Source organism: Heterodontus francisci, unplaced genomic scaffold (assembly GCF_036365525.1).
Source record: "Heterodontus francisci isolate sHetFra1 unplaced genomic scaffold, sHetFra1.hap1 HAP1_SCAFFOLD_52, whole genome shotgun sequence".
NCBI lineage: Eukaryota > Metazoa > Chordata > Chondrichthyes > Heterodontiformes > Heterodontidae > Heterodontus > Heterodontus francisci.
Window position 1 is genome coordinate 232,910 of NW_027141175.1, and position 72,089 is coordinate 304,998.

Here is a 72,089-nt window from a genome sequence, read left to right on the forward strand (position 1 = left end):
GTTCCCCTGATTGTTTAATATGCACGGGACATGTCACCAGGTGAACAGTATATGTGAGGAGAGTATGTTCCCCTGATGTTTTAATATACACGGGACATGTAACCATGTGAACAGTATAAGTGAGCGGAGTGTGTTCCCCTGATAGTTTAATATACACGGGAAATGTTACCCGGTGAACAGTATAAGTGAGGAGAGTGTGTTCCCCTGATTGTTTAATACAAACAGGCCATGTTACCAGCTGAACAGTATAAGTGAGGAGAGTGTGTTCCCCTGATTGTTTAATACAAACAGGCCATGTTACCAGGTGAACATTATAAGTGAGGAGAGTGTGTTCCCCTGATTGTTCAATACACATGGGACATGTAACCAGGTGAACAGTATAAGTGAGGAGAGTGTGTTCCCCTCATGGTTTAATACACACGGAACATGTTACCAGGTGAACAGTATAAGTGAGGAGAGTGTGTTCTCCTGATGGTTTAATATGCACGGGACATGTTACCAGCTGAACAGTATAAGTGAGGAGAGTGTGTTCCCCTGATTGTTTAATACAAACAGGCCATGTTACCAGGTGAACATTATAAGTGAGGAGAGTGTGTTCCCCTGATTGTTCAATACACATGGGACATGTAACCAGGTGAACAGTATAAGTGAGGAGAGTGTGTTCCCCTGATGGTTTCATTTACATGGGACATGTCACCAGATGAAAAGTATAAGTGAGGAGAGTGTGTTCCCCTGATGGTTTAATATACACGGGACATTTTACCAGTTGAACAGTATAAGTGAGGAGAGTGTGTTCCCCTGATGGTTTAATACGCACGGGACATGTCACCAGGTGAACCGTGTAAGTGAGGAGAGTGTGTTCCCCTGATTGTTTAATATACACAGGACATGTTACCAGATGAATTGTATAATTGAGCAGATTGTGTTCTCCTGATGGTTTAATATTCACGGGACATGTTACCAGGTGAACAGTATAAGTGAGGAGAGTGTGTTCCCCTGATGGTTTAATATACACGGGACATGTTACCAGGTGAACTGTATAATTGAGGAGAGTGTGTTCCCCTGATTGTTTAATACACACGGGACATGTTACCAGGTGAACAGTATAATTGAGCAGAGTGTATTCCCCTGATTGTTTAATACACACGGGACATGTTACCAGTTGAACAGTATAAGTGAGGAGAGTGTATTCACCAGATTCTTTAATACACACGGGACATGTTACCAGATGAACAGTATAAGTGAGGAGAGTGTGTTCTCCTGATTGTTTAATATACACGGGACACGTCACCAGGTGAACAGTATAAGTGAGGAGAGTGTGCTCCCCTGATGGTTTAATACACATGGGACATGTCACCAGGTGAACAGTAGAAGTGAGGAGAGTGTGTTTCCCTGATGGTTTAATACGCACGGGACATGTTACCAGATGAACAGTATAAGTGAGGAGAGTGTGTTCCCCTGATGGTTTAATATACACGGGACAAGTTCCCAGGTGAACATTATAAGTGAGGAGAGAGCTTTCCCCTGATGGTTTAATATGCACGGGACATGTTACCAGGTGAACAGTATAAGTGAGGAGAGTGTGTTCCCCTGATGGTTTAATATACATGGGACATGTTACCAGGTGAACAGTATAAGAGAAGAGAGTGTGTTCCCCTGATTGTTTAATACACACAGGACATGTTACCAGGTGAACAGTATAAGTGAGGAGAGTGTGTTCCCCTGATGCTTTAATACACACAGGACATGTTACCAGGTGAACAGTATATGTGAGGAGAGTGTGTTCCCTTGATGGTTTAATACTGACAGGACATTTCCCCAGGTGAACAGTATAAGTGAGGAGAGAGTGTTCCCCTGATGGTTTAACACGCACGGGACATGTTACCAGGTGAACAGTATAAGTGAGGACAGTGTGTTCCCCTGATTGTTTAATATACATGGGACATGTTACCAGGTGAACAGTATAAGTGAGGAGAGTGTGTTCCCCTGATTGTTTAATACACACAGGACATGTTACCAGGTGAACAGTATAAGTGAGGAGAGTGTGTTCCCCTGATTGTTTAATATACACGGGACATGTTCCCAGGTGAACAGTATAAGTGAAGAGAGTGTGTTCCCCTGAATGTTTAATACACACGGGACATGTAACCAAGTGAACAGTATCTGTGAGGAGAGTGTGTTCCCCTGATTGTTTAATACGCACTGGACATGTTACCAGGTGTACAGTGTAAGTGAAGAGATTGTGTTCCCCTGATTGTTTAATACACACGGGACATGTAACCAAGTGAACAGTATCTGTGAGGAGAGTGTGTTCCCCTGATGGTTTAATACGCACTGGACATGTTACCAGGTGAACAGTATAAGTGAGGAGAGTGTGTACCCCTGATTGTTTATTGCACACGGGACATGTTAACAGGTGAACAGTATAAGTGAGGAGAGTGTGTTCCCCTGATGGTTTAATATACACAGGACATGATACCCGGTGAACAGCATATGTGAGGAGAATGTGTTCCCCTGATAGTTTAATATACACGGGACATGTTACCAGGTGAACAGTATATGTGAAGAGATTGTGTTCCCCTGATTGTTTAATACAAACGGGACATGTTACCAGGTGAACAGTATAAGTGAGGAGAGTGTGTTCCCCAGATTGATTAATATATACAGGACATGATACCAGGTGAACAGTATAAGTGAGTAGAGTGAGTTCCCCTGATTGTTTAATACACACGGGACATGTCACCAGGTGAACAGTATAAGTTAGGAGAGTGTTTTCCCCTGATTGTTTAATGCACACGGGACATGTCACCAGGTGAACAGTATAAGTTAGGAGAGTCTGTTTCCCTGATGGTTTAATATACACGGGACATGTTACCAGTTGAACAGTAGAAGTGAGGAGAGTGAGTTCCCCTGATGCTTTAATATACACGGTACATGTTACAAAGTGAACAGTATAAGAGAGGACAGTGTGTTCCCCTGATTGTTTAATACACACGGGAGATGTTACCAGGTGAGCAGTATAAGTGAGGAGAGTGTGTTCCCCTGATGGTTTAATATACGCGGGACATGTTACCAGGTGAACAGTATAAGTGAGGAGAGTGTGTTCCCCTGATGGTTTAATATACACGGTACATGTTACAAAGTGAACAGTATAAGAGAGGACAGTGTGTTCCCCTGATTGTTTAATGCACACGGGAGATGTTACCAGGTGAGCAGTATAAGTGAGGAGAGTGTGTTCCCCTGATGGTTTAATATACACGGGACATGTTACCAGGTGAACAGTATAAGTGAGGAGACTGTATTCCCCTGATGGTTCAATATACAAAGGACATGTTACCAGGTGAACTGTATAAGTGAGGAGAGTGTGTTCCCCTGATGGTTTAATATACACGGGACATGTTACCAGGTGAACAGTATAGGTGAGGAGAGTGTGTTCCCCTGATGGTTTAATGTACACGGGACATGTTACCAGGTGAACAGTATATGTCAGCAGAGTGTGTTCCCCTGATGGTTTAATATACACGGGACATGTTACCAGGTGAACAGTATAAGTGAGGAGAGAGTGTTCCCCTGATGGTTTAATATACACGGGACATGTTACCAGGTGAAGAGTAGAAGTGAGGAGAGTGAGTCCCCCTGATGGTTTAATATACGTGGGACATGTTACCAGGTGACGAGTATAAGTGAGGAGAGTGTGTTCCCCTCATTGTTTAATATACACGGGACATGTTACCAGGTGAACAGTATAATTGAGGAGAGTGTGTTCCCCTGATGGTATAATATACACGGGACATGAAACCAGGTGAACAGTATAAGTGAGGAGAATGTGTTCCCCTGATGGTTTAATATACACGGGACATGTTACCAGGTGAACAGTATAAGTGAGGAGAGTGTGTTCCCCTGATGGTTTAATATACACGGGACATGTTACCAGGTGAACAGTATAGGTGAGGAGAGTGTGTTCCCCTGATGGTATAATATACACGGGACATGTTACCAGGTGAACAGTATAAGCGAAGAGAGCGTGTTCCCCTGATTGCTTAATATACATGGGACATGTTACCAGGTGACGAGTATAAGTGAGGACAGTGTGTTCCCCTGGTGGTTTAATATACACGGGACATGTTACAACGTGAACAGTATAAGCGAGGAGAGTGTGTTCCCCTGATTGTTTAATATACACGGGACATGTTACCAGGTGAACAGTATAAGTGAGGAGAGTGTGTTCCCCTGATGGTTTAATATACACGGGACATGTTACCAGGTGAACAGTATAAGTGATGAGAGTGTGTTCCCCAGATGGTTTAATATACACGGGACATGTTGCCAGGTGAACAGTATAGGTGAGGAGAGTGTGTTCCCCTGATGGTATAATATACACGGGACATGTTACCAGGTGAACAGTATAAGTGAGGAGACTGTATTCCCCTGATGGTTCAATATACACGGGACATGTTAGCAGGTGAACAGTATAAGTGAGGAGAATGTGTTCCACTGATGGTTTAATATACACGGGACATGTTACCAGGTGAACAGTGTAAGTGAGGAGAGTGTATTCCCCTGATGGTTTCATATACACGGGACATGTTACAACGTGAACAGTGTATGTGAAGAGAGTGTGTTCCCCTGATGGTTTAATATACATGGGACATGTTACCAGGTGAAAAGTATAAGAGAGGAGAGTGTGTTCCCCTGATTGTTTAATACTCACGGGACATGTTACCAGGTGAGCATTATAAGTGAGGAGAGTGTGTTCCCCTGATGGTTTAACACGCACGGGACGTGTCACCAGGTGAAGAGTAGAAGGGAGGAGAGTGTGTTCCCCTGATGGTCTAACATACACGGGACATGTTACCAGTTGAACAATATATGTGAAGAGAGTGTGTTCCCCTGATGGTTTAATATACATGGGACATGTTACCAGGTGAACAGTATAAGTGAAGAGAGCGTGTTCCCCTGATTGCTTAATATACGTGGGACATGTTAACAGGTGACGAGTATAAGTCAGGAGAGTGTGTTCCCCTGATTGTTTAATATACACGGGACATGTTACCAGGTGAACAGTATAAGTGAGGAGACTGTATTCCCCTGATGGTTCAATATACAAGGGACATGTTACCAGGTGAACAGTATAAGTGAGGAGAGTGTGTTCCCCTGATAGTTTAGTACTCACGGTAGATGTTACCAGGTGAACAGTATAAGTGAGGAGAGTGTGTTCCCCTGATGGTTTAACACGCACGGGACATGTTACCAGGTGAACAGTATAAGTGAAGAGAGCGTGTTCCCCTGATTGTTTAATATACGAGGGACATGTTACCAGGTGAACAGAATAAGTGAAGAGAGCGTGTTCCCCTGATTGTTTAATATACGAGGGACATGTTACCAGGTGACGAGTATAAGTGTGGAGAGTGTGTTCCCCTGATGGTTTAATATACACGGGACATGTAAACAGGTGAACAGTATAAGTGAGGAGAATGTGTTCCGCTGATGGTTTAATATACACGGGACATGTTAGCAGGTGAACAGTATAAGTGAGGAGAATGTGTTCCGCTGATGGTTTAATATACACGGGATATGTTACAACGTGAACAGTGTATGTGAAGAGAGTGTGTTCCCCTGATGGTTTAATATACATGGGACATGTTAACAGGTGACGAGTATAAGTCAGGAGAGTGTGTTCCCCTCGTTGTTTAATATACACAGGACATGTTACCAGGTGAACAGTATAAGTGAGGAAAGTGTGTTCCCCTGTTGGTTTAATATACACGGGACATGTTACCAGGTGAACAGTATATGTGAGGAGAGTGTGTTCCCCTGATGGTTTAATATACACGGGACATGTCACCAGGTGAAGAGTATAAGTGAGGAGAATGTGTTCCGCTGATGGTTTAATATACACGGGACATGTTACCAGGTGAACAGTATAAGTGAGGAAAGTGTGTTCCCCTGTTGGTTTAATATACACGGGACATGTTACCAGGTGAACAGTATATGTGAGGAGAGTCTGTTCCCCTGATTGTTTAATATACACGGGACATGTTACCAGGTGAACAGTATAAGTGAGGAGAGTGTGTTCCCCTGATGGTTTAATATACACGAGACATGTTACCAGGTGAACAGTATATGTGAGGAGAGTGTGTTCCCCTGATGGTTTAATATACACGGGACATGTCACCAGGTGAACAGTATAAGTGAGGAGAGTGTGTTCCCCTGATGGTTTAATATACACGAGACATGTTACCAGGTGAACAGTATATGTGAGGAGAGTGTGTTCCCCTGATGGTTTAATATACACGGGACATGTTACCAGGTGAACAGTATATGTGAAGAGAGTGTGTTCCCCTGATGGTTTAATATACATGGGACATGTTACCAGGTGAAGAGTTGAAGTGAGGAGATTGTGTTCCCCTGATGGTCTAATATACACGGGACATGTTACCAGGTGAACAGTATATGTGAAGAGAGTGTGTTCCCCTGATGGTTTAATATACATGGGACATGTTACCAGGTGAACAGTATAAGTGAAGAGAGCGTGTTCCCCTGATTGCTTAATATACGTGGGACATGTTACCTGGTGACGGGTATACGTGAGGAGAGTGTTTTCCCCTCATTGTTTAATATACACGGGACAAGTTACCAGGTGAACAGTATAAGTGAGGAGAGTGTGTTCCCGTGATGGTTTAATATACACGGGACATGTTCCCAGGTGAACAGTATAAGTGAGGAGAGTGTGTTCCCGTGATGGTTTAATATACACGGGACAAGTTACCAGGTGAACGGTATAAGTGAGGAGAGTGTGTTCCGTGATGGTTTAATATACACGGGACAAGTTACCAGGTGAACAGTATAAGTGAGGAGAGTGTGTTCCCCTGATGGTTTAATATACACGGGACATGTTACCAGCTGAACAGTATAAGTGAGGAGAGGGTTTTTCCCCTGATGGTTTAATATACACGGGACATGTTACCAGGTGAACAGTATAAGTGAGGAGAGTGTGTTCCCCTGATGGTTTAACATACACGGGACATGTTACCAGGTGAACTGTATAAGTGAGGAGAGTGTATTCCCCTGATGGTTTAATATACACGGGACATGTTACCAGTGAACAGTATAAGTGAGGAGAGTGTGTTCCCCTGATGGTTTAATATACACGGGACATGTTACCAGGTGAACAGTATAAGTGAGGAGAGTGTGTTCCCCTCATTGTTTAATATACACGGGACATGTTAGCAGGTGAACAGTATCTGTGAGGAGAATGTGTTCCCCTGATGGTTTAATATACATTCGACATGTTACCAGGTGAAAAGTATAAGTGAGGAGAGTGTGATCCCCTGATTGTTAAATATACACGGGACATGTTACCAGGTGAACAGTATAAGTGAGGAGAGTGTGTTCCCCTGATGGTTAAATATACACGGGACATGTTACCAGGTGAACAATATAAGTGAGGGGAGTTTTTTCCCCTGATGGTTTAAAATACACGGGACATGCTACCAGGTGAACAGTATAAGTGAGGAGAATGTGTTCCCCTGATGGTTTAATATACACGGGACATGTCACCAGGTGAACAGTATAAGTGAGGAGAGTGTGTTCCCCTGATGGTTTAATATACACGAGACATGTTACCAGGTGAACAGTATATGTGAGGAGAGTGTGTTCCCCTGATGGTTTAATATACACGGGACATGTTACCAGGTGAACAGTATATGTGAAGAGAGTGTGTTCCCCTGATGGTTTAATATACATGGGACATGTTACCAGGTGAAGAGTTGAAGTGAGGAGATTGTGTTCCCCTGATGGTCTAATATACACGGGACATGTTACCAGGTGAACAGTATATGTGAAGAGAGTGTGTTCCCCTGATGGTTTAATATACATGGGACATGTTACCAGGTGAACAGTATAAGTGAAGAGAGCGTGTTCCCCTGATTGCTTAATATACGTGGGACATGTTACCTGGTGACGGGTATACGTGAGGAGAGTGTTTTCCCCTCATTGTTTAATATACACGGGACAAGTTACCAGGTGAACAGTATAAGTGAGGAGAGTGTGTTCCCGTGATGGTTTAATATACACGGGACATGTTCCCAGGTGAACAGTATAAGTGAGGAGAGTGTGTTCCCGTGATGGTTTAATATACACGGGACAAGTTACCAGGTGAACGGTATAAGTGAGGAGAGTGTGTTCCGTGATGGTTTAATATACACGGGACAAGTTACCAGGTGAACAGTAGAAGTGAGGAGAGTGTGTTCCCCTGATGGTTTAATATACACGGGACATGTTACCAGCTGAACAGTATAAGTGAGGAGAGGGTTTTTCCCCTGATGGTTTAATATACACGGGACATGTTACCAGGTGAACAGTATAAGTGAGGAGAGTGTGTTCCCCTGATGGTTTAACATACACGGGACATGTTACCAGGTGAACAGTATAAGTGAGGAGAGTGTATTCCCCTGATGGTTTAATATACACGGGACATGTTACCAGTGAACAGTATAAGTGAGGAGAGTGTGTTCCCCTGATGGTTTAATATACACGGGACATGTTACCAGTGAACAGTATAAGTGAGGAGAGTGTGTTCCCCTGATTGTATAATATACACGGGACATGTTACCAGGTGAACATTATAAGTGAGGAGAATGTGTTCCCCTGATGGTTTAATATACACGGGACATGTTACCAGGTGAGCAGTATAAGTGAGGAGACTGTGTTCCCCTGATGGTCTAATATACACGGGACATGTTACCAGGTGAATAGTATATGTGAAGAGAGTATGGTCCCCTGATGGTTTAATATACATGGGACATGTTTCCAGGTGAACAGTATAAGTGAAGAGAGCGGGTTCCCCTGATTTCTTAATATAGTTTGGACATGTTACCAGGTGAACAGTATAAGTGAGGAGAGTGTGTTCCCCTCATTGTTTAATATACACGGGACATGTTAGCAGGTGAACAGTATCTGTGAGGAGAATGTGTTCCCCTGATGGTTTAATATACATTCGACATGTTACCAGGTGAAAAGTATAAGTGAGGAGAGTGTGTTCCCCTGATTGTTAAATATACACGGGACATGTTACCAGGTGAACAGTATAAGTGAGGAGAGTGTGTTCCCCTGATGGTTAAATATACACGGGACATGTTACCAGGTGAACAATATAAGTGAGGGGAGTTTTTTCCCCTGATGGTTTAAAATACACGGGACATGCTACCAGGTGAACAGTATAAGTGAGGAGAATGTGTTCCCCTGATGGTTTAATATACACGGGACATGTTACAACGTGAACAGTATAAGTGAGGAGAATGTGTTCCCCTGATGGTTTAATATACACGGGACATGTTACCAGGTGAAAAGTATAAGTGAGGAGAGTGTGTTCCCCTGATGGTTTAATATACACGGGACATGTTACAATGTGAACAGTATAAGTGAGGAGAATGTGTTCCCCTGATGGTTAATATACACGGGACATATTACCAGGTGAACAGTATAAGTGAGGAGAGGGCTTTCCCCTGATGGTTTAATATACACGGGACATATTACCAGGTGAACAGTATAAGAGAGGAGAGTCTGTTCCCCAGATTGTTTAATAAGCACGGGACATGTAACCAAGTGATCAGTATAAGTGAGGAGCGTGTGTTCCCCTGATGGTTTAACACGCACAGGACATGTTACCAGGTGAACAGTATAAGTGAGGAGAGTGTGTTCCCCTGATGGTTTAACACGCACAGGACATGTTACCAGGTGAACAGTGTAAGTTAGGAGAGTGTGTTTCCCTGATGGTTTAATATACACGTGACATGTTACCAGGTGAAGAGCATAAGTGAGGATACTTTATTCCCCTGATGGTTCATTATACACGGGACATGTTACCAGCTGAACAGTATAAGTGAGGAGAGGGCTTTCCCCTGATGGTTTAATATACAAGGGACATGTTACCAGGTGAACTGTATAAGTGAGGAGAATGTGTTCCACTGATGGTTTAATATACACGGGACATGTTAGCTGGTGAACAGTATAAGTGAGGAGAATTTATTCCCTTGATGGTTTAATATACACGGGACATGTTACCAGGTGAACAGTATAAGTGAGGACAGTGAGTTCCCCTGATGGTTTAATACACACGGGACATGTTACCAGGTGAACAGAAAAGGGAGGAGAGTGTCTTCCCCTGATGGTTTAATACTGGCGGGACATGTTACCAGGTGAACAGTGTAAGTGAGGAGAGTGTGTTCCCCTGATGGTTAAATATACACGGGACATGTTACCAGGTGAACAGTATAAGTGAGGAGACTGTATTCCCCTGATGTTTCAATATACACGGGACATGTTACCAGGTGAACAGTAACAGTGAGGAGAGTGTGTTCCCCTGATTGTTAAATATACACGAGACATGTTACAACGTGAACAGTATAAGTGATGAGAATGTGTTCCCCTGATGGTTTAATATCCACGGGACATGTTACCAGGTGAACAGTAGAAGTGAGGACAGTGAGTTCCCCTGATGGTTTAATACACACGGGACATGTTACCAGGTGAACAGAAAAGGGAGGAGAGTGTGTTCCCCTGATTGTTTAATATACACGAGACATGTTACCAGGTGAACAGTATAAGTGAGGAGAGTGTGTTCCCCTGATTGTTTAATATACACGGGACATGTTCCCAGGTGAACAGCATAAGTGAGGAGAGTGTGTTCCCCTGATTGTTAAATATACACGGGACATGTTACCAGGTGAACAGTATAAGTGAGGAGAGTGTGTTCCCGTGATGGTTTAATATACACGGGACAAGTTACCAGGTGAACAGTATAAGTGAGGAGAGTGTGTTCCCCTGATGGTTTAATATACACGGGACATGTTACCAGCTGAACAGTATAAGTGAGGAGAGGGTTTTTCCCCTGATGGTTTAATATTCACGGGACATGTTACCAGGTGAACAGTATAAGTGAGGAGAGTGTGTTCCCCTGATGGTATAATATACACGGGACATGTTACCAGGTGAACAGTATAAGTGAGGAGAGGGCTTTCCCCTGATGATTTAATATACACGGGACATGTTACCAGGTGAACAGTATAAGTGAGGAGAGGGCTTTCCCCTGATGGTTTAATACACACAGGACATGTCAGCATGTGAACAGTATAACTGAGGAGAATGTATTCCCCTGATGGTTTAATATACACGGGACATGTTACCAGTGAACAGTATAAGTGAGGAGAGTGTGTTCCCCTGATGGTTTAATATACACGGGACATGTTACCAGGTGAACAGTATAAGTGAGGAGAGTGTGTTCCCCTGATTGTATAATATGCACAGGACATGTTACCAGGTGAACATTATAAGTGAGGAGAATGTGTTCCCCTGATGGTTTAATATACACGGGACATGTTACCAGGTGAGCAGTATAAGAGAGGAGAGTGTGTTCCCCTGATGGTTTAACACGCACGGGACGTGTCACCAGGTGAAGAGTAGAAGTGAGGAGAGTGTGTTCCCCTGATGGTCTAATATACACGGGACATGTTACCAGGTGAATAGTATATGTGAAGAGAGTATGTTCCCCTGATGGTTTAATATACATGGGACATGTTTCCAGGTGAACAGTATAAGTGAAGAGAGCGGGTTCCCCTGATAGCTTAATATACTTTCGACATGTTACCAGGTGAACAGTATAAGTGAGGAGAGTTTGTTCCCCTCATTGTTTAATATACACGGGACATGTTAGCAGGTGAACAGTATCTGTGAGGAGAATGTGTTCCCCTGATGGTTTAATATACATTCGACATGTTACCAGGTGAACAGTATAAGTGAGGGGAGTGTGTTCCCCTGATGGTTCAATATACACGGGACAAATTAGCAGGTGAACAGTATAAGTGAGGAGAATGTGTTCCCCTGATGGTTTAATATACACGGGACATGTTACCAGGTGAAAAGTATAAGTGAGGAGAGTGTGTTCCCCTGATCGTTTAATATACACGGGACATGTTACAACGTGAACAGTATAAGTGAGGAGAGTGTGTTCCCCTGAAGGTTTAATATACACGGGACATATTACAAGGTGAACAGTATAAGTGAGGAGAGGGCTTTCCCCTGATGGTTTAATATACACGGGACATATTACCAGGTGAACAGTGTAAGTGAGGACAGTGCTTTCCCCTGATGGTTTAATATACACGGGATATGTTACCAGGTGAACAGTATAAGAGAGGAGAGTGTGTTCCCCTGATGGTTTAACACGCACAGGACATGCCACCAGGTGAACAGTATGAGTGAGGAGAGTGCTTTCCCCTGATGTTTTAATATACACGGGACATGTTACCAGCTAAACAGTATAAGTGAGGAGAGGGCTTTCCTCTGATGGTTTAATATACAAGGGACATGTTACCAGGTGAACAGTATAAGTGAGGAGAGTGTGTTCCCCTGATGGTTTAACACGCACAGGACATGTTACCAGGTGAACAGTGTAAGTGAGGAGAGTGTGTTCCCCTGATGGTTTAATATACACGGGACATGTTACCAGATGAAGAGTATAAGTGAGGATACTTTATTCCCCTGATGGTTCAATATACACGGGACATGTTAGCATGCGAACAGAATAAGTGAGGAGAATGTCTTCCCCTGATGGTTTAATACACACAGGACATGTTACCAGCTGAACAGTATAAGTGAGGAGAATGTGTTCCACTGATGGTTTAATATACACGGGACATGTTACCTGGTGAACAGTATAAGTGAGGAGAGTGTATTCCCCTGATGGTTTAATACACACGGGACATGTTACCAGGTGAACTGTATAAGTGAGGAGAGTGTATTCCCCTGATGGTTTAATATACACGGGACATGTTACCCGGTGAACTGTATAAGTAAGGACAATGAGTTCCCCTGATGGTTTAATACACACGGGACATGTTAGCATGCGAACAGAATAAGTGAGGAGAATGTCTTCCCCTGATGGTTTAATACACACAGGACATGTTACCAGCTGAACAGTATAAGTGAGGAGAATGTGTTCCACTGATGGTTTAATATACACGGGACATGTTACCTGGTGAACAGTATAAGTGAGGAGAGTGTATTCCCCTGATGGTTTAATACACACGGGACATGTTACCAGGTGAACTGTATAAGTGAGGAGAATGTGTTCCACTGATGGTTTAATATACACGGGACATGTTACCTGGTGAACAGTATAAGTGAGGAGAGTGTATTCCCCTGATGGTTTAATATACACGGGACATGTTACCCGGTGAACAGTATAAGTAAGGACAGTGAGTTCCCCTGATGGTTTAATACACACGGGACATGTTACCAGGTGAACAGAAAAGGGAGGAGAGTTTCTTCCCCTGATGGTTTAATACTGGCGGGACATGTTACCAGGTGAACAGTATAAGTGAGGAGAGTGTGTTCCCCTGATGGTTTAATACACACGGGACATGTCACCAGGTGAACAATATAAGTGAGGAGAGTGTGTTCCCCTGATGGTTTAATATGCACGGGACATGTCACAAGGTGAACAGCATAAGTGAGGAGAGTGTGTTCCCCTGATGGTTCAATATACACGGGACATGTTACCAGGTGACGAGTATAAGTGAGGAGAGTGTGTTCCCCTGATGGTTAAATATACACGGGACATTTTACCAGGTGAACAATATAAGTGAGGAGACTGTATTCCCCTGATGGTTCAATATACACGGGACATGTTAGCATGTGAACAGAATAAGTGAGGAGAATGTGTTCCCCTGATGGTTTAATCTACACGGGACATGTTACCAGGTGAAAAGTATAAGTGAGGAGAGTGTGTTCCCCTGATTGTTTAATATACACGGGACATGTTACAACGTGAACAGTAAATGTGAGGAGAATGTGTTCCCCTGATGGTTTAATATACACGGGACATATTACCAGGTGAACAGTATAAGTGAGGAGAGGGCTTTCCCCTGATGGTTTAATATACACGGGACATATTACCAGGTGAACAGTATAAGTGAGGACAGTGCTTTCCCCTGATGGTTTAATATACACAGGACATGTTACCAGCTGAACAGTATAAGTGAGGAGAGGGCTTTCCCCTGATGGTTTAATATACAAGGGACATGTTACCAGGTGAACTGTATAAGTGAGGAGAGTGTTTTCCCCTGATTGTTTAATATACACGGGACATGTTACAACGTGAACAGTATAAGTGAGGAGAATGTGTTCCCCTGATGGTTTAATATACACGGGACATGTTACCAGGTGAACAGTAGAAGTGAGGACAGTGAGTTCCCCTGATGGTTTAATACACACGGGACATGTTACCAGGTGAACAGTATAAGTGAGGAGAGTGTGTTCCCCTGATCGTTAAATATACACAGGACATGTTACCAGGTGAACAGTATAAGTGAGGAGAGTGTGTTCCCCTGATTGTTTAATATACATGGGACATGTTGCCAGGTGAACAGTATAAGTGAGGAGAGAGTGTTCCCCTGATTGTTTAATACTCACAGGAGATGTTACCAGGTGAACAGTATAATTGAGGAGAGTGTGTTCCCCTGATGGTTTAATATACACGGGACATATTACCAGGTGAACAGTATAAGTGAGGAGAGGGCTTTCCCCTGATGGTTTAATATACACGGGACATGTTACCAGGTGAACAGCTGAAGTGAGGACAGTGAGTTCCCCTGATGGTTTAATACACACGGGACATGTTACCAGGTGAACAGAAAAGGGAGGAGAGTGTCTTGCCCTGATGGTTTAATACTGACGGGACATGGCACCAGGTGAACAGTATAAGTGAGGAGAGTGTGTTCCCCTGATGGTTTAACACGCACAGGACATGTTACCAGGTGAACAGTATAAGTGAGGAGAGTATGTTTCCCTGATTGGTTAATACACACGGGACATGTCACCAGGTGAACAGTATAAGTGAGGAGAGTGTGTTCCCCTGATGGTTTAATACTGACGGGACATTTCCCCACGTGAACAGTATAAGTGAGGAGAGTGTGTTCCCCTGATGGTTTAACACGCACAGGACATGTTACCAGGTGAACAGTATAAGTGAGGAGAGTGTGCTCCCCTGATGGTTTAACACGCACAGGACATGTTACCAGGTGAACAGTATAAGTGAGGAGAGTGTGTTCCCCTGATGGTTTAATATACACGGGACATGTTACCAGCTGAACAGTATAAGTGAGGAGAGTGTGTTCCCCTGATGGTTTAACACGCACTGGACATGTTACCAGGTGAACAGTATATGTGAGGAGAGTGTGTTCCCCTGATGGTTTAACACGCACAGGACATGCCACCAGGTGAACAGTATGAGTGAGGAGAGTGCTTTCCTCTGATGGTTTAATATACAAGGGACATGTTACCAGGTGAACAGTATATGTGAGGAGAGTGCTTTCCTCTGATGGTTTAATATACAAGGGACATGTTACCAGGTGAACAGTATAAGTGAGGAGAGTGCTTTCCTCTGATGGTTTAATATACAAGGGACATGTTACCAGGTGAACAGTATATGTGAGGAGAGTGTGTTCCCCTGATGGTTTAACACGCACAGGACATGTTACCAGGTGAACAGTTTAAGTGAGGAGAGTGTGTTCCCCTGATGGTTTAATATGCACGGGACATGTTACCAGGTGAACAGTATAAGTGAGGAGAGGGCTTTCCCCTGATGGTTTAATATACACGGGACATGTTCCCAGGTGAACAGTATAAGTGAGGAGAATGTGTTCCACTGATGGTTTAATATACAAGGGACATGTTCCCAGGTGAACAGTATAAGTGAGGAGAATGTGTTCCACTGATGGTTTAATATACAAGGGACATGTTCCCAGGTGAACAGTATAAGTGAGGAGAATGTGTTCCACTGATGGTTTAATATACACGGGACATATTACCAGGTGAATAGTATAAGTGAGGATACATTATTCCCCTGATGGTTCAATATACACGGGACATGTTACCAGGTGAACAGTATAAGTGAGGAGAGGGCTTTCCCCTGATGGTTTAATATACACGGGACATGTTCCCAGGTGAACAGTATAAGTGAGGAGAATGTGTTCCACTGATGGTTTAATATACAAGGGACATGTTCCCAGGTGAACGGTATAAGTGAGGAGAATGTGTTCCACTGATGGTTTAATATACACGGGACATATTACCAGGTGAATAGTATAAGTGAGGATACTGTATTCCCCTGATGGTTCAATATACACGGGACATGTTACCAGGTGAACAGTATAAGTGAGGAGAGTGTTTTCCCCTGATGCTTTAATATACACGGGACATGTTACCAGGTGAACAGTATATGTGAGGAGAGTGTGTTCCCCTGATGGTTTAGTATACACGGGACATGTTACCAGCTGAACAGCATAAGTGAGGAGAAGGCTTTCCCCTGATGGTTTAATATACACGGGACATGTTACCAGGTGAACAGTATAAGTGAGGAGAGTGTGTTCCCCTGATGGTATAATATACACGGGACATGTTACCAGCTTAAGAGCATAAGTGAGGAGAAGGCTTTCCCCTGATGGTTTAATATACACGGGACATGTTACCAGGTGAACAGTATAAGTGAGGAGAGTGTGTTCCCCTGATGGTTTAATATACACGGGACACGTTAGCAGGTGAACAGTATAAGTGAGGAGAATGTATTCCCCTGATGGTTTAATATACACGGGACATGTTACCAGGTGAAAAGTATAAGTGAGGAGAGTGTGTTCCCCTGATGGTTTAATATACACAGGACATGTTACCAGGTGAACAGTATAAGTGAGGAGAATGTGTTCCCCTGATGGTTTAATATACACAGGACATGTTACCAGGTGAACAGTATAAGTAAGGAGAGTGTGTTCCCTTGATGGTTTAATATACACGGGACATGTTACCAGGTGAACAGTATAAGTGAGGATACTGTATTCCCCTGATGGTTCAATATACACGGGACATGTTACCAGGTGAACAGTATAAGTGAGGAGAGTGTTTTCCCCTGATGCTTTAATATACACGGGACATGTTACCAGGTGAACAGTATATGTGAGGAGAGTGTGTTCCCCTGATGGTTTAGTATACACGGGACATGTTACCAGCTGAACAGCATAAGTGAGGAGAAGGCTTTCCCCTGATGGTTTAATATACACGGGACATGTTACCAGGTGAACAGTATAAGTGAGGAGAGTGTGTTCCCCTGATGGTATAATATACACGGGACATGTTACCAGCTTAAGAGCATAAGTGAGGAGAAGGCTTTCCCCTGATGGTTTAATATACACGGGACATGTTACCAGGTGAACAGTATAAGTGAGGAGAGTGTGTTCCCCTGATGGTTTAATATACACGGGACACGTTAGCAGGTGAACAGTATAAGTGAGGAGAATGTATTCCCCTGATGGTTTAATATACACGGGACATGTTACCAGGTGAAAAGTATAAGTGAGGAGAGTGTGTTCCCCTGATGGTTTAATATACACAGGACATGTTACCAGGTGAACAGTATAAGTGAGGAGAATGTGTTCCCCTGATGGTTTAATATACACAGGACATGTTACCAGGTGAACAGTATAAGTAAGGAGAGTGTGTTCCCTTGATGGTTTAATATACACGGGACATGTTACCAGGTGAACAGTATAAGTGAGGATACTGTATTCCCCTGATGATTCAATATACACGGGACATGTTACCAGGTGAACAGTATAAGTGGGGAGAGTGTTTTCCCCTGATGGTTTAATATACACGGGACATGTTGCCAGGTGAACAGTATAAGTGAGGAGAGTGTTTTCCCCTGATGGTTTAAAATACACGGGACATGTTACCAGCTGAACAGCATAAGTGAGGAGAAGGCTTTCCCCTGATGGTTTAATATACACGGGACGTGTTACCAGGTGAACAGTATAAGTGAGGAGAGTGTGTTCCCCTGATGGTTTAATATACACGGGACATGTTAGCAGGTGAACAGTATAAGTGAGGAGAATGTATTCCCCTGATGGTTTAATATACACGGGACATGTTACCAGGTGAACAGAAAAGGGATGAGAGTGTCTTCCCCTGATGGTTTAATACACACAGGACATGATACCAGGTGAACAGTAGAAGTGAGGAGAGTGAGTTCCCCTGAAGGTTTAATATACACGGGACATGTTACCAGTTGAACAGTATAAGTGAGGAGAGTGCTTTCCCCTGATGTTTTAATATACACGGGACATGTTACCAGGTGAACAGTATAAGTGAGGACAGTGTGTTCCCCACATGGTATAATGTACACGGGACATGTTACCAGCTGAACAGTATAAGTGAGGAGAGTGTGTTCCCCTGATGGTTTAATATACACGGGACATGTTACCAGGTGAACAGTATAAGTGAGGACATTGTGTTCCCCTGATGGTATAATGTACATGGGACATGTTACCAGGTGAACAGTATAAGTGAGGACATTGTGTTCCCCTGATGGTTTAATATACACGGGACATGTTATCAGCTGAACAGTATAAGTGAGGAGAGTGTGTTCCCCTGATGGTTTAATATACACAGGACATGTTACCAGGTGAACAGTATAAGTGAGGAGAGTGTGTTCCCCTGATGGTTTAATATACACGGGACATGTTGCCAGGTGAAAAGTATAAGTGAGGAGAATGTGTTCCCCTGATGGTTTAATATACACAGGACATGTTACCAGGTGAACAGTATAAGTGAGGAGAATGTGTTCCCCCGATGGTTTAATATACACGGGACATGTTACCAGGTGAACAGTATAAGTGAGGAGAGTGTGTTCCCCTGATGGTTTAATATACACGGGACATGTTACCAGGTGAACAGTATAAGTGAGGAGAGTGTGTTCCCCTGATGGTTTAATATACACGGGACATGTTACCAGGTGAACAGTATAAGTGAGGAGAGTGTGTTCCCCTGATGGTTTAATATACACGGGACATGTTACCAGGTGAACAGTATAAGTGAGGAGAATGTGTTCCCCTGATGTTTTAATATACACAGGACATGTTACCAGGTGAACAGAATAAGTGAGGAGAATGTGTTCCACTGATGGTTTAATATACACGGGACATGTTACCAGGTGAACAGTATAAGTGAGGAGAATGTGTTCCCCTGATGGTTTAATATACACAGGACATGTTACCAGGTGAACAGAATAAGTGAGGAGAGTGTGTTCCCCTGATGGTTTAATATACACGGGACATGTTACCAGGTGAACAGTATAAGTGAGGAGAATGTGTTCCACTGATGGTTTAATGTACACGGGACATGTTACCAGGTGAACAGTATAAGTGAGGAGAGTGTGTTCCGCTGATGGTTTAATATGCACGGGACATGTTACCAGGTGAACAGTATAAGTGAGGAGAGTGTTTTCCCCTGATGGTTTAATATACACGGGACATGTTCCCAGATGAACAGTATAAGTGAGGATACTGTATTCCCCTGATGATTCAATATACACGGGACATGTTACCAGGTGAACAGTATAAGTGAGGAGAGTGTTTTCCCCTGATGGTTTAATATACACGGGACATGTTACCAGGTGAACAGTATAAGTGAGGAGAGTGTTTTCCCCTGATGGTTTAATATACACGGGACATGTTACCAGGTGAACAGTATAAGTGAGGAGAGTGTTTTCCCCTGATGGTTTAATATACACGGGACATGTTACCAGCTGAACAGCATAAGTGAGGAGAAGGCTTTCCCCTGATGCTTTAATATACACGGGACATGTTACCAGGTGAACAGTATAAGTGAGGAGAGTGTGTTCCCCTGATGGTATAATATACACGGGACATGTTACCAGCTGAAGAGCATAAGTGAGGAGAAGGCTTTCCCCTGATGGTTTAATATACACGGGACATGTTACCAGGTGAACAGTATAAGTGAGGAGAATGTCTTCCCCTGATGGTTTAATATACACGGGACATGTTACCAGGTGAACAGTATAAGTGAGGAGAGGGTGTTCCCCTGATGGTTTAATATACATGGGACATGTTAGCAGGTGAACAGTATAAGTGAGGAGAATGTATTCCCCTGATGGTTTAATATACACGGGACATGTTTGCAGGTGAACAGTATAAGTGAGGAGAGTGTGTTCCCCTGATGCTTTAATATACACAGGACATGTTACCAGGTGAACAGTATAAGTGAGGAGAATCTGTTCCCCTGATGGTTTAATATACACAGGACATGTTACCAGGTGAACTCTATAAGTGAGGAGAGTGTGTCCCCCAAATGGTTTAACATACACGGGACATGTTACCAGGAGAACGGTATAAGTGAGGAGAGTGTGTTCCCCTGATTGTTTAATACACACGGGACATGTCTCCAGGTGAACAATATAAGTGAGGAGAGAGTGTTCCCCTGATTGTTTAATACACACGGGACATGTTACCAGGTGAACTCTATAAGTGAGGAAAGTGTGTTCCTCTGATGGCTTAATATACACGGGACATGTTACCAGGTGAACATAATAAGTGTGGAGAGTGTCTTCCCCTGATTTTTTAATACAGACGGGACATGTTACCAGGTGAACATTATAAGTGTGGAGAGAGTGTTCCCCTGATGGTTTAATACAGACGGGACATGTTACCAGGTGAACATTATAAGTGTGGAGAGTGTGTTCCTCTGATGGTTTAATACACACGGGACATGTTACCAGGTGAACAGAAAAGGGAGGAGAGTGTCTTCCCCTGATGGTTTAATATACACGGGACATGTTCCCAGGTGAACAGTATAAGTGAGGAGAATGTGTTCCCCTGATGGTTTAATACACACAGGACATGATACCAGGTGAACAGTAGAAGTGAGAAGAGTGAGTTCCCCTGATGGTTTAATATACACGGGACATGTTACCAGGTGAACAGTATAAGTGAGGAGAATGTGTTCCACTGATGGTTTAATATACACGGGACATGTTACCAGGTGAACAGTATAAGTGAGGAGAGGGCTTTCCCCTGATGGTTTAATGTACACGGGACATGTTCCCAGGTGAAAAGTATAAGTGAGGAGAATGTGTTCCACTGATGGTTTAATATACAAGGGACATGTTCCCAGGTGAACAGTATAAGTGAAGAGAATGTTTTCCACTGATGGTTTAATATACACGGGACATGTTACCAGGTGAACAGTATAAGTGAGGATACTGTATTCCCCTGATGGTTCAATATACACGGGACATGTTACCAGGTGAACAGTATAAGTGAGGAGAGTGTTTTCCCCTGATGGTTTAATATACACGGGACATGTTACCAGGTGAACAGTATATGTGAGGAGAGTGTGTTCCCCTGATGGTTTAGTATACACGGGACTTGTTACCAGCTGAACAGCATAAGTGAGGAGAAGGCTTTCCCCTGATGGTTTAATATACACGGGACATGTTACCAGGTGAACAGTATAAGTGAGGAGAGTGTGTTCCCCTGATGGTATAATATACACGGGACATGTTACCAGCTGAAGAGCATAAGTGAGGAGAAGGCTTTCCCCTGATCGTTTAATATACACGGGACATGTTACCAGGTGAACAGTATAAGTGAGGAGAATGTGTTCCCCTGATGGTTTAATATACACAGGACATGTTACCAGGTGAACAGTATAAGTAAGGAGAGTGTGTTCCCTTGATGGTTTAATATACACGGGACATGTTACCAGGTGAACAGTATAAGTGAGGATACTGTATTCCCCTGATGATTCAATATACACGGGACATGTTACCAGGTGAACAGTATAAGTGAGGAGAGTGTTTTCCCCTGATGGTTTAATATACACGGGACATGTTGCCAGGTGAACAGTATAACTGAGGAGAGTGTTTTCCCCTGATGGTTTAAAATACACGGGACATGTTACCAGCTGAACAGCATAAGTGAGGAGAAGGCTTTCCCCTGATGGTTTAATATACACGGGACGTGTTACCAGGTGAACAGTATAAGTGAGGAGAGTGTGTTCCCCTGATGGTTTAATATACACGGGACATGTTACCAGGTGAACAGCATAAGTGAGGAGAAGGCTTTCCCCTGATGGTTTAATATACACGGGACATGTCACCAGGTGAACAGTATAAGTGAGGACATTTAGTTCCCCTGATGGTTTAATACACACGGGACATGTTACCAGGTGAACAGAAAAGGGAGGAGAGTGTCTTCCCCTGATGGTTTAATACACACAGGACATGATACCAGGTGAACAGTAGAAGTGAGGAGAGTGAGATCCCCTGATGGTTTAGTATACACGGGAGATGTTACCAGGTGAACAGTCTAAGTGAGGACAGTGTGTTCCCCTGATGGTATAATGTACATGGGACATGTTATCAGCTGAACAGTATAAGTGAGGAGAGGGCTTTGCCCTGATGGTTTAATATTCAAGGGACATGTTCCCAGGTGAACAGTATAAGTGAGGAGAATGTGTTCCCCTGATGGTTTAATATACACGGGACATGTTACCAGGTGAACAGTATAAGTGAGGAGAGTGTGTTCCCCTGATGGTTTAATATACACAGGACATGTTACCAGGTGAACAGTATAAGTGAGGAGAATGTGTTCCCCTGATGGTTTAATATACACAGGACATGTTACCAGGTGAACAGTATAAGTGAGGAGAATGTGTTCCCCCAATGGTTTAATATACACGGGACATGTTACCAGGTGAACAGTATAAGTGAGGAGAGTGTGTTCCCCTGATGGTTTAATATGCACGGGACATGTTAGCAGGTGAACAGTATAAGTGAGGAGAGAGTGTTCCCCTGATGGTTTAATATACACGGGACATGTTACCAGGTGAACAGTATAAGTGAGGAGAGTGTGTTCCCCTGATGGTTTAATATACACGGGACATGTTACCAGGTGAACAGTATAAGTGAGGAGAATGTGTTCCCCTGATGGTTTAATATACACAGGACATGTTACCAGGTGAACAGAATAAGTGAGGAGAATGTGTTCCACTGATGGTTTAATATACACGGGACATGTTACCAGGTGAACAGTATAAGTGAGGATAGTGTATTCCCCTGATGATTCAATATACACGGGACATGTTACCAGGTGAACAGTATAAGTGAGGAGAGTGTTTGCCCCTGATGGTTTAATATACACGGGACATGTTACCAGGTGAACAGTATAAGTGAGGAGAGTGTGTTCCCCTGATGGTATAATATACACGGGACATGTTACCAGCTGAAGAGCATAAGTGAGCAGAAGGCTTTCCCCTGATGGTTTAATATACACGGGACATGTTACCAGGTGAACAGTATAAGTGAGGAGAATGTATTCCCCTGATGGTTTAATATACACGGGACATGTTACCAGGTGAACAGTATAAGTGAGGAGAGTGTGTTCCCCTGATGGTTTAATATACACGGGACATGTTAGCAGGTGAACAGTATAAGTGAGGAGAATGTATTCCCGTGATGGTTTAATATACACGGGACATGTTTCCAGGTGAACAGTATAAGTGAGGAGAGTGTGTTCCCCTGATGGTTTAATATACACAGGACATGTTACCAGGTGAACAGTATAAGTGAGGAGAATCTGTTCCCCTGATGGTTTAATATACACAGGACATGTTACCAGGTGAACTCGATAAGTGAGGAGAGTGTGTCCCCCAAATGGTTTAACATACACGGGACATGTTACCAGGTGAACGGTATAAGTGAGCAGAGTGTGTTCCCCTGATTGTTTAATACACACGGGACATGTCTCCAGGTGAACAATATAAGTGAGGAGAGTGTGTTCCCCTGATTGTTTAATACACACGGGACATGTTACCAGGTGAACTCTATAAGTGAGGAAAGTGTGTTCCACTGATGGCTTAATATACACGGGACATGTTACCAGGTGAACATAATAAGTGTGGAGAGTGTGTTCCCCTGATGGTTTAATACAGACGGGACATGTTACCAGGTGAACATTATAAGTGTGGAGAGTGAGTTCCCCTGATGGTTTAATACACACGGGACATGTTACCAGGTGAACAGTATAAGTGAGGAGAATGTGTTCCACTGATGGTTTAATATACACGGGACATGTTACCAGGTGAACAGTATAAGTGTGGAGAGGGCTTTCCCCTGATGGTTTAATATACACGGGACATGTTCCCAGGTGAACAGTATAAGTGAGGAGAATGTGTTCCACTGATGGTTTAATATACAAGGGACATGTTCCCAGGTGTACAGTATAAGTGAGGAGAATGTGTTCCACTGATGGTTTAATATACACGGGACATGTTACCAGGTGAACAGTATAAGTGAGGATACTGTATTCCCCTGATGGTTCAATATACACGGGACATGTTACCAGGTGAACAGTATAAGTGAGGAGAGTGTTTTCCCCTGATGGTTTAATATACACGGGACATGTTACCAGGTGAACAGTATATGTGAGGAGAGTGTGTTCCCCTGATGGTTTAGTATACACGGGACATGTTACCAGCTGAACAGCATAAGTGAGGAGAAGGCTTTCCCCTGATCGTTTAATATACACGGGACATGTTACCAGGTGAACAGTATAAGTGAGGAGAGTGTGTTCCCCTGATGGTATAATATACACGGGACATGTTACCAGCTGAAGAGCATAAGTGAGGAGAAGGCTTTCCCCTGATGGTTTAATATACACGGGACATGTTACCAGGTGAACAGTATAAGTGAGGAGAGTGTGTTCCCCTGATGGTTTAATATACACGGGACACGTTAGCAGGTGAACAGTATAAGTGAGGAGAATGTATTCCCCTGATGGTTTAATATACACGGGACATGTTACCAGGTGAAAAGTATAAGTGAGGAGAGTGTGTTCCCCTGATGGTTTAATATACACAGGACATGTTACCAGGTGAACAGTATAAGTGAGGAGAATGTGTCCCCCTGATGGTTTAACATACACGGGACATGTCACCAGGTGAATGGTATAAGTGAGGAGAGTGTGTTCCCCTGATGATTTTATATACATGGGACATGTCACCAGGTGAACTCTATAAGTGAGGAGAGTGTGTCCCCCAAATGGTTTAAAATACACGGGACATGTTACCAGGTGAACGGTATAAGTGAGGAGAGTGTGTTCCCCTGATTGTTTAATACACACGGGACATGTTACCAGGTGAACATAATAAGCGTGGAGAGTGTGTTCCCCTGATGGTTTAATAAAGACGGGACATGTTACCAGGTGAACATTATCAGTGTGGAGGGTGTGTTCCCCTGATGGTTTAATACAGACGGGACATGTTACCAGGTGAACATTATAAGTGTGGAGAGTGTGTTTCCCTGATGGTTTAATACAGACGGGACAAGTTACCAGGTGATCAGTATAATTGAGGAGAGTGTGTTCCCCAGAGGGTTTTATATACATGGGACATGTCACCAGGTGAACAGTATAAGTGAGGAGAGTGTTTTCCCCTGATGGTTTAATACACACGGGTCATGTTACCAGGTGAACATAAGAAGTGAGGAGAGTGTGTTCCCCTGATGGTTTAACATACACGGGACATGTTACCAGGTGAACGGTATAAGTGAGGAGAGTGTGTTCCCCTGATGATTTTATATCCACGGGACATGTTACCAGGTGAACATTATAAGTGTGGAGAGTGTGTTCCCCTGATGGTTTAATACACACGGGACATGTTACCAGGTGAACAGTATAAGCGAGGAGAGTGTGTTCCCCTGATGGGTTAATATACACAGGACATGTTACCAGGTGAGCAGTATAAGCGAGGAGAGTGTGTTCCCCTGATTGTTTCATACACACAGGACATGTTACCAGGTGATCAGTATAAGTGAGGAGAGTGTCTTCCCCTGATGGTTTGATACAAACGGGACATGTTACCAGGTGAGCAGTATAAGTGAGGAGAGTGTGTTCCCCTGATTGTTTAATACACACAGGACATGTTACCAGGTGAACTCTATAAGTGAGGAGAGTGTGTTCCCCTGATGGTTTAACATACACGGGACATGTTACCAGGTGAACAGTATAAGTGAGGAGAGTGTGTTCCCCTGATTGTTTAATGTACACAGGACATGTTACCAGGTGAACAGTATAAGTGAGGAGAGTATGTTCCCCTGATGGTTTAACATACACGGGACATGTTACCAGGTGAACAGTATAAGTGAGGAGAGTGTGTTCCCCTGATGGTTTAATACAAACGGGACATGTGACCAGATGAACAGTATAAGTGAGGAGAGTGTGTTCCCCTGATGGTCTAATATACACAGGACATGTTACCAGGTGAACAGTATAAGTGAGGAGAGTGTGTTCCCCTGATGGTATAATATACACGGGACATGTTACCAGCTGAACAGCATAAGTGAGGAGAGGGCTTTCCCCTGATGGTTTAAAATACACGGGACATGTTACCAGGTGAACAGTAGAAGTGAGGACAGTGTGTTCCCCTGATGGTATAATATACACGGGACATGTTACCAGGTGAACAGCATAAGTGAGGAGAATGTGTTCCCCTGATGGTTTAATACACACGGGTCATGTTACCAGGTGAACATTATAAGTGAGGAGAGTGTGATCCCCTGATGGTTTAACACGCACGGGATGTGTCACCAGGTGAAGAGTAGAAGTGAGGAGAATGTGTTCCCCTGATGGTCTAATATACACGGGACATGTTACCAGGTGAACAGTATATGTGAAGAGAGAGTGTTCCCCTGATGGTATAATATACACGGGACATGTTACCAGCTGAACAGCATAAGTGAGGAGAAGGCTTTCCCCTGATGGTTTAATATACATGGGACATGTTAGCAGGTGAACAGTATCAGTGAGGAGAATGTGTTCCCCTGATGGTTTAATATACACGGGACATGTTACCAGGTGAACTATATAAGTGAGGAGAGTGTGTTCCCCTGATGGTTCTATATACACAGGACATGTTACCAGATGAACAGTATAAGTGAGGAGAGTGTGTTCCCCAGATGGTTTAACATACACGGGACATGTCACCAGGTGAACAGTATAAGTGAGGAGAGCGTGTTCCCCAGATGGTTTAATATACACGGGACATGTTACAACGTGAACAGTATAAGTGAGGAGAGTGTGTTCCCCAGATGGTTTAACATACACGGGACATGTTACAACGTGAACAGTATAAGTGAGGAGAGTGTGTTCCCCTGATTGTTTAATACACACGGGACATGTTACCAGGTGAACAGTATATGTGAAGATAGTGTGTTCCCCTGATGGTTTAATATACATGGGAAATGTTACCAGGTGAACAGTATAAGTGAAGAGAGCGTGTTCCCCTGATTGTTTAATATACGTGGGACATGTGACCAGGTGAACAGTATAAGTGAGGAGAATGTGTTCCCCAGATGGTTTAATACACACGGGACATGTTACCAGGTGAACAGTATAAGTGAGGAGAGTGTGTTCCCCAGATGGTTTAATTTACACGGGACATGTTACCAGGTGAACAGTATAAGTGAGGAGAGTGTGTTCCCCTGAATGTTCAATGCACACGGGACATGTTACCAGGTGAACAGAAAAGGGAGGAGAGTGTCTTCCCCTGATGATTTAATATACACGGGACATGTTACCAGGTGAGCAGTATAAGTGAGGAGAGTGTGTTCCCCTGATGGTTCAATGCACACGGGACATGTTACCAGGTGAACAGAAAAGGGAGGAGAGTGTCTTCCCCTGATGGTTTAATATGCACGGGACATGTTATCAGGTCAACAGTATAAGTGAGGAGAGTGTGTTCCCCTCATGGTTTAACATGCACGGGACATGATACCAGGTGAACAGTATAAGTGAGGACAGTGAGTTCCCCTAATGGTTTAATACACACGGGACATGTTACCAGGTGAACAGAAAAGGGAGGAGAGTGTCTTCCCCTGATGGTTTAATATACACGGGACATGTTACCAGGTGAACAGTATAAGTGAGGATACTGTATTCCCCTGATGGTTCAATATACACGGGACATGTTAGCTGGTGAACAGTATAAGTGAGGAGAATGTATTCACCTGATGGTTTAATATACACGGGACATGTTAGCAGGTGAACAGTATAAGTGAGGAGAGTGTGTTCCCCTGATTGTTTTATACGCACGGGACATGTTACCAGCTGAACAGTATATGTGAAGCGAGTGTGTTCCCCTGATGGTTTAATATACATGGGACATGTTACCAGGTGAACAGTATAAGTGAAGAGAGTGTGTTCCCCTGATTGTTTAATACACACGGGACATGTCACCAGGTGATCAGTATAAGTGAGGAGAGTGTGTTCCCCTGATGGTTTAATATACACAGGACATGATGCCAGGTGAACAGTATAAGTGAGGAGAGTGTGTTCCCCTGATGGTATAATATACACGGGACATGTTAGCTGGTGAACAGTATAAGTGAGGAGAATGTATTCCCCTGATGGTTTAATATACACGGGACATGTTACCAGGTGAACAGTATAAGTGAGGAGAGTGTGTTCCCCTGATGGTATAATATACACGGGACATGTTACCAGCTGAACAGTATAAGTGAGGAGAGTGTGTTCCCCTGATTGTTAAATATAAACGGGACATGTTACCAGGTGAACAGTGTAAGTGAGGAGAGTGTGTTCCCCTGATGGTTTAATACACACGGGACATGTTACCAGGTAAACAGTGTAAGTGAGGAGAGTGAATTCCCCTGATGGTTTATTACAAACAGGACATGTTACCAGGTGAACAGTGTAAGTGAGGAGAGTGTGTTCCCCTGATTGTTTAATATACACGGGACATGTTAGCAGGTGAACAGTATAAGTGAGGAGAATGTATTCCCCTGATGGTTTAATGTAAACGGGACATGTTACCAGGTGAACATTATAAGTGAGGAGAGTGTGTTCCCCAGATGGTTTAATATACACAGGACATGTCACCAGGTGAAAAGTATAAGTCAGGAGAGTGTGTTCCCCTGATTTTTTAATACTCACGGGACATGTTACCAGGTGAACAGTATAAGTGAGGAGAGTGTGTTCCCCTGATGGTATAATATACACGGGACATGTTACCAGCTGAAGAGCATAAGTGAGGAGAAGGCTTTCCCCTGATGGTTTAATATACACGGGACATGTTACCAGGTGAACAGTATAAGTGAGGAGAGTGTGTTCCCCTGATGGTTTAATATACACGGGACACCTTAGCAGGTGAACAGTATAAGTGAGGAGAATGTATTCCCCTGATGGTTTAATATACACGGGACATGTTACCAGGTGAGCAGTATAAGTGAGGAGAGTGTGTTCCCCTGATTGTTTAATACACACAGGACATGTTACCAGGTGAACTCTATAAGTGAGGAGAGTGTGTTCCCCTGATGGTTTAACATACACGGGACATGTTACCAGGTGAACAGTATAAGTGAGGAGAGTGTGTTCCCCTGATTGTTTAATGTACACAGGACATGTTACCAGGTGAACAGTATAAGTGAGGAGAGTGTGTTCCCCTGATGGTTTAACATACACGGGACATGTTACCAGGTGAACAGTATAAGTGAGGAGAGTGTGTTCCCCTGATGGTTTAATACAAACGGGACATGTGACCAGATGAACAGTATAAGTGAGGAGAGTGTGTTCCCCTGATGGTCTAATATACACAGGACATGTTACCAGGTGAACAGTATAAGTGAGGAGAGTGTGTTCCCCTGATGGTATAATATACACGGGACATGTTACCAGCTGAACAGCATAAGTGAGGAGAGGGCTTTCCCCTGATGGTTTAAAATACACGGGACATGTTACCAGGTGAACAGTAGAAGTGAGGACAGTGTGTTCCCCTGATGGTATAATATACACGGGACATGTTACCAGGTGAACAGCATAAGTGAGGAGAATGTGTTCCCCTGATGGTTTAATACACACGGGTCATGTTACCAGGTGAACATTATAAGTGAGGAGAGTGTGATCCCCTGATGGTTTAACACGCACGGGATGTGTCACCAGGTGAAGAGTAGAAGTGAGGAGAATGTGTTCCCCTGATGGTCTAATATACACGGGACATGTTACCAGGTGAACAGTATATGTGAAGAGAGAGTGTTCCCCTGATGGTATAATATACACGGGACATGTTACCAGCTGAACAGCATAAGTGAGGAGAAGGCTTTCCCCTGATGGTTTAATATACATGGGACATGTTAGCAGGTGAACAGTATCAGTGAGGAGAATGTGTTCCCCTGATGGTTTAATATACACGGGACATGTTACCAGGTGAACTATATAAGTGAGGAGAGTGTGTTCCCCTGATGGTTCTATATACACAGGACATGTTACCAGATGAACAGTATAAGTGAGGAGAGTGTGTTCCCCAGATGGTTTAACATACACGGGACATGTCACCAGGTGAACAGTATAAGTGAGGAGAGCGTGTTCCCCAGATGGTTTAATATACACGGGACATGTTACAACGTGAACAGTATAAGTGAGGAGAGTGTGTTCCCCAGATGGTTTAACATACACGGGACATGTTACAACGTGAACAGTATAAGTGAGGAGAGTGTGTTCCCCTGATTGTTTAATACACACGGGACATGTTACCAGGTGAACAGTATATGTGAAGATAGTGTGTTCCCCTGATGGTTTAATATACATGGGAAATGTTACCAGGTGAACAGTATAAGTGAAGAGAGCGTGTTCCCCTGATTGTTTAATATACGTGGGACATGTGACCAGGTGAACAGTATAAGTGAGGAGAATGTGTTCCCCAGATGGTTTAATACACACGGGACATGTTACCAGGTGAACAGTATAAGTGAGGAGAGTGTGTTCCCCAGATGGTTTAATTTACACGGGACATGTTACCAGGTGAACAGTATAAGTGAGGAGAGTGTGTTCCCCTGAATGTTCAATGCACACGGGACATGTTACCAGGTGAACAGAAAAGGGAGGAGAGTGTCTTCCCCTGATGATTTAATATACACGGGACATGTTACCAGGTGAGCAGTATAAGTGAGGAGAGTGTGTTCCCCTGATGGTTCAATGCACACGGGACATGTTACCAGGTGAACAGAAAAGGGAGGAGAGTGTCTTCCCCTGATGGTTTAATATGCACGGGACATGTTATCAGGTCAACAGTATAAGTGAGGAGAGTGTGTTCCCCTCATGGTTTAACATGCACGGGACATGATACCAGGTGAACAGTATAAGTGAGGACAGTGAGTTCCCCTAATGGTTTAATACACACGGGACATGTTACCAGGTGAACAGAAAAGGGAGGAGAGTGTCTTCCCCTGATGGTTTAATATACACGGGACATGTTACCAGGTGAACAGTATAAGTGAGGATACTGTATTCCCCTGATGGTTCAATATACACGGGACATGTTAGCTGGTGAACAGTATAAGTGAGGAGAATGTATTCACCTGATGGTTTAATATACACGGGACATGTTAGCAGGTGAACAGTATAAGTGAGGAGAGTGTGTTCCCCTGATTGTTTTATACGCACGGGACATGTTACCAGCTGAACAGTATATGTGAAGCGAGTGTGTTCCCCTGATGGTTTAATATACATGGGACATGTTACCAGGTGAACAGTATAAGTGAAGAGAGTGTGTTCCCCTGATTGTTTAATACACACGGGACATGTCACCAGGTGATCAGTATAAGTGAGGAGAGTGTGTTCCCCTGATGGTTTAATATACACAGGACATGATGCCAGGTGAACAGTATAAGTGAGGAGAGTGTGTTCCCCTGATGGTATAATATACACGGGACATGTTAGCTGGTGAACAGTATAAGTGAGGAGAATGTATTCCCCTGATGGTTTAATATACACGGGACATGTTACCAGGTGAACAGTATAAGTGAGGAGAGTGTGTTCCCCTGATGGTATAATATACACGGGACATGTTACCAGCTGAACAGTATAAGTGAGGAGAGTGTGTTCCCCTGATTGTTAAATATAAACGGGACATGTTACCAGGTGAACAGTGTAAGTGAGGAGAGTGTGTTCCCCTGATGGTTTAATACACACGGGACATGTTACCAGGTAAACAGTGTAAGTGAGGAGAGTGAATTCCCCTGATGGTTTATTACAAACAGGACATGTTACCAGGTGAACAGTGTAAGTGAGGAGAGTGTGTTCCCCTGATTGTTTAATATACACGGGACATGTTAGCAGGTGAACAGTATAAGTGAGGAGAATGTATTCCCCTGATGGTTTAATGTAAACGGGACATGTTACCAGGTGAACATTATAAGTGAGGAGAGTGTGTTCCCCAGATGGTTTAATATACACAGGACATGTCACCAGGTGAAAAGTATAAGTCAGGAGAGTGTGTTCCCCTGATTTTTTAATACTCACGGGACATGTTACCAGGTGAACAGTATAAGTGAGGAGAGTGTGTTCCCCTGATGGTATAATATACATGGGACATGTTACCAGCTGAAGAGCATAAGTGAGGAGAAGGCTTTCCCCTGATGGTTTAATATACACGGGACATGTTACCAGGTGAACAGTATAAGTGAGGAGAGTGTGTTCCCCTGATGGTTTAATATACACGGGACACCTTAGCAGGTGAACAGTATAAGTGAGGAGAATGTATTCCCCTGATGGTTTAATATACACGGGACATGTTACCAGGTGAATGGTATAAGTGAGGAGAGTGTGTCCCCCTGATGGTTTAATATACACGGGACATGTTAGCAGGTGAACAGTATAAGTGAGGAGAATGTGTTCCCCAGATGGTTTAATATACACGGGACATGTTACCAGGTGAACAGTATAAGTGAGGAGAGTGTGTTCCCCTGATGGTTTAATATGCACGGGACATGTTACCAGGTGAGCAGTATAAGTGAGGAGAGAGTGTTCCCCTGATGGTTTAATATACACGGGACATGTTACCAGGTGAACAGTATAAGTGAGGAGAGTGTGTTCCCCTGATGGTTTAATATACACGGGACATGTTACCAGGTGAACAGTATAAGTGAGGAGAATGTGTTCCCCTGATGGTTTAATATACACAGGACATGTTACCAGGTGAACAGAATAAGTGAGGAGAATGTGTTCCACTGATGGTTTAATATACACGGGACATGTTACCAGGTGAACAGTATAAGTGAGGATAGTGTATTCCCCTGATGATTCAATATACACGGGACATGTTACCAGGTGAACAGTATAAGTGAGGAGAGTGTTTGCCCCTGATGGTTTAATATACACGGGACATGTTACCAGGTGAACAGTATAAGTGAGGAGAGTGTGTTCCCCTGATGGTATAATATACACGGGACATGTTACCAGCTGAAGAGCATAAGTGAGGAGAAGGCTTTCCCCTGATGGTTTAATATACACGGGACATGTTACCAGGTGAACAGTATAAGTGAGGAGAATGTATTCCCCTGATGGTTTAATATACACGGGACATGTTACCAGGTGAACAGTATAAGTGAGGAGAGTGTGTTCCCCTGATGGTTTAATATACACGGGACATGTTAGCAGGTGAACAGTATAAGTGCGGAGAGTGTGTTCCCCTGATTGTTTAATATACACGGGACATGTTACCAGGTGAACAGTATAAGTGAGGAGAATGTATTCCCCTGATGGTTTAATATACACGGGACATGTTACCAGGTGAACAGTATAAGTGAGGAGAGTGTGTTCCCCTGATGGTTTAATATACACAGGACATGTTACCAGGTGAACAGTATAAGTAAGGAGAGTGTGTTCCCCTGATGGTTTAATATACACGGGACATTTTACCAGGTGAACAGTATAAGTGAGGAGAGTGTGTTCCCCTGATGGTTTAATATACACAGGACATGTTACCAGGTGAACAGTATAAGTAAGGAGAGTGTGTTCCCCTGATGGTTTAATATACACGGGACATGTTACCAGGTGAACGGTATAAGTGAGGAGAGTGTGTTCCCCTGATGGTTTAATATCCACGGGACATGTTACCAGGTGAACGGTATAAGTGAGGAGAGTGTGTTCCCCTGATGGTTTAATATACACAGGACATGTTACCAGGTGAACAGTATAAGTAAGGAGAGTGTGTTCCCCTGATGGTTTAATATACACGGGACATGTTACCAGGTGAACGGTATAAGTGAGGAGAGTGTGTTCCCCTGATGGTTTAACATCCACGGGACATGTTACCAGGTGAACGGTATAAGTGAGGAGAGTGTGTTCCCCTGATTGTTTAATACACACGGGACATGTTACCAGGTGAACAGTATAAGTGAGGAGAATGTATTCCCCTGATGGTTTAATATACACGGGACATGTTACCAGGTGAACGGTATAAGTGAGGAGAGTGTGTTCCCCTGATGGTTTAACATCCACGGGACATGTTACCAGGTGAACGGTATAAGTGAGGAGAGTGTGTTCCCCTGATTGTTTAATACACACGGGACATGTTACCAGGTGAACAGTATAAGTAAGGAGAGTGTGTTCCCCTGATGGTTTAATATACACGGGACATGTTACCAGGTGAACGGTATAAGTGAGGAGAGTGTGTTCCCCTGATGGTTTAACATCCACGGGACATGTTACCAGGTGAACGGTATAAGTGAGGAGAGTGTGTTCCCCTGATTGTTTAATACACACGGGACATGTTACCAGGTGAACAGTATAAGTGAGGAGAATGTATTCCCCTGATGGTTTAATATACACGGGACATGTTACCAGGTGAACGGTATAAGTGAGGAGAGTGTGTTCCCCTGATTGTTTAATACACACGGGACATGTTACCAGGTGAACAGTATAAGTGAGGAGAATGTATTCCCCTGATGGTTTAATATACACGGGACATGTTACCAGGTGAACGGTATAAGTGAGGAGAGTGTGTTCCCCTGATTGTTTAATACACACGGGACATGTTACCAGGTGAACAGTATAAGTGAGGAGAATGTATTCCCCTGATGGTTTAATATACACGGGACATGTTACCAGGTGAACGGTATAAGTGAGGAGAGTGTGTTCCCCTGATTGTTTAATACACACGGGACATGTTACCAGGTGAACAGTATAAGTGAGGAGAGTGTGTTCCCCTGATTGTTTAATATACACGGGACATGTTACCAGGTGAACGGTATAAGTGAGGAGAGTGTGTTCCCCTGATTGTTTAATACACACGGGACATGTTACCAGGTGAACAGTATAAGTGAGGAGAATGTATTCCCCTGATGGTTTAATATACACGGGACATGTCACCAGGTGAACAGTGTAAGTGAAGAGCGTGTGTTCCCCTGATTGTTTAATGCACACGGGACATGTTACCAGGTGAACAGTAGAAGTGAGGAGAGTGTGTTCCCCTGATGGTTTAATAGACACGGGACATGTTACCAGGTGAACAGTATAAGTGAGGAGAGTGTGTTCCCCTGATGGCTCAATACACACGGGACATGTTACCAGGTGAACAGTATAAGTGAGGAGAGTGTGTTCCCCTGATGGTTTAATAGTCACGGGACATGTTACCAGGTGAACAGTATAAGTGAGGAGAGTGTGTTCCCCTGATTGTTTAATGCACACAGGACATGTTACCAGGTGAACAGTATACGTGAGGAGAGTGTGTTCCCCTGATTGTTTAATGCACACAGGACATGTTACCAGGTGAACAGTATACGTGAGGAGAGTGTGTTCCCCTGATTATTTAATACACACGGGACATGTTACCAGGTGAACAATATAAGTGAGGAGAGTGTGTTCCCCTGATTGTTTAATGCACACAGGACATGTTACCAGGTGAACACTATAAATGAGGAGAGTGTGTTCCCCTGATTGTTTAATGCACACGGGACATGTTAAAAGGTGAACAGTATAAGTGTGGAGACTGTGTTCCACTGATTGTTTAATGCACACGGGACCTGTTACAAGGTGAACAGTATAAGTGTGGAGACTGTGTTCCACTGATTGTTTAATGCACAGAGGACATGTTACCAGGTGAACAGTATAAGTGAGGAGAGTGTGTTCCCCTGCTCGTTTTATACACACGGGACATGTTACCAGGTGAACAGTTTAAGTGAGGAGAATGTGTTCCGCTGATGGTTTAATATACTTGGGACATGTCACCAGGTGAACAGTATAAGTGAGGAGAATGTGTTCCCCTGATGGTTTAATATACTTGGGACATGTTACCAGGTGAACAATATAAGTGAGGAGAGTGTGTTCCCCTGATTGTTTAATACACACAGGACATGTTACCAGGAGAACTGTATAAGTGAGGAGAGTGTGTTCACCTGATTGTTTAATACACACGGGACATGTTACCAGGTGAACAGTATAAGTGAGGAGAGTGTGTTGCCCTGTTTGTTTAATGCGCACGGACATGTTACCATGTGAACAGTATAAGTGAGGAGAGTGTGTTGCCCTGTTTGTTTAATGCACACGGGACATTTCACCAGGTGAACCGTATAGGTGTGGAGAGTGTGTTCCACTGATTATTTAAAACACATGGGACATGTTGCCAGGTGAACAGTGGAAGTGAGGAGAGTGTGTTGCCCTGTTTGTTTAATGCGCACGGACATGTTACCAGGTGAACAGTATAAGTGAGGAGAGAGTGTTCCCCTGATTGTTTAATGCACACGGGACATGTTACCAGGTGAACAGTATAAGTGAGGAGAGTGTGTTCCCCTGATTGTTTAATACACTCGGGACATGTTACCAGGTGAACAGTATAAGTGAGGAGAGTGTGTTCCCCTGATTGTTTATTGCACACGGGACATGTTACCAGGTGAACAGTGTAAGTGAAGAGCGTGTGTTCCCCTGATTGTTTAATGCACACGGGACATGTTACCAGGTGAACAGTAGAAGTGAGGAGAGTGTGTTCCCCTGATGGTTTAATAGACACGGGACATGTTACCAGGTGAACAGTATAAGTGAGGAGAGTGTGTTCCCCTGATGGCTCAATACACACGGGACATGTTACCAGGTGAACAGTATAAGTGAGGAGAGTGTGTTCCCCTGATGGTTTAATAGTCACGGGACATGTTACCAGGTGAACAGCATAAGTGAGGAGAGTGTGTTCCCCTGATTGTTTAATGCACACAGGACATGTTACCAGGTGAACAATATAAGTGAGGAGAGTGTGTTCCCTTGATTGTTTAATGCACACAGGACATGTTACCAGGTGAACAGTATACGTGAGGAGAGTGTGTTCCCCTGATTATTTAATACACACGGGACATGTTACCAGGTGAACAATATAAGTGAGGAGAGTGTGTTCCCCTGATTGTTTAATGCACACAGGACATGTTACCAGGTGAACACTATAAATGAGGAGAGTGTGTTCCCCTGATTGTTTAACACACAGAGGACATGTTACAAGGTGAACAGTATAAGTGAGGAGATTATGTTCCCCTGATGGTGAAATACACACAGGACATGTTACCAGGTGAACATTATAAGTGAGGAGAGTGTGTTCCCCTGATTGTTTAATATACAGTGGACATGTTGCCAATTGAACAGTATAAGTGATGAGAGTGTGTTCCCATGATGGTTTAACATACACGGGACATGTTAACGGGTGAACAGTATAAGTGAGGAGAGTGTGTTCCCCTGATTGTTTAATGCACAGTTGCCATGTTACCAGGTGAACAGCATAAGTGAGTAGAGTGTGTTCCCCTGATTGTTTAATACACACAGGACATGTTACCAGGTGAACTGTATAAGTGAGGAGAGTGTGTTCCCCTGATTGTTTAATGCACAGTTGACATGTTACCAGGTGAACAGTATAAGTGAGGAGAGTGTGTTCCCCTGATTGTTTAATGCACAGTTGACATGTTACCAGGTGAACAGTATAAGTGAGGAGAGTGTCTTCCCCTGATGGTTTAATACGCACGGGACATGTTACCAGATGAACAGTATAAGTGAGGAGAATGTGTTCCCCTGATGGTTTAATACTGACAGGTCATGTCACCAGGTGAACAGTATATGAGAGTAGATTGTGTTCCGCTGATGGTTTAATATACACAGGACATTGCACCAGGTGAACTGTATAAGTGAGGAGAGTGTGTTCCCCTGATTGTTTAATGCACAGTTGACATGTTACCAGGTGAACAGTATAAGTGAGGAGAGTGTGTTCCACTGATGGTTTAATACACACGGGAGATGTTACCAGGTGAACAGTATAAGTGAGGAGAGTGTGTTCCCCTGATGGTTTAATGCACACGGGAGATGTTACCAGGTGAACAGTATAAGTGAGGAGAGTGTGTTCCCCTGATGGTTTAATACACACGGGACATGTTACCAGGTGAACAGTATAAGTGAGGAGAGTGTTTTCCCCTGATAGTTTAATACACACGGGACATGTTATCAGGTGAACAATATAAGTGAGGAGAGTGTGTTCCCCTGATGGTTTAATGCACACAGGACATGTTACCAGGTGAACAGTATACGTGAGGAGAGTGTGTTCCACTGATGGTTTAATGCACAGTTGACATGTTACCAGGTGAACAGTATAAGAGAGAAGAGTGTGTTCCCCTGATAGTTTAATACGCACGGGACGTGTTCCCAGATGAGCTGTATAAGTGAGGAGAGTGTCTTCCCCTGATGGTTTAATAGTCACGGGACATGTTACCAGGTGAACAGTTTAAGTGAGGAGAGTGTGTTCCCCTGATTATTTAAGACACACGGGATATGTCACCAGGTGAACAATATAAGTGAGGAGAGTGTGTTCCCCTGATGGTTTAATACACAAGGGACATGTCACCAGGTGAACAGTATAAGTGAGGAGAGTGTGTTCCCCTGATTGTTTAATGCACAGTTGACATGTTACCAGGTGAACAGTATAAGTGAGGAGAGTCTGTTCCCCTGATGGTTTAATACACACGGGAGATGTTACCAGGTGAACAGTATAAGTGAGGAGAGTGTGTTCCCCTGATGGTTTAATACACACGGGACATGTTACCAGGTGAACAGTATAAGTGAGGAGAGTGTTTTCCCCTGATAGTTTAATACACACGGGACATGTTACCAGGTGAACAGTATAAGTGAGGAGAGTGTGTTCCGCTGATGGTTTAATACACACGGGACATGTTACCAGGTGAACAGCATAAGTGAGGAGAGTGTGTTCCACTGATGGTTTAATAGTCACGGGACATGTTACCAGGTGAACAGTTTAAGTGAGGAGAGTGTGTTCCCCTGATTATTTAAGACACACGGGATATGTCACCAGGTGAACAATATAAGTGAGGAGAGTGTGTTCCCCTGATGGTTTAATATACACAGGACATGTTACCAGGTGAACAGTATAAGTGAGGAGAGTGTGTTCCCCTGATTGTTTAATGCACACAGGACATGTTACCAGGTGAACAATATAAGTGAGGAGAGTGTGTTGCCCTGTTTGTTTAATGCACACAGGACATGTTACCAGGTGAATAATATAAGTGAGGAGAGTGTGTTCCCCTGATGGTTTAATACACACGGGACATGTCACCAGGTGAACAGTATAAGTGAGGAGAGTGTGTTCCCCTGATTGTTTAATGCACACAGGCCATGTTACCAGGTGAACAATATAAGTGAGGAGAGTGTGTTGCCCTGTTTGTTTAATGCACACAGGACATGTTACCAGGTGAATAATATAAGTGAGGAGAGTGTGTTCCCCTGATGGTTTAATACACACGGGACATGTCACCAGGTGAACAATATAAGTGAGGAGAGTGTGTTCCCCTGATGGTTTAATACACACGGGACATGTCACCAGGTGAACAGTATAAGTGAGGAGAGTGTGTTCCCCTGATTGTTTAATATACACGGGACATGTTACCAGATGAACAGTATAAGTGAGGAGAATGTGTTCCCCTGATGGTTTAATACTGACAGGTCATGTCACCAGGTGAACAGTATATGAGAGTAGATTGTGTTCCGCTGATGGTTTAATATACACAGGACATTGCACCAGGTGAACTGTATAAGTGAGGAGAGTGTGTTCCCCTGATTGTTTAATGCACACAGGACAAGTTACCAGGTGAACAGTATAAGTGAGGAGAGTGTGTTCCCCTGATTGTTTAATGCACAGTTGACATGTTACCAGGTGAACAGTATAAGTGAGGAGAGTGTGTTCCACTGATGGTTTAATACACACGGGAGATGATACCAGGTGAACAGTCTAAGTGAGGAGAGTGTGTTCCCCTGATGGTTTAATGCACACGGGAGATGTTACCAGGTGAACAGTATAAGTGAGGAGAGTGTGTTCCCCTGATGGTTTAATACACACGGGACATGTTACCAGGTGAACAGTATAAGTGAGGAGAGTGTTTTCCCCTGATAGTTTAATACACACGGGACATGTTATCAGGTGAACAATATAAGTGAGGAGAGTGTGTTCCCCTGATGGTTTAATGCACACAGGACATGTTACCAGGTGAACAGTATACGTGAGGAGAGTGTGTTCCACTGATGGTTTAATGCACAGTTGACATGTTACCAGGTGAACAGTATAAGAGAGAAGAGTGTGTTCCCCTGATAGTTTAATACGCACGGGACATGTTCCCAGATGAGCTGTATAAGTGAGGAGAGTGTCTTCCCCTGATGGTTTAATACGCACGGGACATGTCACCAGGTGAACAGCATAAGTGAGGAGAGTGTGTTCCACTGATGGTTTAATAGTCACGGGACATGTTACCAGGTGAACAGTTTAAGTGAGGAGAGTGTGTTCCCCTGATTATTTAAGACACACGGGATATGTCACCAGGTGAACAGTATAAGTGAGGAGAGTGTGTTCCCCTGATTGTTTAATGCACAGTTGACATGTCACCAGGTGAACAGTATAAGTGAGGAGAGTCTGTTCCCCTGATGGTTTAATACACACGGGACATGTTACCAGGTGAACAGTATAAGTGAGGAGAGTGTGTTCCCCTGATTGTTTAATATACACGGGAGATGTTACCAGGTGAACAGTATAAGTGAGGAGAGTGTGTTCCCCTGATGGTTTAATACACACGGGACATGTTACCTGGTGAACAGTATAAGTGAGGAGAGTGTTTTCCCCTGATTGTTTAATACACACGGGAGATGTTACCAGGTGAACAGTATAAGTGAGGAGAGTGTGTTCCCCTGATTGTTTAATATACACGGGAGATGTTACCAGGTGAACAGTATAAGTGAGGAGAGTGTGTTCCCCTGATAGTTTAATACACACGGGACATGTTACCAGGTGAACAGCATAAGTGAGGAGAGTGTGTTCCACTGATGGTTTAATAGTCACGGGACATGTTACCAGGTGAACAGTTTAAGTGAGGAGAGTGTGTTCCCCTGATTATTTAAGACACACGGGATATGTCACCAGGTGAACAATATAAGTGAGGAGAGTGTGTTCCCCTGATGGTTTAATACACAAGGGACATGTCACCAGGTGAACAGTATAAGTGAGGAGAGTGTGTTCCCCTGATTGTTTAATGCACACAGGACATGTTACCAGGTGAATAATATAAGTGAGGAGAGTGTGTTCCCCTGATGGTTTAATACACACGGGACATGTCACCAGGTGAACAGTATAAGTGAGGAGAGTGTGTTCCCCTGATTGTTTAATGCACACAGGCCATGTTACCAGGTGAACAATATAAGTGAGGAGAGTGTGTTGCCCTGTTTGTTTAATGCACACAGGACATGTTACCAGGTGAATAATATAAGTGAGGAGAGTGTGTTCCCCTGATGGTTTAATACACACGGGACATGTCACCAGGTGAACAATATAAGTGAGGAGAGTGTGTTCCCCTGATGGTTTAATACACACGGGACATGTCACCAGGTGAACAGTATAAGTGAGGAGAGTGTGTTCCCCTGATTGTTTAATATACACGGGACATGTTACCAGGTGAACAGTATAAGTGAGGAGAGTGTGTTCCCCTGATGGTTTAATATACACGGGACATGTTACCAGGTGAACAGTATAAGTGAGGAGACTGTGTTCCCCTGATTGTTTAATGCACACTGGACATGTTACCAGGTAAACAGTATAAGTGAGGAGAGTGTGTTCCCCTGATTATTTAAAACACATGGGACATGTTGCCAGGTGAACAGTATAAGTGAGGAGAGTGTGTTGCCCTGATTGTTTAATGCACTCTGGACATGTTACCAGGTAAACAGTATAAGTGAGGAGAGTGTGTTCCCCTGATTATTTAAAACACATGGGACATGTTGCCAGGTGAACAGTATAAGTGAGGAGAGTGTGTTCCCCTGATTATTTAAAACACATGGGACATGTTGCCAGGTGAACAGTATAAGTGAGGAGAGTGTGTTGCCCTGTTTGTTTAATGCACACGGGACATTTCACCAGGTGAACAGTATAAGTGAGGAGAGTGTGTTCCCCTGATTATTTAAAACACATGGGACATGTTGCCAAGTGAACAGTATAAGTGAGGAGAGTGTGTTCCCCTGTTTGTTTAATGCACACGGGACATGTTACCAGGTGAACAGTATAAGTGAGGAGAGTGTGTTCCCCTGATTGTTTAATGCACACGGGACATGTTACCAGGTGAACAGTATAAGTGAGGAGAGTGTGTTCCCCTGATTGTTTAATACACTCGGGACATGATACCAGGTGAACAGTATAAGTGAGGAGAGTGTGTTCCCCTGATTGTTTATTGCACACGGGACATGTTACCAGGTGAACAGTATAAGTGAAGAGCGTGTGTTCCCCTGATTGTTTAATGCACACGGGACATGTTACCAGGTGAACAGTAGAAGTGAGGAGAGTGTGTTCCCCTGATGGTTTAATAGACACGGGACATGTGACCAGGTGAACAGGATAAGTGAGGAGAGTGTGTTCCCCTGATGGCTCAATACACACGGGACATGTTAGCAGGTGAACAGTATAAGTGAGGAGAGCGTGTTCCCCTGATGGTTTAATAGTCACGGGACATGTTACGAGGTGAACAGTATAAGTGAGGAGAGTGTGTTCCCTTGATTGTTTAATGCACACAGGACATGTTACCAGGTGAACAATATAAGTGAGTAGAGTGTGTTCCCTTGATTGTTTAAGGCACACAGGACATGTTACCAGGTGAACAGTATACGTGAGGAGAGTGTGTTCCCCTGATTGTTTAATGCACACAGGACATGTTACCAGGTGAACAGTATACGTGAGGAGAGTGTGTTCCCCTGATTATTTAATACACACGGGACATGTTACCAGGTGAACAATATAAGTGAGGAGAGTGTGTTCCCCTGATTGTTTAATGCACACAGGACATGTTACCAGGTGAACACTATAAATGAGGAGAGTGTGTTCCCCTGATTGTTTAATGCACACGGGACATGTTACAAGGTGAACAGTATAAGAGTGGAGACTGTGTTCCACTGATTGTTTAATGCACAGAGGACATGTTACCAGGTGAACAGTATAAGTGAGGAGAGTGTGTTCCCCTGCTCGTTTAATACACACGGGACATGTTACCAGGTGAACAGTTTAAGTGAGGAGAATGTGTTCCCCTGATGGTTTAATATACTTGGGACATGTCACCAGGTGAACAGTATAAGTGAGGATAGTGTGTTCCCCTGATTGTTTAATGCACACAGGACATGTTACCAGGTGAACAATATAAGTGAGGAGAGTGTGTTCCCCTGATTGTTTAATGCACACAGGACATGTTACCAGGAGAACAGTATAAGTGAGGAGAGTGTGTTCCCCTGATTGTTTAATACACACGGGACATGTTACCAGGTAAACAGTATAAGTGAGGAGAGTGTGTTGCCCTGTTTGTTTAATGCACACGGGACATTTCACCAGGTGAACAGTATAAGTGAGGAGAGTGTGTTCCCCTGATTATTAAAAACACATGGGACATGTTGCCAGGAGAACAGTGTAAGTGAGGAGAGTGTGTTCCCCTGATTGTTTAATGCACACGGGACATGTTACCAGCTGAACAGTATAAGTGAGGAGAGTGTGTTCCCCTGATTGTTTAATACACTCGGGACATGTTACCAGGTGAACAGTATAAGTGAGGAGAGTGTGTTCCCCTGATTGTTTATTGCACACGGGACATGTTACCAGGTGAACAGTGTAAGTGAAGAGCGTGTGTTCCCCTGATTGTTTAATGCACACGGGACATGTTACCAGGTGAACAGTATAAGTGAGGAGAGTGTGTTCCCCTGATGGCTCAATACACACGGGACATGTTACCAGGTGAACAGTATAAGTGAGGAGAGTGTGTTCCCCTGATGGTTTAATAGTCACGGGACATGTTACCAGGTGAACAATATAAGTGAGGAGAGTGTGTTCCCTTGATTGTTTAATGCACACAGGACATGTTACCAGGTGAACAGTATACGTGAGGAGAGTGTGTTCCCCTGATTATTTAATACACACGGGACATGTTACCAGGTGAACAATATAAGTGAGGAGACTGTGTTCCCCTGATTGTTTAACACACAGAGGACATGTTACAAGGTGAACAGTATAAGTGTGGAGAGTGTGTTCCCCTGATTGTTTAATGCACACGGGACATGTTACAAGGTGAACAGTATAGGTGTGGAGACTGTGTTCCACTGATTGTTTAATGCACAGAGGACATGTTACCAGGTGAACAGTATAAGTGAGGAGAGTGTGTTCCCCTGCTAGTTTAATACACACGGGACATGTTACCAGGTGAACAGTATAAGTGAGGAGCGTGTGTTCCCCTGATTGTTTAATGCACACGGGACATGTTACCAGGTGAACAGTATAAGTGAGGAGAGTGTGTTCCCCTGATTTTAGAATTAGAGTTAGAACATGACAGCTCAGTACAGGCCCTTCGGCCCTCGATGTTGCGCCGACCTGTGAAACCATCTGACCTACACTATTCCATTTTCATCCATATGTCTATCCAATGACCACTTAAATGCCCTTAAAGTTGGCGAGTCTGCTACTGTTGCAGGCAGGGCGTTCCACGCCCCTACTACTCTCTGTGTAAAGAAACTACCTCTGACATCTGTCCTATATCTATCACCCCTCAACTTAAAGCAATGTCCCCTCGTGTTTGCCATCACCATCCGAGGAAAAAGACTCTCACTATCCACCCTATCTAACCCTCTGATTATCTTATATGTCTCTATTAAGTCACCTCTCCTCCTCCTTCTCTCTAACGAAAACAACCCCAAGTCCCTCAGCCTTTCCTCGTAAGACCTTCCCTCCATACCAGGCAACATCCTAGTAAATCTCCTCTGCACCCTTTCCAAAGCTTCCACTTCCTTCCTATAATGCAGTGACCAGAACTGCACGCAATGCTCAAGGTGCGGCCTCACCAATGTTTTGTACAGCTGCAGCATGACCTCGTGGCTCCGAAACTCGATCCCCCTACTAATAAAAGCTAACACACCATATGCCTTCTTAACAGCCCTATTAACCTGGTTAGCAACTTTCAGGAATTTATGCACCTGGACACCAAGATCTCTCTGTTCATCTACACTACCAAGAATCTTCCCATTAGCCCAGTACTCTGCATTGCTGTTACTCCTTCCAAAGTGAATCACCTCACACTTTTCCGCATTAAACTCCATTTGCCATCTCTCAGCCCAGCTCTGCAGCCTATCTATGTCCCTCTGTACCCTACAACACCCTTCGACACTATCCACAACTCCACCGACCTTCGTGTCATCCGCAAATTTACTAACCCACCCTTCTACACCCTCTTCCAGGTCATTTATAAAAATGACAAACAGCAGTGGCCCCAAAACAGAACCTTGCGGTACACCACTAGTAACTAAACTCCAGGATGAACTTTTGCCATCAACCACCACCCTCTGTCTTCTTTCAGCTAGCCAATTTCTGATCCAAAGCTCTAAATCACCTTCAACCCCATACTTCCGTATTTTCTGCAATAGCCTACCGTGGGGAACCTTATCAAACGCCTTACTGAAATCCATATACACCACATCCACGGCTTTACCCTCATCCACCTGTTTGGTCAGCTTCTCGAAAAACTCAATCAGGTTTGTGAGGCACGACCTACCTTTCACAAAACCGTGCTGACGATCGCAAATGAACTTATTCTTTTCAAGATGATTATAAATCCTATCTCTTATAACCTTTTCCAACATTTTACCCACAACCGAAGTAAGGCTCACAGGTCTATAATTACCAGGGCTGTCTCTACTCCCCTTCTTGAACAAGGGGACAACATTTGCTATCCTCCAGTCTTCCGGCACTACTCCTGTCGACAATGACGACATAAAGATCAACAACAACGGCTCTGCAATCTCCTCCCGAGCTTCCCAGAGAATCCTAGGAGAAATCCCATCTGGCCCAGGGGACTTATCTATTTTCACTCTTTCCAAAATTGCTAACACCTCCTCCTTGTGAACCTCAATCCCATCTAGCCCAGTAGTCTGTATCTCAGTATTCTCCTCGACAACATTTTCTTTCTCTACTGTAAATACTGACGAAAAATATTCATTTAACGCTTCCCCTATCTCCTCTGATTCCACACACAACTTCCCACTACTATCCTTGATTGGCCCTAATCTAACTCTAGTCATTCTTTTATTCCTGATATACCTATAGAAAGCCTTAGGGTTTTCCCTGATCCTATCCACCAATGACTTCTCGTGTCCTCTCCTTGCTCTTCTTAGCCCTCCCTTTAGATACTTCCTGGCTAGCTTGTAACTCTCAAGCGCCCTAACTGAGCCTTCACGTCTCATCCTAACATAAGCCGCCCTCTTCCTCTTGACAAGCGCTTCAACTTCTTGAGTAAACCACGGCTCCCTCGCTCGACAACTTCCTCCCTGCCTGACAGGTACATACTTATCAAGGACTCGCAGTAGCTGCTCCTTGAATAAGCTCCACATTTCGATTGTGCCCATCCCCTGCAGTTTCCTTCCCCATCCTACACATCCTAAATCTTGCCTAATCGCATCATAATTTCCTTTCCCCCAGCTTTCATTCTTGCCCTGCGGTATGTACCTGTCCCTGCCCATCGCTAAGGTAAACCTAACCGAATTGTGATCACTATCACCAAAGTGCTCACCTACATCTAAATCTAACACCTGGCCGGGTTCATTACCCAGTACCAAATCCAGTGTGGCATCGCCCCTCGTTGGCCTGTCAACATACTGTGTCAGAAAACACTCCTGCACACACTGGACAAAAACAGACCCATCTAAAGTACTCGAACTATAGTATTTCCAGTCAATATTTGGAAAGTTAAAGCCCCCCTTAACAACTACCTTGTTACTCTCGCTCCTGTCGAGAATCATCTTCGCTATCCTTTCCTCTACATCTCTGGAACTATTCGGAGGTCTATAGAAAACTCCCAACAGGGTGACCTCTCCTCTCCTGTTTCTAACCTCGGCCCATACTACCTCAGTAGACGAGTCCTCAAACGTCCTTTCTGCCGCTGTAATACCCTCCTTGATTAAAAATGCCACACCCCCCCCCCCCCTTTTCCCATCTTCTCTGTTCTTACTGAAACATCTAAATCCCGGAACCTGCAACATCCATTCCTGTCCCTGCTCTACCCATGTCTCCGAAATGGCCACAACATAGATTAGAATGGGCTTATGTTCTCTGGAGTTTAGAGGAATGAAAGTTGATTTCTTTGAAATGAATAACGTTGTCCGAGGGTTTGAATCTTCTAACTCAGAGGCGAGTGTCCTACCAATTGACCTACAGCATACAGATGGTGATTCAAACAAACATTCAGTCTGTGGTGTAACTGGAAACTCGGAATGGTCAATTCTTCTGTTTCTGGAGATGGAGAATTTCATTATTTGTGGATTTTCTCTTCAGTGTTTTCCTTGACTCTCTTTGAGGCCCCCTTCCCATTCCTCTGTCTCCTGGACTGTCTTGTGGACTGTGCTCTCTGATGCAGTTTTCAATGGCTGGCAAACACAAGCCTTCCAGTGATTTCCCATTGTCTCTGCCCTGTGGTTATACAGACTGATTCTACCCGACAGCAGCTGGTGTTTACAACAGTTTCCACAGTCTCTGGAGGCCTCATTATCTGTAGCTTTCCAGACAGGCTGTAGAACACTTGTATAATTAATCTAAGCTTCCAAAATGAACTAAAAGCTAAATACTGCGGACGCTGGAAATCTCAAATAAAAACAAGAAATGCTGGAATCACTCAGCAGGTCTGGCAGCATCTGTGGAAAGAGAAGCAGAGTTAACGTTTCGGAAATGTTAACTCTGCTTCTCTTTCCACAGATGCTGCCAGACCTGCTGAGTGATTCCAGCATTTCTTGTTTTTATTCCAAAATGAACTGTCAGTTTAACAGGTCCTTTGCTGAATTGATGCTTTAAAACAGACTCATCTACTTTAGTTGGGATGTAATCCAGGTTTCTGAGCCAAATATCTTTAAAAGCATTATTGAAATGACTAACATCCTTTCTGAGGAGGAAGATGATAAAAATTGTTACAAACATTGAACCTGAGACTTGACGAATCCGCTGTGATCCAGGTTCAAACTTGTACAGAGAAACCCCGGAGGATTTCCAGTCCAACACCGTAACCACTCAGTCATCACAGCTGCACAAAGGCATTGCCCAGCAGTTTGACTTCTCAAATCTCCGACCCTGTTCTCTGTGTTAAATCTCAGCAACGCTTATTGTGTGGATTTTGTGATGTTCAATTTGTACAAATACATAAAATCAAAATGAATCACAGGGATCGTTAAAATAATCTCACTTTCTGATATTAATAACATGCAACACAATATGTTAAGAGAATTTACAAATTCCATGTTATTTATATTTAACCACAAGAATACCCACAGTCGATGGTTGAAATGCAGGGAGTTATGGGAGGTCTGAGAATAAGAGACAAAGCTAAAAGACCATTAAAAGGTAAGAGTGGGGTTTGCTGAATTCCCTGAAGGTGATTCCCAGATAGTACTTTATTACATTTCCAGAGAATTCACTGAAGGTTATTTATAGATGGTCTTTTATTTTGTAAATGGACCCTTGTAGGTTCATTATGCACAGTCTCTTATTATTCGGGATATTGATTTCCTGAAGGTGGTTTAAGGATCATACCTTAGTACTTTGAAGTTAAGTTCCCTCAGACTCTCTATAGACTGTTCTGTTTTATTTGATGCAGATTAATCTGAAGGAACTTTATAAACTATCCCTTATTTTAATGATTACTGCTCCAAAGGAGATTTATGGGCAGCACTCTATATTTGGATGGAGATTTCTACAAAGAAGAATTGTGGACAGTCCCTGATTATTGTAATGGATGAATAATTCTCTATTGAAAGGATGTTCTCCTTTTGTTCAATGGTGATTTTTTCTAACTGTGTTTTATGGAAATACCCTCATTATTCAGAGCAGAGACTTCTCCAGAGGCAGTTTATCGACAGTCCCATATTCATTGTGATGTTTCACATCTTCCACCCTATCACAGACTGTCCCTTTTGTTCTTCTTTCCATCCTCCCCCCTTTCACTTGCTCAAAACCTATTACATTTCTATCTTTTCTCAGTTCTGATGAAAGGTCACAGATCTGAAACATTAACTCTGTTTCTCTGTCCACAAATAGTGCCTGACCTGATGAGAATATCCAATATTTTCTGTTCTATATGTTGTGGTGTGATTTCCATTCCTGTGATTTGTGGGATCTCTTTAAGCTGTGGGAAACATGTGAGAATCTGTATTCTTTGTGTGTGTGGTACTGCTGCAGCAATCCTAGGTATAAATCATTGTCCATTGTTCAGTTCAGTAAAGACTGAGCTTGGACTAAGTTCTCATTTCCTCAGACATTACTCCTAAAAAAACATATTTTTAAAAGCAAAATTTCTTGTCCACTGCCGCGAATTGAATCTTCATTATTGAGCCAGACCCGTGCAGTTAAACAGGTAAGTTTACCTGTCTCTGTGTGATCTGCCTCTCATTGTCCAATCAGGCAGTTTGGTGATTGAAGTGACAGTGACAGGGATTGTATTATTAGATTGCCCTGAGTGTCCCTCCTTCAAATCTCCATTTAAAATGTTCTGTTCAATTCTAACAATGAGTGGTAATTATGGGTGGAACTCCGGAGTTCAACGTACCGGCACTAATTGGATCATGTAACCTGAGATATTCGACACAATTTTCTTTTGTGTAAAAGCGGCTTGTAGGGAACTGATTATTTGCCTTTAAAAGTTGGAACAAAGACAGCATTTCTCACAGAAAATGCGAGGAGGTTTTGTGGATATGTGGATTGAAAATGATTTCAGCCAGGTCAGTGAGTGTTTCTGGACAATGTGTAACTATATAAATATATCTCCTCTTGTATCACAGCTCCTCTCCAGTTGTCTGAGCATTAAACCCCTTTGTGTGGAGTTGTATCTTAAACAGGCATCTGTTTAGTGATGTCAGTGCTGAAATGTCGTGCTCTAAACATTTACTATTTAATCCATTAGAACGTTTTAACCAGACTAGATTATTCTTTGGCTCGGCAACATAAGTTACAATCTCTCACTCAGGCCGTGCATTGACATCATTTTTGGGCGATGGCTCTCTTGAAGATTTCTGGTTCAGTAAATTGGTATTGGAACAGTTTCTGGGTGCTGGGACAGTTTGAGTGTTGAGATCAGAAATGGTTACTTGGTCAGTTTCCAGGTGCTGGGTCAGTGAACATGTCCTGGATTAGGTGATGATCACCTGGTCAGTTTCCAGGTGCTGTGTCAGTGAACATGTCCTGGATTAGGTGATGATCACCTGGTCAGTTTCCAGGTGCTGGGTCAGTGAACATGTCCTGGATTAGGTGATGCTCACCTGGTCAGTTTCCAGGTACTGGGTCAGTGAACATGTCCTGGATTAGGTGATGATCACCTGGTCAGTTTCCAGGTGCTGTGTCAGTGAACATGTCCTGGATTAGGTGATGATCACCTGGTTAGTTTCCAGGTGCTGGGTCAGTGAACATGTCCTGGGTTAGGTGATGCTCACCTGGTCAGTTTCCAGGTACTGGGTCAGTGAACATGTCCTGGATTAGGTGATGATCACCTGGTCAGTTTCCAGGTGCTGTGTCAGTGAACATGTCCTGGATTAGGCGATGATCACCTGGTTAGTTTCCAGGTGCTGGGTCAGTGAACATGTCCTGGATTAGGTGATGATCACCTGGTCAGTTTCCAGGTGCTGGGTCAGTGAACATGTCCTGGATTAGGTGATGATCACCTGGTCAGTTTCCAGGTGCTGTGTCAGTGAACATGTCCTGGATTAGGTGATGCTCACCTGGTCAGTTTCCAGGTGCTGGGTCAGTGAACATGTCCTGGATTAGGTGATGATCACCTGGTCAGTTTCCAGGTGCTGGGTCAGTGAACATGTCCTGGATTAGGTGATGATCACCTGGTCAGTTTCCAGGTGCTGTGTCAGTGAACATGTCCTGGATTAGGTGATGCTCACCTGGTCAGTTTCCAGGTACTGGGTCAGTGAACATGTCCTGGATTAGGTGATGATCAGCTGGTCAGTTTCCAGGTGCTGTGTCAGTGAACATGTCCTGGATTAGGTGATGATCACCTGGTCAGTTTCCAGGTGCTGTGTCAGTGAACATGTCCTGGATTAGGTGATGCTCACCTGGTCAGTTTCCAGGTACTGGGTCAGTGAACATGTCCTGGATTAGGTGATGATCACCTGGTCAGTTTCCAGGTGCTGTGTCAGTGAACATGTCCTGGATTAGGTGATGATCACCTGGTCAGTTTCCAGGTGCTGTGTCAGTGAACATGTCCTGGATTAGGTGATGCTCACCTGGTCAGTTTCCAGGTACTGGGTCAGTGAACATGTCCTGGATTAGGTGATGATCACCTGGTCAGTTTCCAGGTGCTGGGTCAGTGAACATGTCCTGGGTTAGGTGATGATCACCTGGTCAGTTTCCAGGTACTGTGTCAGTGAACATGTCCTGGATTAGGCGATGATCACCTGGTCAGTTTCCAGGTGCTGGGTCAGTGAACATGTCCTGGGTTAGGTGATGATCACCTGGTCAGTTTCCAGGTGCTGGGTCAGTGAACATGTCCTGGATTAGGTGATGATCACCTGGTCAGTTTCCAGGTGCTGGGTCAGTGAACATGTCCTGGATTAGGTGATGATCACCTGGTCAGTTTCCAGGTGCTGGGTCAGTGAACATGTCCTGGGTTAGGTGATGATCACCTGGTCAGTTTCCAGGTGCTGGGTCAGTGAACATGTCCTGGGTTAGGTGATGATCACCTGGTCAGTTTCCAGGTACTGGGTCAGTGAACATGTCCTTGGTTAGGCGATGATCACCTGGTCAGTTTCCAGGTGCTGGGTCAGTGAACATGTCCTGGATTAGGCGATGATCACCTGGTCAGTTTCCAGGTGCTGGGTCAGTGAACATGTCCTGGGTTAGGTGATGATCACCTGGTCAGTTTCCAGGTACTGTGTCAGTGAACATGTCCTGGGTTAGGTGATGATCACCTGGTCAGTTTCCAGGTACTGGGTCAGTGAACATGTCCTGGATTAGGTGATGATCACCTGGTTAGTTTCCAGGTGCTGGGTCAGTGAACATGTCCTGGATTTGGTGATGATCACCTGGTTAGTTTCCAGGTGCTGGGTCAGTGAACATGTCCTGGGTTAGGTGATGATCACCTGGTTAGTTTCCAGGTGCTGGGTCAGTGAACATGTCCTGGGTTAGGCGATGATCACCTGGTTAGTTTCCAGGTACTGGGTCAGTGAACATGTCCTGGATTAGGTGATACTCACCTGGTCAGTTTCCAGGTGCTGGGTCAGTGAACATGTCCTGGATTAGGCGATGATCACCTGGTTAGTTTCCAGGTACTGGGTCAGTGAACATGTCCTGGATTAGGTGATACTCACCTGGTCAGTTTCCAGGTGCTGTGTCAGTGAACATGTCCTGGATTAGGCGATGATCACCTGGTCAGTTTCCAGGTGCTGGGTCAGTGAACATGTCCTGGGTTAGGTGATGATCACCTGGTTAGTTTCCAGGTGCTGGTTCAGTGAACATGTCCTGGATTAGGCGATGATCACCTGGTTAGTTTCCAGGTGCTAGGTCGGTGAACATGTCCTGGGTTAGGTGATGATCACCTGGTCAGTTTCCAGGTGCTGGGTCAGTGAACATGTCCTGGGTTAGGTGATGATCACCTGGTCAGTTTCCAGGTGCTGGGTCAGTGAACATGTCCTGGCTTAGGCGATGATCACCTGGTCAGTTTCCAGGTACTGTGTCAGTGAACATGTCCTGAGTTAGGTGATGATCACCTGGTTAGTTTCCAGGTGCTAGGTCAGTGAACATGTCCTGGGTTAGGTGATGATCACCCCTGGTCAGTTTCCAGTTGCTGGGTCAGTGAACATGTCCTGGATTAGGCGATGATCACCTGGTCAGTTTCCAGGTACTGTGTCAGTGAACATGTCCTGGGTTAGGTGATGATCACCTGGTTAGTTTCCAGGTGCTGGGTCAGTGAACATGTCCTGGGTTAGGTTTTGTAAACCTGGTTAGTTTCCAGGTGCTGGGTCAGTGAACATGTCCTGGGTTAGGTGATGATCACCTGGTCAGTTTCCAGGTGCTGGGTCAGTGAACATGTCCTGGGTTAGGTGATGATCACCTGGTCAGTTTCCAGGTGCTGGTTCAGTGAACATGTCCTGGGTTAGGTGATGATCACCTGGTTAGTTTCCAGGTGCTGGGTCAGTGAACATGTCCTGGGTTAGGTGATGATCACCTGGTCAGTTTCCAGGTACTGTGTCAGTGAACATGTCCTGGGTTAGGTGATGAACACCTGGTCAGTTTCCAGGTACTGGGTCAGTGAACATGTCTTGGGTTAGGTGATGATCACCTGGTCAGTTTCCTGTTACTGGGTCAGTGAACATGTCCTGGGTTAGGTGATGATCACCTGGTCAGTTTCCAGGTGCTGGGTCAGTGAACATGTCCTGGTTTAGGCGATGATCACCTGGTTAGTTTCCAGGTGCTGGGTCAGTGAACATGTCCTGGGTTAGGTGATGATCACCTGGTCAGTTTCCAGGTGCTGAGTCAGTGAACATGTCCTGGGTTAGGTAATGATGAACTGGTTAGTTTCCAGGTGCTGTGTCAGTGAACATGTCCTGGGTTAGGTGATGATCACCTGGTCAGTTTCCAGGTGCTGGGTCAGTGAACATGTCCTGGATTAGGTGATGTTCACCTGGTCAGTTTCCAGGTGCTGTGTCAGTGAACATGTCCTGGATTAGGCGATGATCACCTGGTCAGTTTCCAGGTGCTGGGTCAGTGAACATGTCCTGGGTTAGGTGATGTTCACCTGGTCAGTTTCCAGGTGCTGTGTCAGTGAACATGTCCTGGATTAGGCGATGATCACCTAGTCAGTTTCCAGGTGCTGGGTCAGTGAACATGTCCTGGATTAGGCGATGATCACCTGGTGAGTTTCCAGGTGCTGTGTCAGTGAGCATGTCCTGGGTTAGGTGATGATCACCTGGTCAGTTTCCAGGTGCTGGGTCAGTGAACATGTCCTGGATTAGGCGATGATCACCTGGTCAGTTTCCAGGTGCTGTGTCAGTGAACATGTCCTGGGTTAGGCGATGATCACCTGGTCAGTTTCCAGGTGCTGTGTCAGTGAACATGTCCTGGGTTAGGTGATGATCACCTGGTCAGTTTCCAGGTACTGGGTCAGTGAACATGTCCTGGGTTAGGTGATGATCACCTGGTCAGTTTCCAGGTGCTGTGTCAGTGAACATGTCCTGGGTTAGGTGATGATCACCTGGTCAGTTTCCAGGTACTGGGTCAGTGAACATGTCCTGGGTTAGGTGATGATCACCTGGTCAGTTTCCAGGTGCTGGGTCAGTGAACATGTCCTGGGTTAGGTGATGATGAACTGGTTAGTTTCCAGGTGCTGGGTCAGTGAACATGTCCTGGATTAGGTGATGATCACCTGGTCAGTTTCCAGGTGCTGGGTCAGTGAACATGTCCTGAGTTAGGTGATGATCACCTGGTTAGTTTCCAGGTGCTAGGTCAGTGAACATGTCCTGGGTTAGGTGATGATCACCCCTGGTCAGTTTCCAGTTGCTGGGTCAGTGAACATGTCCTGGATTAGGCGATGATCACCTGGTCAGTTTCCAGGTACTGTGTCAGTGAACATGTCCTGGGTTAGGTGATGATCACCTGGTTAGTTTCCAGGTGCTGGGTCAGTGAACATGTCCTGGGTTACGTTTTGTAAACCTGGTTAGTTTCCAGGTGCTGGGTCAGTGAACATGTCCTGGGTTAGGTGATGATCACCTGGTCAGTTTCCAGGTGCTGGGTCAGTGAACATGTCCTGGGTTAGGTGATGATCACCTGGTCAGTTTCCAGGTGCTGGTTCAGTGAACATGTCCTGGGTTAGCTGATGATCACCTGGTTAGTTTCCAGGTGCTGGGTCAGTGAACATGTCCTGGGTTAGGTGATGATCACCTGGTCAGTTTCCAGGTACTGTGTCAGTGAACATGTCCTGGGTTAGGTGATGAACACCTGGTCAGTTTCCAGGTACTGGGTCAGTGAACATGTCCTGGGTTAGGTGATGATCACCTGGTCAGTTTCCTGTTACTGGGTCAGAGAACATGTCCTGGGTTAGGTGATGATCACCTGGTCAGTTTCCAGGTGCTGGGTCAGTGAACATGTCCTGGTTTAGACGATGATCACCTGGTTAGTTTCCAGGTGCTGGGTCAGTGAACATGTCCTGGGTTAGGTGATGATCACCTGGTCAGTTTCCAGGTGCTGAGTCAGTGAACATGTCCTGGGTTAGGTAATGATGAACTGGTTAGTTTCCAGGTGCTGTGTCAGTGAACATGTCCTGGGTTAGGTGATGATCACCTGGTCAGTTTCCAGGTGCTGGGTCAGTGAACATGTCCTGGATTAGGTGATGTTCACCTGGTCAGTTTCCAGGTGCTGTGTCAGTGAACATGTCCTGGATTAGGCGATGATCACCTGGTCAGTTTCCAGGTGCTGGGTCAGTGAACATGTCCTGGGTTAGGTGATGTTCACCTGGTCAGTTTCCAGGTGCTGTGTCAGTGAACATGTCCTGGATTAGGCGATGATCACCTAGTCAGTTTCCAGGTGCTGGGTCAGTGAACATGTCCTGGATTAGGCGATGATCACCTGGTGAGTTTCCAGGTGCTGTGTCAGTGAGCATGTCCTGGGTTAGGTGATGATCACCTGGTCAGTTTCCAGGTGCTGGGTCAGTGAACATGTCCTGGATTAGGCGATGATCACCTGGTCAGTTTCCAGGTGCTGTGTCAGTGAACATGTCCTGGGTTAGGCGATGATCACCTGGTCAGTTTCCAGGTGCTGTGTCAGTGAACATGTCCTGGGTTAGGTGATGATCACCTGGTCAGTTTCCAGGTACTGGGTCAGTGAACATGTCCTGGGTTAGGTGATGATCACCTGGTCAGTTTCCAGGTGCTGTGTCAGTGAACATGTCCTGGGTTAGGTGATGATCACCTGGTCAGTTTCCAGGTACTGGGTCAGTGAACATGTCCTGGGTTAGGTGATGATCACCTGGTCAGTTTCCAGGTGCTGGGTCAGTGAACATGTCCTGGGTTAGGTGATGATGAACTGGTTAGTTTCCAGGTGCTGGGTCAGTGAACATGTCCTGGATTAGGTGATGATCACCTGGTCAGTTTCCAGGTGCTGGGTCAGTGAACATGTCCTGGATTAGGTGATGATCACCTGGTTAGTTTCCAGGTACTGGGTCAGTGAACATGTCCTGGATTAGGCGATGATCACCTGGTCAGTTTCCAGCTGCTGGGTCAGTGAACATGTCCTGGATTAGGTGATGATCACCTGGTTAGTTTCCAGGTGCTGGTTCAGTGAACATGTCCTGGGTTAGGTGATGATCACCTGGTTAGTTTCCAGGTGCTGGGTCAGTGAACATGTCCTGGGTTAGGTGATGATCACCTGGTCAGTTTCCAGGTGCTGGTTCAGTGAACATGTCCTGGGTTAGGTGATGATCACCTGGTTAGTTTCCAGGTGCTGGTTCAGTGAACATGTCCTGGGTTAGGTGATGATCACCTGGTCAGTTTCCAGGTGCTGGGTCAGTGAACATGTCCTGGGTTAGGTGATGATCACCTGGTTAGTTTCCAGGTACTGGTTCAGTGAACATCTCCTGGATTAGGCGATGATCACCTGGTCAGTTTCCAGGTGCTGGGTCAGTGAACATGTCCTGGGGTAGGTGATGATCACCTGGTCAGTTTCCAGGTGCTGGGTCAGTGAACATGTCCTGGGTTAGGTGATGATCACCTGGTTAGTTTCCAGGTACTGGTTCAGTGAACATCTCCTGGATTAGGCGATGATCACCTGGTCAGTTTCCAGGTGCTGGGTCAGTGAACATGTCCTGGGTTAGGTGATGATCACCTGGTCAGTTTCCAGGTGCTGTGTCAGTGAACATGTCCTGGGTTAGGTGATGATCACCTGGTCAGTTTCCAGGTACTGGGTCAGTGAACATGTCCTGGGTTAGGTGATGATCACCTGGTTAGTTTCCAGGTACTGGTTCAGTGAACATCTCCTGGATTAGGCGATGATCACCTGGTCAGTTTCCAGGTGCTGGGTCAGTGAACATGTCCTGGGTTAGGTGATGATCACCTGGTCAGTTTCAAGGTGCTGTGTGAGTGAACATGTCCTGGATTAGGTGATGATCACCTGGTCAGTTTCCGGGTGCTGGGTCAGTGAACATGTCCTGGGTTAGGTGATGATGAACTGGTTAGTTTCCAGGTGCTGTGTCAGTGAACATGTCCTGGGATAGGTGATGATTACCTGGTCAGTTTCCAGGTGCTGGGTCAGTGAACATGTCCTGGATTAGGCGATGATCACCTGGTGAGTTTCCAGGTGCTGTGTCAGTGAGCATGTCCTGGGTTAGGTGATGATCACCTGGTCAGTTTCCAGGTGCTGTGTCAGTGAACATGTCCTGGGTTAGGTGATGATCACCTGGTCAGTTTCCAGGTGCTGGGTCAGTGAACATGTCCTGGGTTAGGCGATGATCACCTGGTCAGTTTCCAGGTGCTGTGTCAGTGAACATGTCCTGGATTAGGCGATGATCACCTGGTCAGTTTCCAGGTGCTGGGTCAGTGAACATGTCCTGGATTAGGTGATGATCACCTGGTCAGTTTCCAGGTGCTGGGTCAGTGAACATGTCCTGGATTAGGTGATGATCACCTGGTTAGTTTCCAGGTGCTGGGTCAGTGAACATGTCCTGGATTAGGTGATGATCACCTGGTTAGTTTCCAGGTGCTGGGTCAGTGAACATGTCCTGGGTTAGGTGATGATCACCTGGTTAGTTTCCAGGTGCTGGGTCAGTGAACATGTCCTGGGTTAGGTGATGATCACCTGGTCAGTTTCCAGGTACTGTGTCAGTGAACATGTCCTGGGTTAGGTGATGATCACCTGGTTAGTTTCCAGGTACTGTGTCAGTGAACATGTCCTGGGTTAGGTGATGATCACCTGGTCAGTTTCCAGGTACTGGGTCAGTGAACATGTCCTGGGTTAGGTGATGATCACCTGGTCAGTTTCCTGTTACTGGGTCAGTGAACATGTCCTGGGTTAGGTGATGATCACCTGGTTAGTTTCCAGGTACTGGTTCAGTGAACATCTCCTGGATTAGGCGATGATCACCTGGTCAGTTTCCAGGTGCTGGGTCAGTGAACATGTCCTGGGTTAGGTGATGATCACCTGGTCAGTTTCCAGGTGCTGTGTCAGTGAACATGTCCTGGGTTAGGTGATGATCACCTGGTCAGTTTCCAGGTACTGGGTCAGTGAACATGTCCTGGGTTAGGTGATGATCACCTGGTTAGTTTCCAGGTACTGGTTCAGTGAACATCTCCTGGATTAGGCGATGATCACCTGGTCAGTTTCCAGGTGCTGGGTCAGTGAACATGTCCTGGGTTAGGTGATGATCACCTGGTCAGTTTCCAGGTGCTGTGTGAGTGAACATGTCCTGGATTAGGTGATGATCACCTGGTCAGTTTCCAGGTGCTGGGTCAGTGAACATGTCCTGGGTTAGGTGATGATGAACTGGTTAGTTTCCAGGTGCTGTGTCAGTGAACATGTCCTGGGATAGGTGATGATCACCTGGTCAGTTTCCAGGTGCTGGGTCAGTGAACATGTCCTGGATTAGGCGATGATCACCTGGTGAGTTTCCAGGTGCTGTGTCAGTGAGCATGTCCTGGGTTAGGTGATGATCACCTGGTCAGTTTCCAGGTGCTGTGTCAGTGAACATGTCCTGGGTTAGGTGATGATCACCTGGTCAGTTTCCAGGTGCTGGGTCAGTGAACATGTCCTGGGTTAGGCGATGATCACCTGGTCAGTTTCCAGGTGCTGTGTCAGTGAACATGTCCTGGATTAGGCGATGATCACCTGGTCAGTTTCCAGGTGCTGGGTCAGTGAACATGTCCTGGATTAGGTGATGATCACCTGGTCAGTTTCCAGGTGCTGGGTCAGTGAACATGTCCTGGGTTAGGTGATGATGAACTGGTTAGTTTCCAGGTGCTGTGTCAGTGAACATGTCCTGGGATAGGTGATGATCACCTGGTCAGTTTCCAGGTGCTGGGTCAGTGAACATGTCCTGGATTAGGCGATGATCACCTGGTGAGTTTCCAGGTGCTGTGTCAGTGAGCATGTCCTGGGTTAGGTGATGATCACCTGGTCAGTTTCCAGGTGCTGTGTCAGTGAACATGTCCTGGGTTAGGTGATGATCACCTGGTCAGTTTCCAGGTGCTGGGTCAGTGAACATGTCCTGGGTTAGGCGATGATCACCTGGTCAGTTTCCAGGTGCTGTGTCAGTGAACATGTCCTGGATTAGGCGATGATCACCTGGTCAGTTTCCAGGTGCTGGGTCAGTGAACATGTCCTGGATTAGGTGATGATCACCTGGTCAGTTTCCAGGTGCTGGGTCAGTGAACATGTCCTGGATTAGGTGATGATCACCTGGTTAGTTTCCAGGTGCTGGGTCAGTGAAAATGTCCTGGATTAGGTGATGATCACCTGGTTAGTTTCCAGGTGCTGGGTCAGTGAACATGTCCTGGGTTAGGTGATGATCACCTGGTTAGTTTCCAGGTGCTGGGTCAGTGAACATGTCCTGGGTTAGGTGATGATCACCTGGTCAGTTTCCAGGTACTGTGTCAGTGAACATGTCCTGGGTTAGGTGATGAACACCTGGTCAGTTTCCAGGTACTGGGTCAGTGAACATGTCCTGGGTTAGGTGATGATCACCTGGTCAGTTTCCTGTTACTGGGTCAGTGAACATGTCCTGGGTTAGGGGATGATCACCTGGTCAGTTTCCAGGTACTGTGTCAGTGAACATGTCCTGGGTTAGGTGATGAACACCTGGTCAGTTTCCAGGTACTGGGTCAGTGAACATGTCCTGGGTTAGGTGATGATCACCTGGTCAGTTTCCTGTTGCTGGGTCAGTGAACATGTCCTGGGTTAGGTGATGATCACCTGGTCAGTTTCCTGTTACTGGGTCAGTGAACATGTCCTGGGTTAGGTGATGATCACCTGGTTAGTTTCCAGGTACTGGGTCAGTGAACATGTCCTGGGTTAGGTGATGATCACCTGGTTAGTTTCCAGGTGCTGGGTCAGTGAACATGTCCTGGGTTAGGTGATGATCACCTGGTCAGTTTCCAGGTACTGTGTCAGTGAACATGTCCTGGGTTAGGTGATGAACACCTGGTCAGTTTCCAGGTACTGGGTCAGTGAACATGTCCTGGGTTAGGTGATGATCACCTGGTCAGTTTCCTGTTACTGGGTCAGTGAACATGTCCTGGATTTGGCGATGATCTCCTGGTTAGTTTCCAGGTACTGGGTCAGTGAACATGTCCTGGATTAGGTGATGCTCACCTGGTCAGTTTCCAGGTGCTGGGTCAGTGAACATGTCCTGGATTAGGCGATGATCACCTGGTCAGTTTCCAGGTGCTGGATCAGTGAACATGTCCTGGATTAGGCGATGATCACCTGGTTAGTTTCCAGGTGCTGTGTCAGTGAACATGTCCTGGATTAGGTGATGATCACCTGGTCAGTTTCCAGTTGCTGGGTCAGTGAACATGTCCTGGATTAGGCGATGATCACCTGGTCAGTTTCCAGGTGCTGGATCAGTGAACATGTCCTGGATTAGGCGATGATCACCTGGTTAGTTTCCAGGTGCTGGATCAGTGAACATGTCCTGGGTTAGGTGATGATCACCTGGTTAGTTTCCAGGTGCTGGGTCAGTGAACATGTCCTGGGTTAGGTGATGATCACCTGGTCAGTTTCCAGGTGCTAGGTCAGTGAACATGTCCTGGGTTAGGTGATGATCACCTGGTCAGTTTCCAGGTACTGGGTCAGTGAACGTGTCCTGGGTTAGGTGATGATCACCTGGTCAGTTTCCAGGTACTGGGTCAGTGAACATGTCCTGGGTTAGGTGATGATCACCTTGTCAGTTTCCAGGTACTGGGTCAGTGAACATGTCCTGGATTAGGCGATGCTCACCTGGTCAGTTTCCAGGTACTGGGTCAGTGAACATGTCCTGGATTAGGTGATGCTCACCTGGTCAGTTTCCAGGTGCTGGGTCAGTGAACATGTCCTGGATTAGGCGATGAAAACCTGGTCAGTTTCCAGGTACTGGGTCAGTGAACATGTCCTGGGTGAGCTGATGATCACCTGGTTAGATTCCAGGTGCTGGGTCAGTGAACATGTCCTGTGTTAGGTGATGATCACCTGGTCAGTTTCCAGGTGCTAGGTCAGTGAACATGTCCTGGGTTAGGTGATGATCACCTTGTCAGTTTCCAGGTGCTGTGTCAGTGAACATGTCCTGGGTTAGGTGATGATCACCTGGTTAGTTTCCAGGTGCTGGGTCAGTGAACATGTCCTGGATTAGGCGATGATCACCTGGTCAGTTTCCAGGTACTGTGTCAGTGAACATGTCCTGAGTTAGGTGATGATCACCTGGTTAGTTTCCAGGTGCTAGGTCAGTGAACATGTCCTGGGTTAGGTGATGATCACCCCTGGTCAGTTTCCAGTTGCTGGGTCAGTGAACATGTCCTGGATTAGGCGATGATCACCTGGTCAGTTTCCAGGTACTGTGTCAGTGAACATGTCCTGGGTTAGGTGATGCTCACCTGGTCGGTTTCCAGGTGCTGTGTCAGTGAACATGTCCTGGGTTAGGTGATGATCACCTGGTTAGTTTCCAGGTGCTGGGTCAGTGAACATGTCCTGGGTTAGGTGTTGTACAGCTGGTCAGTTTCCAGGTGCTGGTTCAGTGAACATGTCCTGGGTTAGGTTTTGTACACCTGGTTAGTTTCCAGGTGCTGGGTCAGTGAACATGTCCTGGGTTAGGTGATGATCACCTGGTCAGTTTCCAGGTGCTGGGTCAGTGAACATGTCCTGGGTTAGGTGATGATCACCTGGTCAGTTTCCAGGTGCTGGTTCAGTGAACATGTCCTGGGTTAGGTGATGATCACCTGGTTAGTTTCCAGGTGCTGGGTCAGTGAACATGTCCTGGGTTAGGTGATGATCACCTGGTCAGTTTCCAGGTACTGTGTCAGTGAACATGTCCTGGGTTAGGTGATGAACACCTGGTCAGTTTCCAGGTACTGGATCAGTGAACATGTCCTGGGTTAGGTGATGATCACCTGGTCAGTTTCCTGTTACTGGGTCAGTGAACATGTCCTGGGTTAGGTGATGATCACCTGGTCAGTTTCCAGGTGCTGGGTCAGAGAACATGTCCTGGATTAGGCGATGATCACCTGGTTAGTTTCCAGGTACTGGGTCAGTGAACATGTCCTGGATTAGGTGATGCTCACCTGGTCAGTTTCCAGGTGCTGGGTCAGTGAACATGTCCTGGATTAGGCGATGATCACCTGGTCAGTTTCCAGGTGCTGTGTCAGTGAACATGTCCTGGGTTAGGTGACGATCACCTGGTCAGTTTCCAGGTGCTGGGTCAGTGAACATGTCCTGGGTTAGGCGATGATCACCTGGTCAGTTTCCAGGTGCTGGGTCAGTGAACATGTCCTGGGTTAGGTGATGATGAACTGGTCAGTTTCCAGGTACTGTGTCAGTGAACATGTCCTGGGTAAGGTGATGATCACCTGGTCAGTTTCCAGGTACTGGGTCAGTGAACATGTCCTGGATTAGGTGATGATCACCTGGTGAGTTTCCAGGTGCTGTGTCAGTGAGCATGTCCTGGGTTAGGTGATGATCACCTGGTCAGTTTCCAGGTGCTGTGTCAGTGAACATGTCCTGGGTTAGGTGATGATCACCTGGTCAGTTTCCAGGTGCTGGGTCAGTGAACATGTCCTGGGTTAGGCGATGATCACCTGGTCAGTTTCCAGGTGCTGTGTCAGTGAACATGTCCTGGATTAGGCGATGATCACCTGGTTAGTTTCCAGGTGCTGGGTCAGTGAACATGTCCTGGGTTAGGTGGTGATCACCTGGTTAGTTTCCAGGTGCTGGGTCAGTGAACATGTCCTGCGTTAGGTGATGATCACCTGGTCAGTTTCCAGGTGCTGGGTCAGTGAACATGTCCTGGATTAGGTGATGATCACCTGGTTAGTTTCCAGGTGCTGGGTCAGTGAACATGTCCTGGGTTAGGTGGTGATCACCTGGTTAGTTTCCAGGTGCTGGGTCAGTGAACATGTCCTGGGTTAGGTGATGATCACCTGGTCAGTTTCCAGGTGCTGGGTCAGTGAACATGTCCTGGGTTAGGTGATGATCACCTGGTCAGTTTCCAGGTACTGGGTCAGTGAACATGTCCTGGGTTAGGTGATGATCACCTGGTCAGTTTCCAGGTACTGGGTCAGTGAACATGTCCTGGGTTAGGTGATGATCACCTGGTCAGTTTCCAGGTGCTGGGTCAGTGAACATGTCCTGGATTAGGCGATGATCACCTGGTCAGTTTCCAGGTACTGGGTCAGTGAACATGTCCTGGATTAGGTGATGCTCACCTGGTCAGTTTCCAGATGCTGGGTCAGTGAACATGTCCTGGATTAGGCGATGAAAACCTGGTCAGTTTCCAGGTACTGGGTCAGTGAACATGTCCTGGGTTAGCTGATGATCACCTGGTTAGATTCCAGGTGCTGGGCCAGTGAACATGTCCTGGGTTAGGTGATGATCACCTGGTCAGTTTCCAGGTGCTAGGTCAGTGAACATGTCCTGGGTTAGGTGATGATCACCTGGTCAATTTCCAGGTGCTGGGTCAGTGAACATGTCCTGGGTTAGGTGATGATCACCTGGTTAGTTTCCAGGTGCTGGGTCAGTGAACATGTCCTGGATTAGGCGATGATCACCTGGTCAGTTTCCAGGTACTGTGTCAGTGAACATGTCCTGAGTTAGGTGATGATCACCTGGTTAGTTTCCAGGTGCTAGGTCAGTGAACATGTCCTGGGTTAGGTGATGATCACCCCTGGTCAGTTTCCAGTTGCTGGGTCAGTGAACATGTCCTGGATTAGGCGATGATCACCTGGTCAGTTTCCAGGTACTGTGTCAGTGAACATGTCCTGGGTTAGGTGATGATCACCTGGTTAGTTTCCAGGTGCTGGGTCAGTGAACATGTCCTGGGTTAGGTGTTGTACAGCTGGTCAGTTTCCAGGTGCTGGTTCGGTGAACATGTCCTGGGTTAGGTTTTGTACACCTGGTTAGTTTCCAGGTGCTGGGTCTTTGAACATGTCCTGGGTTAGGTGATGATCACCTGGTCAGTTTCCAGGTGCTGGGTCAGTGAACATGTCCTGGGTTAGGTGATGATCACCTGGTCAGTTTCCAGGTGCTGGTTCAGTGAACATGTCCTGGGTTAGGTGATGATCAGCTGGTTAGTTTCCAGGTGCTGGTTCAGTGAACATGTCCTGGGTTAGGTGATGATCACCTGGTTAGTTTCCAGCTGCTGGTTCAGTGAACATGTCCTGGGTTAGGTGATGATCACCTGGTTAGTTTCCAGGTGCTGGGTCAGTGAACATGTCCTGGGTTCGGTGATGTACACCTGGTCAGTTTCCAGGTGCTGGTACAGTGAACATGTCCTAGGTTAGGTGATGATCACCTGGTTAGTTTCCAGGTGCTGGTTCAGTGAACATGTCCTGGATTAGGTGATGATCACCTGGTCAGTTTCCAGGTGCTGGGTCAGTGAACATGTCCTGGATTCGGTGATGATCACCTGGTCAGTTTCTGGAACTGTTCCAGAGTTGAGGTGTTTGGTCGGTCCTCCAGTATATTCTCCAATTCATAATCAGTATATGTACTTAACTGGAAATGTATAATTTACAATACTGCTGCAATGTAATCTCCAGATCACACAGTCAAATATATATGTTGCGTGACTGGTATGTATTACTGTCAGGGAATGATCTGCCTTCTAGATGCTATAAAAATAGGAAAGGGTTGAAAGCAGGATATGTGAGACACTTCAATAGTGGTAATGGGTAATTATGGGTCATTCAATTAAACTAAAAGAACATCAGAAATAAAAGAACAGAACAGCAAACAGAGGCAGCCTTGTTCCCATGGGAATGTAGACTTTGCATCTTATTTGGAATGTGATAATGAGTAAAGGAGCACTGGTGTTCTGGTTCAAGACAGGACAGGCGATGGTGTTGGGAGGAACCTCTATTTGGAATCATTGGTCCATCAAGAATGTTACATGTCTACAGTGTAAAAGATGCCTCTTTGCATTGTCACAGCTGGACTGATAACTTCAGCGGGAGGAAAAATGTGATCTCAGGGGTTATTAGACTGAAACCTGAGTAAAACAGGGCCTTGTGAATGTCTATATCTGCAATTGTAATAAGAGGATAGTAGTTATTCAATGATTGGTCTAGTGTAATTTAGTGTGTTTGTATTATTGTAAGGGTTATACAAAGAGTGTCCAAATAGACAGAAGGTGTAGAAGATTTCAAAAGGCACAAAGACAAGTGATTTCACCCACAGCTGCAGATATTTATTACCATGAATTTTACCCAAGGGAAAAACCGGGTCATATAAATGACACATTGTAAACAACTGTTCAGATACTGTGAGGTATCATATCTTACTTGTGCAGAATAAAGTTTTATCACTGCCATCAATTTGGGCCGATGTCGACTCAATGTAATTAATTAACTGTAATTAATCAAATGCAGGACTGAACCATGACAGACGGTGCAGTCACTCTGGGTTCAGCATGAACTATTCAATAATTTAAACTTAATCACATCAGATAATATTATTTCCAAATTCTTGAAGGAAACCTCAATGGCGGCCGTGGTACCCAGCATTCCAAGCGGGAATGAATATGCCGTACACACTCAACAGGAGGCCACCGCGCAGGCGCAAATCCAGCCGCACAGAGACACTGCGCATGCTCCAGAGACAGGCGGCCATTGCGGTGGAAGGCGGTTAAAGACGGTGACGCACATAAGACGAATGTAGCCGGCGAGCGGGGAGGAGGCTTCAGAAGGACTTGGTGTGGCCCGCAAACGCGAATAAGAATGTCAATGTCCCGCTTTGGTAACTCAGGCTCCTTTCACCTGCGAAGAGAATCCGGGGAAGGAAAAAGCGGCGGGAAGATTCAGATCGGCGCCATTTTGCTGCTGGGGCAACAGAGCGCATGCGCAATATCCTGGTGAGGTCAGTGAGTGGGCGTGGTTTCTGAATCCTCTGTGTTGAGTTGGAGCTGAAACAGCACAGGCTGGGGATGGAGGCTGGGATCTTCCTGTGCTCACTCAGCACAGGCTGGGGATGGAGGCTGGGATCTTCCTGTGCTCACTCAGCACAGGCTGGGGATGGAGGCTGGGATCTTCCTGTGCTCACTCAGCACAGGCTGGGGATGGAGGCTGGGATCTTCCTGTGCTCACTCAGCACAGGCTGGGGATGGAGGCTGGGATCTTCCTGTGCTCACTCAGCACAGGCTGGGGATGGAGGCTGGGATCTTCCTGTGCTCACTCAGCACAGGCTGGGGATGGAGGCTGGGATCTTCCTGTGCTCACGCAGCACAGGCTGGGGATGGAGGCTGGGATCTTCCTGTGCTCACTCAGCACAGGCTGGGGATGGAGGCTGGGATCTTCCTGTGCTCACTCAGCACAGGCTGGGGATGGAGGCTGGGATCTTCCTGTGCTCACTCAGCACAGGCTGGGGATGGAGGCTGGGATCTTCCTGTGCTCACTCAGCACAGGCTGGGGATGGAGGCTGGGATCTTCCTGTGCTCACTCAGCACAGGCTGGGGATGGAGGCTGGGATCTTCCTGTGCTCACTCAGCACAGGCTGGGGATGGAGGCTGGGATCTTCCTGTGCTCACTCAGCACAGGCTGGGGATGGAGGCTGGGATCTTCCTGTGCTCACTCAGCACAGGCTGGGGATGGAGGCTGGGATCTTCCTGTGCTCACTCAGCACAGGCTGGGGATGGAGGCTGGGATCTTCCTGTGCTCACTCAGCACAGGCTGGGGATGGAGGCTGGGATCTTCCTGTGCTCACTCAGCGCAGGCTGGGGATGGAGGCTGGGATCTTCCTGTACTCACTCAGCGCAGGCTGGGGATGGAGGCTGGGATCGTCCTGTGCTCACTCAGCGCAGGCTGGGGATGGAGGCTGGGATCGTCCTGTGCTCACTCAGCGCAGGCTGGGGATGGAGGCTGGGATCTTCCTGTGCTCACTCAGCGCAGGCTGGGGATGGAGGCTGGGATCTTCCTGTGCTCACTCAGCGCAGGCTGGGGATGGAGGCTGGGATCTTCCTGTGCTCACTCAGCGCAGGCTGGGGATGGAGGCTGGGTTCTTCCTGTGCTCACTCAGCGCAGGCTGGGGATGGAGGCTGGGTTCTTCCTGTGCTCACTCAGCGCAGGCTGGGGATGGAGGCTGGGATCTTCCTGTGCTCACTCAGCACAGGCTGGGGATGGAGGCTGGGATCTTCCTGTGCTCACTCAGCACAGGCTGGGGATGGAGGCTGGGATCTTCCTGTGCTCACTCAGCACAGGCTGGGGATGGAGGCTGGGATCTTCCTGTGCTCACTCAGCGCAGGCTGGGGATGGAGGCTGGGATCTTCCTGTGCTCACTCAGCGCAGGCTGGGGATGGAGGCTGGGATCTTCCTGTGCTCACTCAGCGTAGGCTGGGGATGGAGGCTGGGATCTTCCTGTGCTCACTCAGCGCAGGCTGGGGATGGAGGCTGGGATCTTCCTGTGCTCACTCAGCGCAGGCTGGGGATGGAGGCTGGGATCTTCCTGTGCTCACTCAGCGCAGGCTGGGGATGGAGGCTGGGATCTTCCTGTGCTCACTCAGCGCAGGCTGGGGATGGAGGCTGGGTTCTTCCTGTGCTCACTCAGCGCAGGCTGGGGATGGAGGCTGGGTTCTTCCTGTGCTCACTCAGCGCAGGCTGGGGATGGAGGCTGGGATCTTCCTGTGCTCACTCAGCGCAGGCTGGGGATGGAGGCTGGGATCTTCCTGTGCTCACTCAGCACAGGCTGGGGATGGAGGCTGGGATCTTCCTGTGCTCACTCAGCACAGGCTGGGGATGGAGGCTGGGATCTTCCTGTGCTCACTCAGCACAGGCTGGGGATGGAGGCTGGGATCTTCCTGTGCTCACTCAGCACAGGCTGGGGATGGAGGCTGGTATCTTCCTGTGCTCACTCAGCACAGGCTGGGGTTGGAGGCTGGGATCTTCCTGTGCTCACTCAGCACAGGCTGGGACGGAGGCTGGGATCTTCCTGTGCTCACTCAGTGCAGGCTGGGGACGGAGGCTGGGATCTTCCTGTACTCACTCAGTGCAGGCTGGGGACGGAGGCTGGGATCTTCATGTGCTCACTCAGCACAGGCTGGGGATGGAGGCTGGGATCTTCCTGTGCTCACTCAGCACAGGCTGTGGATGGAGGCTGGGATCTTCCTGTGCTCACACAGCACAGGCTGGTGATGGAGTCTGGGATCTTCCTGTGCTCACTCAGCACAGGCTGGGGATGGAGGCTTCGATCTTCCTGTGCTCACTCAGCACAGGCTGTGGATGGAGGCTGGGATCATCCTGTGCTCACTCAGCACAGGCTGTGGATGGAGGCTGGGATCTTCCTGTGCTCACTCAGCACAGGCTGTGGATGGAGTCTGGGATCTCCCTGTGCTCTGTATTGGGCTCAGTACTGTACTGTGTGTTTAACCCTCATTGTGTTGTTCTAATTGCTGCCTCTCTCTCTCTCTCTCTTGCAGTGGGTCTGGGAGTTCCTGACTGATCACAATGTCCTGATCCTTTCCACACATCACACACACTCAAGTTGGATGAGCCGCTGGTGGTGATGCAGGAGATGGAGAACTCCAGCCTTCCATCCACTCCACAGTGAGGTAAGATCACACACTGATAATAACTCGTACAACAGGGTGTTAACTCAGCAGAAGCTGGGAATGGGGCCTGGGATCTTCCTGTGCTCTGAGAATGGGAATCAGTAACACATTATGTGAGAACAGCTAAATCAGCACAGGCTGGGGATGGAGGCTGGGATCTCCCCGTGCTCACTCAGCACAGGCTGTGGATGGAGTCTGGGATCTCCCCGTGCTCACTGACCCCACGCACTGACCCCACGCACTGACCCCACTCACTGTCCCCACTCACTGTCCCCACTCACTGTCCCCACTCACTGTCCCCACTCACAGACCCCACTCACTGACCCCACTCACTGACCCCACTCACTGACCCCACTCACTGACCCCACTCGCTGACTCCACGCACTGACTCCACGCACTGACTCCACGCACTGACCCCACTCTGTCCCCACTCACTGTCCCCAATCACTGTCCCCACTCACTGTCCACACTCACTGACCCCACTCACTGTCCCCACTCACTGTCCCCACTCACTGTCCCACTCACTGTCCCCACTCACTGTCCCCACTCACTGACCCCACTCACTGACCCCACTCACTGACCCCACTCACTGACCCCACTCACTGTCGCCACTCACTGTCGCCACTCACTGACCCCACTCACTGACCAAACTCACTGACCCCACTCACTGACCCCACTCACTGTCCCCACTCACTGTCCCCACTCACTGACCCCACTCACTGACCCCACTCACTGACCCCACTCACTGACCCCACGCACTGACCCCACGCACTGACCCCACGCACTGACCCCACGCACTGACCCACCGCACTGACTCCACGCACTGACTCCACGCACTGACTCCACGCACTGACTCCACGCACTGACTCCACGCACTGACCCCACTCACTGACCCCACTCACTGTCGCCACTCACTGTCGCCACTCACTGTCGCCACTCACTGTCGCCACTCACTGACCCCACTCACTGTCCCCACTCACTGTCCCCACTCACTGACCCCACTCACTGACCCCACGCACTGACCCCACGCACTGACCCCACGCACTGACCCCACGCACTGACCCCACGCACTGACCCCACGCACTGACCCCACTCACGGACCCCACTCACGGACCCCACTCACGGACCCCACACACAGACCCCACTTACTGACCCCACTCACTGTCCTCACTCACTGTCCCCACTCACTGTCCCCACTCACTGTCCCCACTCACTGTCCCCACTCACTGTCCCCACTCACTGTCCCCACTCACCGTCCACACTCACCGTCCACACTCACCGTCCACACTCACTGTCCACACTCACTGTCCACACTCACGGTCCCCACTCACTGTCCCCACTCACTGTCCGCACTCACTGTCCCCACTCACTGTCTCCACTCACTGTCCCCACTCACTGTCCCCACTTACTGTCCCCACTCACGGACCCCACTCACTGTCCGCACTCACTGACCCCACTCACTGACCCCATTCACTGACCCCACTCACTGTCCCCACTCACTGTCCCCACTCACTGTCCCCACTCACTGTCCCCACTCACTCTCCCCACTCACTGACCACACTCACTGTCCCCACTCACTGTCCGCACTCACTGTCCGCACTCACTGTCCGCACTCACTGTCCGCACTCACTGTCCGCACTCACAGTCCGCACTCACTGTCCCCACTCACTGTCCCCACGCACTGTCCCCACGCACTGACCCCACGCACTGACTCCACGCACTGACTCCACGCACTGCACTGACCCCACTCACTGTCCGCACTCACTGTCCGCACTCACTGTCCGCACTCACTGTCCGCACTCACTGACCCCACTGACTGACCCCACTCACTGACCCCACTCACTGTCCCCACTCACTGTCCCCACTCACTGTCCGCACTCACTGTCCGCACTCACTGTCCGCACTCACTGTCCGCACTCACTGTCCAAACTCAATGTCCGCACTCACTGTCCAAACTCAATGTCCGCTCTCACTGTCCGCACTCACTGTCCGCACTCACTGTCCCCACTCACTGTCCCCACTCACTGTCCCCACTCACTGTCCCCACTCACTGTCCCCACTCACTGACTCCACGCACTGACTCCACGCACTGACCGCACTCACTGTCCCCACTCACTGACCCCACTCACTGACCCCACTCACTGTCCCCACTCACTGACCTCACTCACTGTCCGCACTCACTGTCCGCACTCACTGTCCCCACTCACTGTCCCCATCACTGTCCCCACTCACTGACCCCACTCACTGACCCCACTCACTGACCCCACTCACTGACCCCACTCACTGTCCGCACAGACTGTCCGCACAGACTGTCCGCACAGACTGTCCGCACAGACTGTCCCCACTCACTGTCCGCACTCACTGTCCGCACTCACTGTCCGCACTCACTGTCCGCACTCACTGACCCCAGTCACTATCCGCACTCACTGACCCCACTCACTGACCCCACTCACTGTCCGCACTCACTGTCCGCACTCACTGTCCGCACTCACTGTCCGCACTCACTGTCCGCACTCACTGTCCGCACTCTCTGTCCGCACTCTCTGTCCGCACTCGCTGTCCGCACTCGCTGTCCCCACTCACTGTCCCCACTCACTGTCCCCACTCACTGTCCCCACGCACTGTCCCCACGCACTGACCCCACGCACTGACTCCACGCACTGACTCCACGCACTGCACTGACCCCACTCACTGTCCGCACTCACTGTCCGCACTCACTGTCCGCACTCACTGTCCGCACTCACTGACCCCACTGACTGACCCCACTCACTGACCCCACTCACTGTCCCCACTCACTGTCCCCACTCACTGTCCGCACTCACTGTCCGCACTCACTGTCCGCACTCACTGTCCGCACTCACTGTCCAAACTCAATGTCCGCACTCACTGTCCAAACTCAATGTCCGCTCTCACTGTCCGCACTCACTGTCCGCACTCACTGTCCGCACTCACTGTCCCCACTCACTGTCCCCACTCACTGTCCCCACTCACTGTCCCCACTCACTGTCCCCACTCACTGACTCCACGCACTGACTCCACGCACTGACCGCACTCACTGTCCCCACTCACTGACCCCACTCACTGACCCCACTCACTGTCCCCACTCACTGACCTCACTCAC